Source organism: Xiphophorus maculatus, chromosome 7 (assembly GCF_002775205.1).
Source record: "Xiphophorus maculatus strain JP 163 A chromosome 7, X_maculatus-5.0-male, whole genome shotgun sequence".
In the NCBI taxonomy this organism is placed as follows: Eukaryota; Metazoa; Chordata; class Actinopteri; order Cyprinodontiformes; family Poeciliidae; genus Xiphophorus; species Xiphophorus maculatus.
In genome coordinates, this window is record NC_036449.1 from 15,789,537 (window position 1) to 15,841,714 (window position 52,178).

Genomic DNA, 52,178 nt, shown 5'->3' on the forward strand with positions numbered 1-52,178 from the left:
ATACCATGTCACATTGACATTAAAACTCAAAAAGCTTCTGCAAATCCAGATTTTTGGAAATTATGTATTCAGTAAGTAATATGATAATATTAGTATCTTATAATACTTAAGCACAAACATCACATGACAAGCTGAAAACACAATGTGAGTAAGCTTGTAGCTTTAGGTTCAAATTGGGCAAATATGGTGCTTAGAGGTTTTCTCAGCTTAAATACACCAGAAATACTTAAATGATTTCCACCAAGTTCTGCAGGACTCTGCTGATGCTCTTTTCATCTAAATCTAACAAGTTCAAGCTGGGAAGTTTCTAATATATGCAGAAAAGCCTCTCTCATGACCATGGACTGTTTTTAGATAAACCTTTTGTTTTGTTTTGTTTTACCTTTTAGAGACTACCTGGTTATATATGTTTTAAATTAACAAATTTCATTACCTTAAAAAACTGTGAATATTAATAGTCATTTTCTCTGCAGAACTTCACAAAATAAGTTTTTAAAATGTCAACTGAAGAGGAATATTCTGCCTTGTTTGTGTTTAGGTTAATGACATTGTAAGAGGTACAAGGAATTGTGGCCTTTTTTGAGTTGTAGGTTCAGATTTATTTTAAACATGATCCAACTAATTTAACATATTAGGAAGTCACATTTTCATAGAATACATTTCTTTCCAGGTTTAAAATAGAGTAGGTAGAATAACTTACTCCTACCCCACTTTTGATGGATTTCACCAAAATTTGGAGCTGCAGGGGGTTCAGCTTTTTGTGTCTCAGCCAGAGTTTGACTCCAAAGACAGATACGGCGATGCACGGACAACCTCAAGCTAACAGTGATGATGACTATGATCATCTTTAAAACTTTAACTTAAATCTGTTGCATATTTTAGTAACAAATAATGACAGGGCACTTTTTTATTGTACAGTAATCCCCCTCTTATCTAGTTAGATTTTTTTTAATTCATTTAAAATTGATGATAAAGCTTAAAGCATTGTGCATCCCAACTTTGATAAACACACACAAAAAAATGGTTGACTGTAAAAATCTGATTTGTGGTTGATGAGAACTTCTGGTTTATCCTTATTATTAATTTTCATTTAAAAGACGATTTGTAAAAGGTTTACAGTTCTTGATTTTAAGAAATGACCTACTAACTCATATCTGTATTGGGGCTTCCCTCAGCTTGCTCTTTTTTTTTTATTTTGAAAGTGCTGTGGAAGAAAGCTATTACCAAGCACTGTCAGGTGAAAACACTCAATCAGGTTTATTCATATATTGTGAATATACAATATATGACTATATACAGATGTTAATTTGTAGTAATTTTCCACCACAGAAAGCAAAATGATAGATTAAATATGTGTGGCGCCAAAGCAAGGGCTTCCTCGTTTGCTGATTTTTATTTATTTTTATTTTTCAAAACAAATGAGAAACTACATCTGCCATAGCTTCATGTAAACAAGGTTGGTCTTCTTGTTTTTCGTGTCTTCTGCAACTAGCATTGTAGTTTAACAAGGCTCCAGTGCAGCCCAGCAGGACCCCCTCTCCCACCCCTTCTCCCTCATGACTGTGTGTAAAGCCGTGGGAGAGGACTGGGAACATTAATCCCTTCAAAGGAACAGATCTAATTCAAAATCTGCCGCTCCAAACTAGTTGAGAGGACAGTGATTGTTTCTGCAGGGAAGCTAGATAAAGATCAGAGAGCTAACTGCAAACTTCCAATTCTCCACTTCTGCCACAAAAGTTTTGGGGTGTTATCTTATGAAAGCTGCATAGTTGTACAGTCATTATATTATCTGAACCAAAACAACAGATATGATAAAATTAGCAACAAAAATGCACAAACTTAAGGGATAAAATGCAGTGCATTTACATTTATGTCTATCTAGTGGTTGTTGTGCTCCCCTTTGAAATGCTGCCCTGGGCAACTGCCTGCTCCATATCAAAACCACCACTGCTTGCACCAAACCTATACAAGTAATTTACTTGGACCCATTATTTAATCTATTTCCTACTCTTATGAGTCCCATATGTGCACTAGTAAGTATTTGTATATGTGCCCTATATACATTTTTCTCAGGTTGTTGAGGCTTAGTGGGCTTCAGACCAAATCTACTTCCTGTATGGGACCCACGTAGGTTGATTTAACACTGTAAACTCAGTATCATCAATACCAATTGGGTACCTTGTGTGGTTCTTAACTGGCTCTCAAATGGGTTCAGATTTTAAAAAAACAACTAAGACCAATGGGTCCCTTTTGTTTAAACCACAAATGTCCTGCATTAGACCTTTACAAGCAGTTAACATCGGGCCATTATGTAACCCATGGAAGATTAAATCTTGGGTCCATCATGTAACCATTTCTACTCTTAAAAGCCCCATAAATGGAGCTTCAAGTTGAATTATCGGATGCTAGTTTTTTGTGTAGGTTTTTATTGGTATTGCAAATTGTATTGCTTAATAAACTTTGAGTATGATTCTGATAAAACAATTTATTCACATAAAACAAGTCCCCATCCCACAATGATGTAACACCCCTGATTCTTGATGTTACAAACTACTGCTGTATCATGGATTTAATTTGCTCCATAGCTTGTGTTTCTATTGTTCTATAGCGAACTGAACTATGCCATTATTGTTCATGGAAATTCAGCTCCTGTCCTCAAGGGTGACAAAGAAACATAATTAAGAGATCTGAGTGAAGCCGTTTTGTTAAACCCGTGAAAGTTACTTTTCATCAACTTATTCCCCCCCCCCATCATGTTGTAGGTCCCACATGAATTCTGCGCAAACCGGACGGATAAGCGCGACTCACAATGTTCTTCTTGAATGGGCTTGATATGTAAATACTGACTGGGAGGAAATCGGTTCTGGAATAGATCCCAGCTTAGATTGTGTATGAGGTTTGTAAAGGCTGATTTCAGTCTGTCCTGTCTGAAGAAAGGACAGGACAGAACTGTCCTTTTTACGCAGGACAGTTCTGAGTAAAAAGTGGGACTCATCTGGACCTTAGTTGCATTGAGCAAATTGACCTCATTCACTTAATGCCTACCAGCTAAGATATAAGATTGCCAAATGGTTTTGCTGATACATGTTGTAGTTTGTAAACAGATCATTCTTGTGAAGGCCAAATTATAACCTACCTAGCCTAAGTAAAAAGTTTTATGGGGCCCGCATATGCTTTATATCTAGGCCCCTGTCATGGGTCCCATTTATCAGTATTGGGTGGGCAGGGATGTCAACTTGAATTACTGTTGTAGGCTCCTATTGTTAGTGCAGATTTCATTGTTTAATTAGGATAGAAATAAACCCTCTAAATTAGAATTAGCATGTGATAAAATAGATGACTGAAAGAAAAAAATAATTCAGAGAGGATATAATTAAGTGTTTAATGCCAAGCTACAGTTCAAAGGCACGACAAAAAGAAATCTGGATTCAAATTAAAAATGTAAAAGAGAGGCAGATTCTTCAGAGATGAGAACTTCATGTTGAGTCTCTTGATTTTGGTCTTTTTCCCTCCATCAAACAACACAGCCAAAAACGCTCTTGGAGATCTCCAGAGATAACAATGTCACATTGTCACATAAGGTTCTGCTACAAATCCTTAATTACAAAAAGAGGATCAGATGACTACAGCATCCAATACCGGGGTCTCCAGGCGGCATGGAGGTCTTTGATCAAGAAAATCCAATTATTTGTGTATATACATTTCCCACATAGTGATTACTTCATTAATTGTCCCGCCTTTATCTCCTCCCTACCCAGCCCCCCTAATAATCAGCTCCTTTATCCAGACCAACAAACACACCATAGGAGCTTTGTGGATTCAAAGGATTTGCTTTCCCCTCTCAAAGAGCCGCCATTCTTTGATGATTGGGCAGCGGCAAACTTCAAAGTAATAAATCTTATTTCTGACTGGCTGGCGGCCCACCAAAGTCCTTATCAAATTCTAAGAAGTGATCCCTCACTCTTCAGATAGACCGAGGATATATCGGCGAGAGGAGGCACTGGAGAGTGAAGACCTGCCCCGACCAGAATCAGTTTTTTTTCCCCCCCTTCCTTTTCTTCTTTTGCTCTGAATGCCACATATTCATCAAAATTAGCGCGTTTGTTTATTATTAGTTTGCATCGGGAGGAGGAGGACGCGCACCATGGCAGCGGTGGCTGTTCTGCGGAATGAAACACTGCAAGCTTTTCTCCAGGTTTGGGCTCAACTTTCTTTTTCACTTTAAGCTTTTAGGAAACATTTAAAGCGGACACATTTCACACGGTGTCGATTTGAATGTTTCTATCAAAATTACGTGAACAGTTCTCTTCTAAATATTAAGCGGAATGAAGGACACGGTTTCTGACTTCTTAAAGTTGGAAGCGACGCATTTGCCTGTGGATGGGATTTTTTATTTATTTTTGCCTAATCGCACGTGTTGAAAATGTGTGAAAGAATGAGATTTCTCGTTTTAATTCGTCCAGTGTGCTCTTGCAAAAAAAAAAAAGAAAAAAGTTTATTATCCTCAATTAATTTTCCCCCCCCCCCCTGTTATTCCTAGATACATATTTTACAAAAGTTAGGCTTCGGTTTATTTTTGTGTTTGTGACCAGTTTTATCCACGAGTTGTTTGTCTTTCTGTCCTCCAGGATCGCACTCCAAACTCCTCTCCAGAGAACTGTAAGCACTCCCCGCTGGCGCTCCTGGCCGCCACTTGTAACCGGATCGGACACCACCACGGATCCAACCACCCAGACTTCCTCCAAGTCCCCTACGATCCCACTCTGGGGTCCCCCTCGCGACTATTTCACCCGTGGACTAACGAGGGGAGCCCCCAAAGCAGCCTGGCCGGCAACTCTACTTTCGGACTATCCTCCAAGCCTCAGCTGTCTGCGCACATCCAGAGCTCCTTCAGCACCCACCACGAACTGCCCCTCACCCCTCCGGCGGACCCCTCGTACCCCTATGACTTCTCCCCGGTTAAGATGTTACCTTGCTCCATGCAGTCCCTCCAGTCCACCTGTCCTCCTACCTACGTCCCTGCCGTCAGCTACGCGGCTCCGGCGCCCATCCCGCCCCAAATGCCGGGCTTCGTGACGGGACCGTCCGGCCTGGTCCACCAGCAGCAGAGACAGTTGTCCCCGAACCCCGGGGAGGACATCCCGTGGTGGAGCCTGCAGCAGGGCAACCACGTCGGCCACTCTTCCTCTCTGGGTCCCCACCGCTTCCAACTGCAGAGAAGCTTGGTGCTGGGACACACGGACTTTGCGCAATACCAGACGCAAATCGCCGCTCTGCTGCACACCAAGTCGCCCCTCGCGACCGCGCGGAGGTGCAGGCGGTGCAGGTGCCCCAACTGCCAGTCGTCCACCTCCAGCGACGAGCCCGGCAAGAAGAAGCAGCACATCTGCCACATACCGGGCTGCGGGAAGGTGTACGGGAAGACGTCGCACCTCAAGGCGCACCTGAGGTGGCACTCCGGGGAGCGGCCGTTCGTGTGCAACTGGCTGTTCTGCGGCAAGAGCTTCACCAGGTCGGATGAGCTGCAGAGACACCTGAGGACTCACACAGGGGAGAAGCGCTTTGTGTGCCCGGACTGCTGCAAGAGGTTCATGAGGAGCGACCATCTTGCCAAACACGTGAAAACCCACCAGAATAAGAGAAGCAAGTGCCACGAGAAGACGCTTGATCACGTCAAGAGAGAGGACACCAGGAATATGTTGTAACACGGTTCACTTCGCCCCATTTCGTACCCAGGCGTTGCCATTTCGTACCTGCACACTGTAGCGCTGCTTATCCCCCAACTCCCCCGCCCCCTTCTGACATTACATTTTGTTATTCCCCAAAAATACAACGATAATGAATTAAGAGACTTATAATTGTATTCAATCTTATTTTCTTTTCTGAACAAACTCCAATTCAGTTGACTGCTGTGCTGATTGTTCGGAATAATCAACTCTTAAGAAAACTAACCTTTTATGACCCCTGACTTTCTAAAAAGATAACATATATGAGTAATAAAATTTACTTCCAGGTCATGAGCAAATAAAGGGTAATTACTTGAAATATCAGCTGTCAGTTGCAGGGATGAAACGACCAACAGTACGAAATGGCAAGGCAGTGACCTGACCAGCACTCTTTAAGGCTCAACACACCTGCTAGTTATTTCAAGCAGAAGACAAACAGTACCATAGTGCAATACAGTATTGGTTAAAGTACATATTAGGCTGCATTTTTAATTTTTTTTACAGGATATTTGGACTTTTCGGGTTGATTTATAACATCCTGACCGTAGTTTTTAACTTTGCTGGTCTGTGGGACACATTTCTCTCTGTGTGTATAAAGTTTAACGAGTTCATTTGAGAAGTTCAATCAAGTTTGGGATATTCACTGTTTATATAGCATCAAAGAAAAGACAAGTTTTATGACTTGTGTTTTGATTCATTGTCTTCGGTGGAAGATTTCACTCCCCTGTAAATTCTATTTAATAGCTTTTGTTGAATGAAAGTGTCTGTTTTTTGCTCCATATGGGGGTGTTTTCTTTTTTTATTATTAAAAAAAGCATGCTCTTGAAAAGATCTGCTATTGTTGCTATGACCCAAAGTACTGCGTGAGAATAAAAGTTATAAAAATTTCCCCCTCATCTAAGGAGAGTTCATTCAGTTTGCCTCTGTTATCTCACTGAGGAGGCGACAAGACATTTTTAAAAATATATTTTACCTGTAAAAGATCTACATGAGTTGCAAAAGCTGTTACTATTGTTCAAAATGTCCCAATAGAAAAGGATTCATTTGATATTTTTTTCAATAATCAATTTTATGGGATTAAACTATAAACTCCTAATATTTTCTTCTTGATTTTTGGAGTTTAGAGACTGAGGAAAATACAATTTTGATCTGTTTTTTAAGTCTGTAAATGGCGTTGCTTTAGCAAAAACTGCTGACATTCTTGTTTATTTTTAAGGAAAAAATGAGAATAGTTTTGCCTAGAAAATGTTTAGAATAAGTAAAATATTTTTCTAAATTTAAAAGCATCAAATTCCAAGCTGATTAAGTCTGTATTGGAAAAAAAAATAATAATTAAAACTATAGATTTTTATATTGATGTCTGGGTTTCAGAGGTGAAAATTTGGTGCACCAGTTGTGTAAAAGCTTTTCAGTCATACCTTCATGAGCGTTTTGGAAATGCATGAAGTGTAGTTTATTTTTTCTAATTGATATATATTTTTTCTGAAGTTCAAGATCCTCAGAATAAATGTTCCTTTTTGCAGATTTAATTTTTTTTTCTTTCTGTATCCTTTAATGTTGTGTTAGATGATTCATTTGTTTAGTCCAGGACTGATATTATTGGCTGAGTGGAGACCAAGAATCACTGTATTTTGAAGAGTTGGACAAAGTTACGTAGACGATCCTTAAAATACGATTGGTAGAATCATTTTTTAGTGTTTTTTAAAAAATTATTTTTAAGCATACAGCTGTCTGTTACAGGTTTATAAGTTTCTCAAAAGAAATTCAAGCGTTTCGTCTTGACCTTCTTCACCCTCTTTCTCAGTTTTCTATTGCTAAAGTTCTTCAGTCCATGATATTGAACAGCACAAATAAGAAGCGATAAAGTCCTTTGTATCTAACAGATCCAAAGCATCAGTCAGCGATTCATCCATCTGCTCCAGCTATTCAGTAAGTAAAGTCCGTCTGCTGTCATGTCTGTTTCATCTCAGATCAATAAAATTGTCAGGCTGAAAGCTGCCACTCAGGGAAGTTTCAGCTGCTGGTTTTTTGGAAGGTTTTATTATAATTTTTTTTTGCCACAACAGCGCCCCCTTTTGTAAGTTGTAGTGGCTCAATGGAGCAAGAAAATATTAGTGTTGGAAAAAAATACCAGAAGTCGTAACTATTCTTTAGTGCACATTATCCTAGAGAAATGTGTTTTAAATTTTATAGCTATCTCATGTGTTTTCATGCAAGTCAAGGAAACAGCTAATGCACCTTTGTTGATCAGAAAAATCAGTAAATTGGTCAAATACAAAGACTGGTCTTATACCTAAATGCAAACCAGTACATGCATACTGGATTTATTTCTCTGCTAGATTTTTCACAATTACTGGAGTTGGTTGCGACCTTTTCTTGATCAGTAGTGCCTGATCAAGAATTACTGCCTAAAAATGAAACTTATGTAAATAATTCTGACTAATTAGCTGTTTAAATTCATTAAATTCATAATTGTTTCATTGTTTGTTTAATTTGCTGCTGATTTGTTGTTTTTACGTATTATTCTGCTGTAGCCTACGATGTACTGAAACGCATACCAGAAAAGCTGTGAGTAATGTCAAACGTTTTTCTTTTAAAATAATCTCTGTGGCAATGGCATTTTTTCCTCCACAGAAGTACGAAAAAGATGAAAGGAACCAAAACGACACAGCAGGATGAGATTCAGTAGAGCAATGAAGTCTTTATCCAGATTCTGATCCTATTATAAGCAACGCCTGCGCCATGCAGTGGATGGGGAAATTGAGTGCAGTTAGATTGTTTCCTCACAAAGGTTTTGGTTTGAGTTCAGTGTTAAAGATAAAGATTTTGGAGGCCGTAATTCTTAGCTGTTCACGGTGTGTCCACAATATGTTGTGGTTTAATATTATTTTCTAGAATTAAATGAAATAATTAGACGTTTCACATTTTTCTGTCATTGACCTGTTGTCTGAATGTAGTTTAAATCTTAAGTCAAATAACTATTATATCCTAATCATACAAAAATAATTAATCAAAGCACGGTGCTATGCTTATTTTATTAATATGGTAGCTTTTCTCATAAATGAATTGAGGTGTATGATATGTGTTAGCACAGAGAATGGAAAAATTTGACAAGGCACAAACACACTTGCACGCCTTTACGCTGAGGTTTTTGAAATCTAAAGACACACAAACAGCATTGCTTGACACCCAATAATTCTGTTTCATCAAATGTAAAATTAGCAGTTTTACAGCTACAGTCAAAAAAAAGATGGAAAAAAATGTAAAAGCTTCAGTCTGATTAACTTATTGTATGGCTGTGCCTCTGAATGTTGCCTCTGAATTCCTATATTTCAAAACATATTGTTAACCTGTCCCTAACCTTTAGACTTTCCCTTTGAGCCTTGCAAGATGCTAGTATTTCTTTTTACTTTCTTTGAAATGGTACTACTGTTGCAGTACTTGAAACAACTGAATTCCAAGTTGTTTATCTTCAGGATTGCAACAGTTCATGGGATCAAATATAAATGTTGTAATTTTCTGAGTAAGAAAACTTTCTGCAGCATTGAAATCTATCAAACTAGAAAGGGTTACAGGGGTGTTTCTAAGGTTTTGGGACTCCAGTGAATCACAGGAAGAGCCACTGTTCACAAATGGAGAAAACATGAAACCTGATGACCCTTCTTAGGAGGAGCAGCTGTCCTCCATCCAGGAGGAGACAAAAGACTCCCAAATAATATATTTAGACAGACCTGTGAAGACACTGCTGAAATAATCAATCTGTCTTAAGATAAAAACGTGGATACGTTTCTTGGTGGTACATTAGTACTTTAATGCTTGAAATGTTCTTTAGGTGATAGAAGGCTGACTTTGCAATTGTCTTTATGTGTCTCTGAAGGTTAAGATCCATCACTGCACCCAGATTTTGGGCCTGATCACTTCTTTCTAACTGTAGTAGATGAAGCTATGAGCGGACTCTTGGGATCTCTTCAGATGTTCCAAATAATCAAGCAGAATTTGTGTGATTACTTGAAACATCTTACTGTGACCAAGAAAATCCAAAACATAACGATTCTGTAATAGAAATTGATTGACTGACTGACGGACGGACGGACAGACAGATAGATAGATAGATAGATAGATATTGTTTGGGACATGAAGAGAGGTGTAGTATTTGCATCCAGAATGCAAATACTACACCAGCAACTTAAGCTGCTGGTGTTACCAGCAGCTTAAGTTGGTGCTGTTTCCCTCTCTCTTAGGAAGTCATTTATTTCTACAATGACAATGAAAAATATCTTCAGAATTTAAGCTGTAGGCAATATATTTTGTAAGAGTGCTTTCACATAAATAACCTAACCATGAACTTTAAATTCTCCTTCAGATCACCCATCTTCTCTGTTCAGAATGTAGACATCTTGGTCTCCAACACTGTGCTGTTTCTGTTTCAGGCGGTTGTAAACTCTCAGGTGATGGCATGAGGAGTTTTCTCTCACCAACACCAACACAGAAAACTACCTAAACCTACCTTAACTATCTGCCTAAAATATCTGCTAAACGTCTGTGAATTGAAAAATTGATCTTAAACGCTCTGGAGATATTAAAAGGACATAACTTATAGAAGTTTTAATGCTGCTTTTCTAACTTCTTGCAGCAGGTAGCTGTATTGCAGTGCTGCTTTAACAGGAACCGCAAATCGAGATTCACTTTCAAATGTGTTATATTAGGATTATTTCTCTCATCTTCAAAATCTTCAACATCGTGTGTGAAGTTCCTGCTAAATTGGTATTTCCATCAGACGCCACAAGAAATCTCTAAACAATCTAAAGATACTGAGAAAAAAGTTATTAGAATTACTCACACTTCCTCCTTTTTCTCTTTGGTCAAACTGATTTGATCATTCAGTGTAACCAGACCGCCTTCTGATCAGATATTTTGTTGTACTCTGTTCAGTGTTTCCTTTTTTGTGTCTAAACCTGATAAGGACAATTTTTTGTCTAATTATTCATATTTAAGTCAGATTTCCTGATAGTTTGATTCGTCAGAGTTGGGTCAGCTGACTACTGCCGTATCTGTAGATGAACTGTGACTGATTGTCTTGGAAGACAAGCTTCTTTGGAGTTTCAGAGGACAGACTTCCAGGAAGGACACTAAGATCTCTGAAATATTATTTAAATCAGTTTTATTTTCAAAAGGTGAGAAACTGAAATGAGATTTTATTTTGAGTCCAAATTTAGGCAATTTATTGAAACTTTGAGTTTCACTCGAAGCAGGCAGAAAGGCAAAGTAATTCTCAATGTCACTGCTTTATGACTTCTCTGAGACGCCTGGGTTTATTTTCTGGTATTAAATAACTCCTCTGATTGTTCCCAGTCATTTTTATCTATTTACATTTTTATGGGAAAATTAAAGGATTGCTCTTTTGTCCGTATTAATTGGCTCTTAAGGAAAAGTGGTAATGGGTGTTTAAAGCATGAAAAATGGTTAAATTGGATTCTGATTCGACGTCGTGTATCTGGACATATAAAAGTGTTGTGATAAAGAAGAAATTTTATGCCACTTCTGATTAAAATGGCGAGCCTCGAATGGAAATTTGTGTGTAAGGGGTCAGAGAGAGAGCCGGGTCTCACGCTGGGCTTCATGTTTTATACATCAGTGCAGTGATTAAAATGTAATTAAAACATGTCAGTGTCTTTATACCAAGCCTTCCCAGTCTCTCACTCTCGGTCTTCATTGAATATATAAACATGTTTTGATGCAGATAAGCATTTACATTCCTGCTTGCCGTACCAACAAGCAAACAGAGCAACTACAGGGACCAGTGAGGATGTTTTTGTTCCAGAAACAGTCAGGGTTCAAACTTTTTTATGCTCTGTCTTTTGTCTTTATTTTATTGAACAAAGATCATATTTGTCTTTACAAGCTGGTATCAGCTTTACGTGATAGCTGGAACAGTGTCATTTCACCAACACTGATGGGAAATTATCAGTCTGCTGTTAGAAGCTAAAAAAAAAAATAATCAGCTCTAGTTTTTTTTTTCTTTTTTGTTTTTTTCATCTATACATTCACAGATGTCTTCCAAAAAGTTGGACAAGAGTTTTGACTTTCAAACATTTGGTTCAAGTTAAAGAGCACTATGATCACATATGTCATTAAGATGCAATAAGTTAGCTTGAACTTGTTTTGTTTGAAATTGTGTCTGTTAACGCCTCAGGTTCTCCCAATATGAGCTCCCAGCTAAGCTATTTAAAGAGGTAAATTGTATCGTAGGCCCTTCTGTTCTTGCTTGTTGTTTCAAATGACTGGAAACATGCAGCAGAGCAGCACCGTCAATCCAACTGTACAGGCAAGTTTTAGTACAATCCGTAAGCTGTTTTTTTTTTATTTGAAAATTTTGCAGAAAACCATCTACATGCAGCTGATTGATTTTTTAGTAGCACATAACACTTTGGAGCTCTTTTGGCTGGCTTTACTTCACGTCACAACACAGAATCTGCACCGCTCACTGTTGTATAAACTGCGTGATCCTGATTTTATTGGACGAAACAGCATCATCATTGATCCTGTAGATCACAACATTTTATTGTCTTTCCCTTGACTAGTCCAGGTCTGACTTGACAGAAAAGACCTTCTGTGTCAGCCTGGGCAATTTTAAATCATACTCTGATTCCTTTTCCTGTGAGGTCCCACAGGGCCCAGTTCTTGAGACTCAATTTTTTCATTGTTTCTGTTTCCCGTTCCCTTTAAGAAGCACAAACGTGTCTTTCATTGTTATGAAAATAAAACTAACAGGTTTATTTTCTTCTTAAACAAGACGTCTCCCACTCCAATGAGTCATTGTTGGAGTGTCTTGAAGAAGTATGAGTATGGATGATTCTTTCTCAATTTTAATGACAGAAAGACAGAGGTTATGTTTTTTAGTCTTTGTGCTGTTTTCAAGTCTGGCAGGGCATGTCACTTGATACATTTTGGACTTTTAAATAAAGGTAATTGCCACTCAATCTGCTTAAGTTTTAAGCACCTTTATTTGTTTTGGATCTAAAATGTTGCATGAATTATTAAAATAAAGATGGTTTGTGAACGAGTATCTGTAGTTTTCATTAGAATCAGCCACTTTCTGGGAATTGATGTAAAGTTCGATAACATTGCAGCAAATTCTTTTGCAGATCAACTGATTTTATCTTTTTGTTAAGTAAATGTAGCGCCATCATTCCAAAATATGAAATGCTGCAACATTTTTACAGAAAGTTTCTGAATGACTCCATTAAATAAGGCTATCCGATAAATAATAAAGCAGATCCTATGTTTGTTTCACCCAATAAAAACTCAGATAACCTGTTGGTTTACCGCTGTCAGTCTAACTCCTGACTTGAACTGAATAATAAGGGAGAAAATTAAGACAGAAAAAAGTGAAAGTGTTAAACTTGACTACAATAAGTCCTGCTAATTTGACACCACACTAATAAACTAAGTTTTAAGACCCTTTTTAAAGGCTATAAAATCAATAGTCAGTAGTCTCTGAGAGTATTTTAGAGTTTGAGGCCATAACAACTAAAAGCAGCCTCTTACGACCACATTAGAGTTTAAGCACCATTTGTAGGGTTAGCATTGGATAACTTTAATGCTCTAGCTGGGACATACCTGTTAATCATGTCATGAGGAGATGTTGTGATTGAGGTCCTGAAAACATTTTAAAAAGAGCAATAAAATCTTTCAAAATCTGAAAGATGAAAGTGACTGGAGGAATTTGAGTATCAGACAGAAGATTTTTCTTCTTCCAGAAAATGAGAAACGGTCAAAATAACGAAAAAGACGCGGTGCTTCCAGACCTCAAAATAAGGCAAAGAGAACAAGTTAATTTTCATTCAGAAACAACAATACTAATGTTTTAACTCAGGTAGAGTTCAGAAACCAATATTTGGTGGAATAACCGTGATATTTTCAATAGGCTTCAATGCAGTGGTCTCTTAATTTTTTTCCAGAGCTGTATGTGTGTGGGGGTGTGCAGGCATGTGTGGGCGTGCGTGCGTGTGTGTGTTTGTTCAGTCTTGTATATATTTTACATTGTTGTAAAGCTTTGTCAGAAGCTACCGTAATTCAAAATTTATTCTACCTTTTATTCAAACATTGATAACCTGTTTGCTACTAATTTATTAATTTTTTTCTCAAAAGCAAAGAACATTGATTTCACAAACGTTCTTTCTGTTTTGTGAGAGTCGAGCTAATAGGTGTGTTTTCACTTTTAACTTCGGTTCTTTTAAAATTCTGGCTACGGCCCTCAGCATCCTATGATTGCTGCAGATGTTGTCATAGTTTCACCTGATTAAGTAAGATCAAACAGGGCTTCTCACACGGTGCAGCAGTTCATTCCAAATCCTCCGCTCTGAGCTGCAGGTTTCGCACCAGCGTGTCACAGCGCAGCTTCTCCCAGCAGGAGTTTAACTTTTACTTTTCCAGGGAATTAATCTGTGTCTCCTAAATTTTGCTTAAGATCTCACTCATCTGTAGGAGCAGTTGTTACATTTTGGTATTCATTTCCACCCTGTCTTATGAAGTGTTAAAGTCAGGCCTAATAACACTAAAACTTTTTAGGGTTCAGTTGCATCTGAACCACCGAGGCACACAGGAGCACGTTAGATTTATTCATTTATTAAACTTTAAGCGACATCTCTTTTAGTGGTCTTAATTTGAACTCACTTTCATTACTTTCACTTTTGAAAGTAATTTCCATTATTAGCAGAAATGTCACAGCAGACTGGCAGCCCTCGCTTCTTTCATTCTTACCCTCTCCATTTGTATAGTGCTCCCTCTTGTGGGTGTTTTAATAAATCTTCAAGGAAAGGGTTAGTTAAAATAGTTTTGGTCTTTATTCGTAGACACCAAGTCTTTATAGTAGGCTGAATAGTTCAACAATAGATGTGGAGAAAGTAAACATTAAGAATGCTGAACATGTATCCAGGGAATAAGGCAAAACCAGTTTCAGAGGGTAATCCATCTGAACAAGGTGTTCTTATTCTTGTTGCACAGAGAGATTTCTCACAGTATGCTCACTCTTATAGTTACTGTGCCTTGCAGACCTATTCATACCACATTAACTTTATGTTTTGTCGCATTAAAACCACTAATGTAATTAAATTGTATTGGGATTTTGTGCCATAAATCAACACAAAATAGAACATAACTGCAAATTAGTAGAAAAATGATCCATAGTCTTCAAATTTCTTTTTAAAAAGTTTAAATGTCCTGTGCATTCCTGTTTAGCCGCTCTATGTCAATACTTTTTACATTCACATTTCACTCCAATTACCAGCTCTGCATATTTAGAGGCTGAAATATCTGCACAGAAAACTTAAACTCACATCAGGTAGTTCTTGCCACCACAGATTGGCAAAGATTCATAGTTCTGCTGAAATGTAAACCTCTGTCCCCGTCTGAAGCGTATTAGAAGCCTTGAACAGGTTTTCTTCCAGAACTGGCCTCTATTTAGCTTCATCCATCAGCCCATCAACTCTGACCTGCTTTCCTGTCCCTGCTAAAGAAAACCTGTCACCGGAGCTTTAGATGTCTGCAGTTTACATCGGCCTCGTGCTGCTTCTCTACTTAAAGAGCTCTTTACTGTCTGTTAGTTGAATGGACAACCGTGTGTTTCTAGGTTTCAGGTTGTGCCAAACTCTTTCCATTTTCAGATTATGGATTGAACAATACTCTGTGGGACGTCTAAAGCTTGGGATAATGTTTCATAGCCTAACCCTGCATAAGGCACAGTGAGACTCTGTTTATTAAAAGGTGTTTTGGTTCTACTGGATTTTATTTAGGGTTAGACTAGATGCTAGATTAGTCCAACCCAAAGCGGGTACATCCAAATTACCCGCTTTAAAATCTGTGGAACTGATGTGAAATGATACTCTCGCCTCCCATTGCATATCACGAATCATATGAAAATCTTAACTGCAGTATAATGCTACATAAAAAATGTTAAACTGTTAAAACATTCAGTCCTTCACACATTCAGTGTTTAACAATGTGTTGAACATCCACTCATCTTTTCAAAAGGAACAGTATTTCCTTATAAGGAATATATCAGCTAAAAGTTTGGACAGCAATATCAGAGGGAACTTGAGGCCAGATCAGTCCTGGACAGGATGAGCAGTTCTCAGCAACAGTTCCAGGGGAAAAAAATGTTTTAGAGAAGAGAAAATGCAGATATTTATGTAATAAATGTTAAATGGATCTAAACTCATTGTCAGCTGAATTAGCTCTGACACAACAGATTAACAGGGAACCAGAGCTCCGGTCCTCCAGGACCAGACAGCGTTTTCGTGGAGCTGTCCAGTGCTGAAAACTAAACCATTCACTCCGGTTTTTAACCACAGCCTGCTGCTCAACGTGTGAATCGACCTTTTTAAATCGCCTTCCGCTCCATCCATCACCAACAGAGCCAACACATCTTCGCTAAACTGCGGCTGCGTGATCTTTGCGTGCGGTCGGTTGTGTCCACTCGTGTCTCTGTCGTCACGCATGCCTGGCGCGGCGTTCCAGATTAATGCCTCTGTGTATAATTAGATCCGTGAAATGTTTTTTTTCTTCTTCTTCTGTTTTTTTTATGGATTGGCCCACTTGTGCTCCTGTAGGAATCATCTCTGGGTTCTCGCTGCCACCTTGTGGACAGATTGTGTCCTGCACTTTGGATGTGTCGCAGGTTACATCAACACCTGCCGGTCTGCACATAAAGAAGGGCAATAAAATGTGACGGGGGGAAAATAATAAGACGTGGGACTGTGTATAAAATGGTTTTAGCGTTGCTAAACCATTTTAGCAACACTTAAAGAAAAAAAACCCTCATAATTTAAAGGAAGCACTCTTATCAGAGTGTTTCCTTTAAATTAAATGGGCCTAATTAAAGCCGTATTTGGGTGCTTTCTCTCATGTCGCCCCCCGCCCTCTCCCCCTTAGAACAAAACCAAATCTCCTCCTTTCTCCTCCCTCCTTCTTTCTCCCATCCAGATCCCACCTCACGTAGTGTGTTGTTCATAACACCAAGCATCATGTCCGTGACCAGGATCACAACCAGACCTGGATAGAAAACAATAACTACTTCGGGGAAAGTCGCACTTTGGGGGCCGAAAGCGGCGCCATTTGGAGCCAAACGCTCAGACAGTCTGCAGACAGTCTGCAGACAGCTGCTGCTGCTACTGCTGCTGCTGCTGCTGCACCGGGGGAGCTCGAGGTGCTGCTGGAGCTCCACGCTGTGACTCACCGGTGCGCAGAGGTTCACACACACAAGCAGACGCTTTTTTCCTTCTTTAAAATAAGAGCAAATCAAAGCTGCATCTTCACCGGTAAGCGGGGTCACCTTGACTGGGATCTATGGGAAGACTGGTGCACAGGTTTTCTCCTCTTCCTCGTGTCGGTGGAGAGGGAGCTCCCATTCAGGATTTATTCTGGTAATAAGTACACACTTTCCCCCCAAAAATTTATTTTTTTATTTTTTTTGGGTGGAGGTGGACTGACACTGTTCACCTGGACGCTCTTCAGCTCGGTAAGTGGATGTGCGCATTTGTCCGTCTAGACATTGTAAACTGAAGAAGCTCATTTATACCTGAGCTGCTCTAACAGGTGTTTTTTAATAGCTGATAACCGCTTCTTTTTCAGCTTGTGTTTAATTTGGACGTCTCTTTTATTTTTTAATTCTAAACACGTTACTTCTCTGTGAAAGAATAAAAACCCCTCTGTGTCATTTTCTGGTACATGAAATCACCTTGAACCTGACATTTGTCATTCAGGAGCTAAAACAGATCGTTGATGAAGTTGCTGATCGCACTATTAATTTATGAAGAGAATAAAATCAAAATAAAGTTTTATAAGCTTTTTTTTATTTCTTTCTTCCATTCTTGTTTTTTTTTTTTGGCTTTGTATTATTTTAGGATATTAAACATTTGCTGGTTATGATAATCGTGAATCTCTAACTGACCATTGAGCCAAAAATGATTATAATTAGCTATCATGAAATTGTAAAATTAAGGCTTCTGATGTGCAGATATTTTATTACATCTTGCAGATTTCAACCTAAACTTGTACGACAGAGTCCTTGTCTAGATTGATTATCTCTTTTTAGTTTTTGTTGTTGGGGGGGGTTAAAGGTTAATTTGTCATTTTCACCTACACTTCACCTTCTCCTCTTTGATCGCCTAAAGAGAATTTTCTTTATTTTTTTTTATTTTTTTTTTTAGGGGGCGGGAGGAGGAGAAGAAACGAAAGAAATAAAGAAAAAAAAAGTGACCAGGCTTTCTTGACTCTGGCTCAGGGTCTCTGGGAGTGATGGCGGCGCCTGAACCCTCCTCCTCTTCCTCTTCCTCCGGCGCTGGAGCGGATCCCAACTCGACAAATTTACGGCCGCCGGGCTCAAGTAGGTCCATCACCGATAAAATACCATTTTCACTTGTGCTCTTTACTTTGCTGCCATCGCCATTAATCATCTACATCGATGGGAGTGGTGGGGGTCGGGGGAGTGACAACATGCGGACCCCCCTCTCTTCCTGCTGACAGACAGCAAAACATGCCCTACAGTGATTACATGTTTTTAAAATGAATTTTATATATATATACTTGCATTGAGTGCCCGCATGGAACAATCGAGAATTGGCCCTGAAGTGCTCGCTAATTCAGTCATATTAATTGGACTCTAATGGCTCTCATGATCATTGTGATCTTCATTCTAGCAGGAACAGAGAGCGACCGACCACTCAGCCGCGCCGGCCCGGCTTTTCCCTGTCTGATGCTTGGAGTCTTTCCAAAATAACAATTAAATATGGAATAAAGCGAGCAATAAACTTATTTCTTGAATTATTTGATAGATATGAAAAAAAAGAATTTAATCTGTTGTATGAATTCAAAAAAGATTGATTTTCTTCTTTATTTTATTATTATTATTATTATTATTATTATTATTTATTTTTTTTGCTGTCAGCTGATATGTCTGATTAAAAGCGATAATTATGCCTTATTAGGCCCGTGATTTTTCTGTTTTTTTTCCAAAACTTCTGCAGCCTAAATGGTTTTTATGCTCTGAATCCTGCGTCCATTTGCACATCTGCTCATTTAGGTTGCCTTCTTCCTGATATGCCTCCAGCTTGCGAAAAATCTCTTCAAGTGCGCTGAGCAGTGGGGGCAATGATCTATCTAATGGTCCAAGGCAAGGGTTAAATTGGGATGCTGGAATTGGAATGATCACCTCCTCCCCCAATACCTCCCCTCTCTGAAATCCCCTTTCCTCTTCTCCCTGAAATCGCATGCTACTGAGAATTTCGCTTTTGCCTCCCCTCCAAGGTGCCCCATCCCCTCTGAGGCTGGAAGCCCTTGATAACGCAGTAATTCTCTATCTGTCACCAAGCAGCCGGCTGATGTCTGCAGAAGTACCGTTCGCCTTTTTTTAACCAGCGTCTTTTCACTCTATTAGACCAGCAAGCTACAGCGAGCTTAAACGTCTAATTAATGTGGAAGGCCCGTGGATGATGAAAGGGCGACGCACGGTTAACCATGCAGGCAAATCCAGATAAATACTATATATATATATATATATATATATATATATATATATATATATATATATATATATATATATATATATATATATATGCATCAATGTCTCTCATGCATGTCTCCATAAACAAAGCAAAACCAAAAACACTCAATATAGAGAATGAAGATAATATTACAATATTCTTTTTTTTTGTTTGTTTGTTCGTTTGTTTGTTTGTTTAGGTTATGATGCGTGGTGTGGAGTAGCTCATGGATGTACAAGAAAATTAGGCATGAAGATCTGTGGTAAGTTTATATATGTATATTTCAGGGACGTGCGTTGAGGCTCATAGCTGGTGAGGCACTGACTTAATCATCTTCAGATTTACAAATATAGACCCCCTGCATGTTATTGTTTATGTAAGGAAATTACGCGCATGTGGACAACGCTGGAGGGCAAAAAGACTATTTCCGTTCACTCAATCAAACTTGGACATGTAGATATTATTCATTTCGTGCTGTGCTCCACAGCGAAGGGAAAAACCGTTAAAGTACAACTCAAAACCACGTATTTCTCGCTCTCTGTATCAGCGCAGCTACGCGCAGACTCGTTGCCATAGCAACTGACAACAACGCCACAATAAAAAACACTCAAATATTTCCCACGCAAAAAGCAGAACATTCAGTCTGTTGCAGTAGTATTGTTTTAGTAATATTTTTGCGATTATTATTTAATTGCTGTGGTAAGAGGAGAAAACTATAAATATATCGCTGCACTTGACTTTACTGTACGGCTAGCTCCATGGCTAGCTCGCTTACAGTATCTTACTCTGCAGTTGTGGAGTCACAATGTCTGGGATCATGAGCGCCCCCTGCCATGAGGCAAGAGAATTGCCTGCCTCACCTCGTTTCTGATCGCTCTTCAGCACATGAAGCACGTTACGCACACAGTTCGTGACAAAAAAAAAACACTGTACATTATATACATAAGCTAAATTATGGAAAATCAGCTCATACATTAAATGTTTTTTAGCCATTTTATTGGCGACGTACAGACAGGAGGAACATGCTCTCAGAATGGCAGCCAGTGCAGTTAGCGAGAGGTTGCGCAATCCCAGGTGAGGCTCAGCTCGCTGCTGCCTCACCAGCTTCGCTTCCGAGCGTTTGAATGGGAAAATGCAGAAATTCAGCGATTTTGAAGAAAAAATAATCTGAACTTTTTTAAATTAAATGAAAAATAGGTATAGTACAAACCACAGGGTGAAAATAGCAATATAAATGATTTTATCATTATTATTTTTCCATGATTACAGGTGAGGCAGAGCCTCACCTGCCTCCCCTGACCGCACGTCACTGGTATATTTATTTCTGAATATTACACTGTAAATTGTTTGTTGTTAAAATAACAGCAATAAAGGGTGAATTTCAAATTACACTCTTACTGCTATCTAAAATACAACATAATTTGATGTTGAAGTTTATGGTAAGTCATGTCATGGCTGTACGTATGTATTAATTACAGGGAAATCATTGGCTCTGGTAAAAATTAAAAAATGACAATCAATCAAAATTTTCCACTTAAGCCTGTTTTACATCAGTGAGTAATGCTGCCCATTTTCTATTTTGGTCATTATTTTTAAATTACAGCAACCATTGTAAATCTACACCATCAAGATAAAAAAAAATTGTGCTGCTGGATATACAATCATTTTACTCCCTGCAGGAACACATGTGTTTATTATTTTAACCCTAATTGTAAATACAACAATTTGCTGTTAAAATGACCCAAAAAAAAAGGTTTACAGTTCAAGGAGAGATTGCAGTGCAGATGCAATTAATCACACTGTTACCTCTGCATTTTACTGTAGAGTCAATGTTAAACCATTTCAGCACAAAGCCTCAGTTCTGTGCAACATATTTATAGAAATAAACTACTAAAAATGATTGCTGCAAATATGTTGTGCAGCTCAGTGCATTAATTACAGAAAAAAACTATGTTAGCTCGTGTAAAAAAAAAACTCCAATCAAATCAAATAAAAACAATGATTGAAAAAACTAAAGTAATTCAAGAAGCGTGTTTTGTCCTCCAATATTACTGAAATTTAACTTACAGTAAACAATACATTGCAAATCTACATCAGTATGATGTTTGCGGAATATACAGCCCAAACCTGCTGAGAATAGTTTTACTGTGAAAATCTCTCCAACTTCACAGCTTCGTTTTGCTTCCATAGTAAAGAGTTGCTGTGAATGCACTAATTTACAGTTAAATCAACAAAACATGTTTTAGAGTGTAAGTAGACGACAAAGCTGTGTTTGACAGCATCCTTCATGACATCAGTCCACTGTTGTCCGCAGGACTAAAATTTCTATTTAAAAATGTAAAGAATGCAAAAAAATCATTTATTTATTTATTCTTTCTCTCTCTTAAATTGCAACCACATTTTAAATTCAACCGGCAGTGGAAAAGCGTCATCAGAGGTTATCATGTCCCCCTCCCCCTGTGCGGGAACAAATGAAAGAGGGAAATTATCTGGGATGGATTTTCCCATTTCTACTTTGAGAGTCTATTTTCAGTCTGACTCCGGCCAACCAAGGACGGGCTGACATCCACCATAATGTTGAATATCACGCATCAGTGCGCAGCGCAGCTTTCTGCTATGTTCCGCTTTCTGCTGCTTTTCATTACGAGTATTTAATTATTGTTGGTGGTTTAACCGCAACAAAACGAAAGAAGCAAAAAAAGTAAACAATAATATCTTAGGTAAAAATGATGCCGGCCTTTGAAATTTCTGTTGTTGCCCCGATAAGGCTCCTTAATCAGCGCGGCCTGCTGGAAGGCGCTGCTGCCGTTTTCTCTCACATCGGCTCTTGAGCTCCTTTCTGCGCACCGCTGTGAAAAATCTCACGCTTTTATGGGGATTTACAGCCTGTACACGACAGCGATTTGTTTTTGCTTGGCTGGAGTTTGGTGCTGATGTCATCGCCTGCTTCACCTTCCAGATCCCCCCCACCACCCCACCTCTTCCCCACCTCCAGCCTATAAATAGGGAACGGATGGCTCCCTTCACTCATAAAAAACAGACCGAGACGATACGTTTCATCCCCCCGGGGGAACAGGGGAGATTAAAAAAGAAAACACTTACCACTGAGCTTTGTTTTTTCCTTCTTTTTTTTTCTTCTTCTTTTTTTTACAAACATGTTTGGGCAGTGTGGTCATCCTCTGGACGCGTCTCCTTCTTGTAATCGTTTAGGATTTCTGCAGAAGAACAACAGTCTGGAGGAGAGGAGCAGGATTGTGAGCTCCCTGAAGGAGCGCACGGCCCAGAACCTGATGGCCTGCGATAACGCCGGAGGAGACGCGCGTTTCAGGCGGACAGAGACAGACTTCTCCAACCTGTACGCCAGAGGTAGGCTTCGGGAAACGATGGGATTTTGAAAGAAATTCAACTTTTAGACTTGTTGCAGTTGGTGGAGAAGCGGATTTGTGATGAAATACCAAAAATAAAAATAAAGCTCACTTAATGAAACTGGTGTTAAAGGCAATTCCTCATTAAATTTTGCAACTGAAGTTGAGTTGATTCATAGCAAAGTAAAAATTAAATACAGAGCAAATTTGAGCGTCCAGAGTGACGATAGAGATTTGATTGAGATCAATTATCGTTAATAATGTTCTCAATTCATAGCTGCAGACCTTTGCTGAGGTGTTGACAATCCTTGGATTGTAACATTGCAATAACAAAAAACTAAAAAGTATGGCACGCATTTGAATTTTAATTTTTTTAAATAATTCTGATACTAATAAATAAATCCAGTTCAGCCTTCAGACTTCACATAATAAGTCAAAAATGTTCTGGAACAATCAACAGGAAAATATTTAATCATGGACAAAACAAATCCAACTTTCCTATAAAAGTGGCAAGAAACAACATTTGTTGACAGAAAGCTATAAATCTTGTTTGCAAGACATGAATAGGACACAACAAACATGTGGAACATTGCAATGTCTGATCATACAAAAATTAAACTTTTTGTTGCATAACTGAAATATAGTTATAGCACAAATTAAGAATGAATGTCACCCCGAGAGCACTATCCACATGGTGGTGGTGGTGGCAGGTTGAAAACAGGAAGAAAACAGGTTGAACAGCAAAAGACTGGAGTGAATGTTCTTAAAGGAGCCATGCAAGGTTTACTAGCTTTTCAACTATCCATCCATCCATTTTCTAACACCCTTGTCCGTAATGGGGTCAGAAGGGGTCCTGGTGCTATCTCCAGCTAACGTTCCGGGCGAGGGGCAGGGTTCACACTGGACAGGTCGCCAGTCCAGGGCAACACAGAGACAGACAGGACAAACAACCATGCACACACACACTCACACCTAGGGAGAATTTAGAAAGACCAATTAACCTGACAGTCATGTTTTTGGACTGTGGGATGAAGCCGGAGTGCCTGGAGAGAACCCACGCATGCACAGAGAGAACATGCAAACTCCATGCAGAAAGACCCCGGGCCGGGAATCGAACCCAGGTCCTTCTTGCTGCAAGGCAACAGTGCTACCAGCTGCACAACTGTGCAGCCCTGCTTTTCAACTAAGAGACACAAATTCAACAGAAATTTGGGAATGCAACTGGCTGAAGATCCTTAGCTAGATAACCTTTTACCAGATGGTGTAAAGTATATGGCGGAATCTGAATTTGTCTGTGTATTGAACTGATTAGGTATTTCCATATAGATGATGATAGTTGTTGTGGACTGAATTGAAACCTTTCCCATTTTGCAGATCTGTTACCATCGAAGAATGGAGAAGAGACGACCTTGCAGTTCCTGTTGGAGGTTGTGGAAATCCTCACCAGCTACGTCAGGAAGACCTTTGACAGATCCACCAAGGTCCTTGACTTCCACCATCCCCACCAGCTGCTGGAGGGAATGGAGGGCTTCAACCTGGAGCTCTCCGACCAGCCCGAGTCTCTGGAGCAGATCCTGGTGGACTGCAGGGACACCCTGAAATATGGAGTGAGAACAGGTAGGAGGCCAGAGAACTGCAGCCGGGTTGGTAGCTTGCATTAATTCACAGCTTTATCACCCTCAGGCCACCCCAGGTTCTTCAACCAGCTGTCCACTGGATTAGACATTGTGGGCTTGGCAGGAGAGTGGCTCACCTCCACAGCCAACACTAATATGTGAGTACAGTTGGGATAAATCACATTGTATTTGTTCCCATTTGCTTTCCAATGGTCCATGAAGAGTGGACATTATCAGCTGGAGGAATAGTTGAAGTGACGGACAGTAATTACTGTCTCTGGCTGAAGAAAACCCCAGAACTCCCTAATGGACTGTCAGTCAAGCACGGAGATAAAAGAACACAAACGAGGACATTAGTGTAGCTACGCCCCTGCACTGTTGTCGATACTGGCCTGTGCTTATAGGAGGTGGGTGCATAATTCAACCCTGCAGGCAAACTAAATTGCATATTGATTAGCGTTCACAGTTTACATGGTGTCTTTGTTTCATGTTATGCCAGTTCCTGTGACATAACAAAATGGAAAGAAACAACCTCAGCTCACTCTGAGCCGTGTGTGCACAGTGTGAGCAGCATCCCCGGGTCTCTGTGGGAGGTTCTGTCCTGCAATAAATCATTTTCATGCTAACTACGCCCCTTCCTTCGTTTTGTGCGACTGTCAATCACAGAATCCTTCATTTAGCTACGCCGGTGGTCATCATGGTGGATGCATTTTGCAGCAGTGTACCTCATAAACAGATACAGCCCAATGTATGACTGTGGAGATAACGCCAGCTCAGGGTTCCCAGAGTTCCTACAGCCTAAGATCAATACCATAAACCAGAGATTTATGCCTCTATTGTTCACCCTTTACAACTTTAGCACCCCGATCGCTAAATCAAACTATCAGTGTAGAACTGAAACAAAGGACTTGCGGAGAAAGTCAGAATTAAAAGCTTTATACTTTGCCCATAAAATAATTTTTAAAAAAAGAAACAAAATACTAAAGTAGTTCTGCAGAAATTATTCTCATTCATTGGATCTTTTATTCATTAGGTGACTTTAGACAAAAAGCAGACTGTATCCACACAAAACACATGGTTGACACAAAAAGAGATACTTAAGATATAACAATCTATTTTTGTCTTAATAATAAAAGATCTTTAGTTAATCAGCTCCTTACCCTTGGTTAAAGATTAGTTATAAGCCATAAATAATGATAGATTAATGGTTGTGAGATAGACAAGATGGATTTTCTTTTGTAGTAATTAACATTCTGTAAAACAAGACACCAAATCTTTATCAGTTTATTATAGTAAAGACATAAATTACACTTTTTTTTCCACTTAATAAAGGTGAATTGTAGGAAGGTTGTGCATCTAAGAGTACTAAGAATGATTTTCAGAACTTCCCACAACACTGTATTTTACATTGTGAGTGGTGTGTTCACAGTAATGTGCTGCATCTTTCATCAACACATCCTGTTTTGCTTGTGAGTCAGACAGTGCAGTGTAATTCTCACCAGAACTTCTTGTTATGTTTGCCTTATGTGAAAAGTCTTACATCTTTCAACAAAGTCTATACTTTTGGAAATCTTCCATGAAGACCAAAGTTGTGATTTTTGTCAACAGAACTCAACAAAACTAGTGTGTTTTTACTGGCATTATGTAAAACATAGATGAACTAATTACATGATTTCCAAACATAGTTGGTTGCACTGGATTTTATTTAGGAGTATCAGAGTAAAGTGGGCTAAACACAAATGCCAATCACACATTACAGATTTGTATCAGCAAGAAATCTTGAAAACCCCAAAACATTTTTTTTCCTTTATACAACCATGAACTTCTCTATTAGATGAAATTTCTATGAGAGACATTGATGCATTGGTTGCAATGTGACAAGATGCAGAAAAGATATTTAATTTTTTAAGGCACTGCATTTCAGTAACCTTTGCGTAATACAATTTATCTGCTTAAAATAAACACCTACATCCAGTTTTACAGATGCTAAAACGTAGGGAAAAGTCAAATGACTGGCATTAAATCAGACCGTGGAGTTCTTCTTTAGTCTCAAACTGTAAAGCTTAAAGTTACAACTCTGAAAAATCATTCTGTTATTGTTAAACACAACAATAAGTCCTTGCATTGGTCCCTTGCATAAAAGTCCAGTAAAATACATTGAAGTTTGTAGTATTAATGCGACAGAATGGGAATATTTTCAAACATTATGATGATATTGCAGGATACTCTCTGGCTTTATTCTTCATAAGCTGAGATAAATATTATACATCTCTATCAAACCTTAAAAACTGTCCCATCTTTTCTCAGTGGCAACATCCCTTCTAACCTGCATGAGGTTTCTTACGCTCCAATTTACCTTTATTAATTACTCCATCACTTCTAATTATCCCAGATAAATATCGACTGACACTAATAGACTGACAATCACATTCTGCTCTTTCATAATCAGAGTAACTGTGGCCTGTCTGCAGGAATGAGTGCAGCAAAATTAACGCATGACATCTGTGACTTGTTTGCTTTTGGTCTGCACATTTGCCTCTGCTGAAGATGCCGAGCCATATTGCAGACGTAATGGAATCTTCCTCAGATTCATTTTACTTGCTTTGCATGAACGGACGGTACACTTATGTAATTAGAGTGTCACTGGTCTGGAAAAGATGGATTAGTCTGCCAGTACTGTAATTCCAAATTGACTGTGTCGCAGAGAGGCTTCACAATGCGTGGCTCGTTTGAACAAGCCCCATGTGCTCTGAGGAGATAAAAGAAATTCATTGAAGTCTTTGGAGTACAAAGCACCACGTTATTGTTATCAGTTCTGCACAATTTTAACCAAATGGTGCATTTTAAAGAGAGAACGCAGCAATAAAATGGCTTCTATTCATCAGATTGTAAGTGTCTAAGAATACTCAGAATATAGATACAATTAATTATTGTCATTTGCATACAACAACCTAAGTATATATATATTTTGGTTTATTCAACTGTGTTTGGGGGAGAAATAAGAGGTAAAAATTCAAAATGCTGTAAAAACAAAAAGTGAAATTAGTTTAATAGCTGTTCTACAGTCTGTCTGGAGACAGAAATCTTGGGTTAACATTGAAGTAAAAGTCTCATGATTCTGTTTGTCATGGTGCGGTGCAGTTTCTCTGATGACAGTTGTTTTTATCTTAATTGCAAAACATATATACATATATGTATAGTACAGTTTTGACCTAATTATTCCTCTGAATATGTTATTTTTTCAGCAAATTACCTTTTCTTAGTCTATCGATTAATCGATTACTAAAATATTTGACAATTATTTCAATAATCAGTTCATCACAATTAATCTGATTGATAATTTCAGCCCTAAAATGTTCCTGTAGAAGGTGTTCAGAGTCTCTGATGGTTTTCAGAGCAGCAGATCTGAAACAGGTCCTGATAAATGATAGCGACAACTTAAACTTCTCAGGTCCCCTCGCTATCTTCTGCAGGGCTTTCTCATTTGCAGTTTTACAGCTGGAACGCCATTTCAGTTCCAATTTCCTCAGAAAGTGGTCTCAGCCAAGAGCGTTTCAGGAAAGCTTCATTCAGGAACTCAGCGCTGATCCTGTGACCTCTGGAAGTCAGTGTCCATTTGAAACCTAAAACAGAGCTGTGTGTTATGCAGGAAAACTCTGGGTTGTTTTTTTTTTTAATCACAAGTAAATGTGATCATTTTGTCTGCTTTAGGTTCACTTATGAGATCGCCCCTGTTTTTGTGCTAATGGAGCAGCTGACGCTCAAGAAGATGAGAGAGATAATTGGCTGGCCAAACGGAGAGGGAGACGGAATATTTTCTCCAGGTAAAAGGACAACCAAAGAGCTTAAAAAGAAGACAAATCTTGATAAAAACAAAGCAAAATTCAGTCCAATGTGCTGCTTGTTATTGCAACATTTGTCAATGTGCCCACGTATACGGCCATTTGGTTTTGGTTCATATTAAATAGCTGAAAATTTGCACTCTTTTGGACTTGATAGGCGGTGCTATCTCCAACATGTACAGCGTGATGATTGCCAGATACAAGTCCTTCCCTGAAGTCAAGACCAAAGGCATGGCAGCTGCACCCCGACTGGTGCTCTTCACATCTGAGCATGTTAGTTCAGCACTTCTCCCTGATCATCTCAGCAATTTAAACATGCTAACTTAAGCTTACAATAAGCTGGATCCATTCATTTGATGGTGTTTTTGTTCCTGCAGAGCCACTATTCAATCAAGAAAGCAAGTGCAGCTCTGGGCTTTGGAACAGAGAACCTTATCCTACTAAAGACAGATGAGAGGTTTGTTTTGTGTTTGATATAGTTTGGAAACATATTATAATATATGGAATACTGATGCTGGTTTTATTTACAGAGGGAGAGTCATTCCTGCTGATCTGGAGGCAAAAGTAATTGAGGTCAAGCAAAAGGTAAAAATAGACCTCTGACAACACCTCACCAATCAGCTGTTTCCCCTCTGTCCAGTACTTCCTGTAATCAGAGACACTCACATGAGCTTCAGCTTTGTGTGCCGCAGCAAATATGCCACTTTAATGCGACCACTGCTGCTGTCATTTCACATTATGACGCTGCAGCCTTAAAATTTCTCTCCAAGAAGTAATTTCTATAGAAGAAATGAAAGTAGAGTACCAAAGAGGGATGCTTTTGCAGATAATTTTCTTCTCTGCCCATCTCTTTGATATTAATAATCACATGGAGCAAAAAATCCTGTTAGACCAAGTCCTCTGTTTTCTTCTGCTTTTTAGGGGTACGTTCCAATGTTTGTGAACGCCACTGCTGGCACCACTGTCTACGGAGCCTTTGACCCCATCAATGAGATCGCAGACATCTGTGAGAAGTATAACATATGGCTTCATGTAGATGTAAGGGAATATGTAATTTCTACCTTTTAACTAACTAAAGAATACATGTTTGCCATCCGTGGTACAACTTGCATCAGTGTTTCCAGTGTTATTACACTACAGCATGTTGTGCTGTGCAGGGTGCATGGGGAGGAGGCTTGCTGATGTCCAGGAAACACAGGCACAAGCTGAATGGAGTAGAAAGGTAAAACATCCTGTTGAGGTAACGGCATGTTCAGTACAAAAAAAGGATTGTGTTTGCAGTCCTAAAAAAAAAAAAAGATGAAGAAAACTGAACTGCTATAAAGCTGTTTTAATTTTTTTGTGTGCCATGCATGCTGGTGTTTCTAAAACACTTTATATAAGTCTAAACATACAGAAATAAAGCACAATTTGTTCATTCTTTATAGTATGCCATTGTTTTGTATATTCCTTGAGCAATGCAATGGAAAAGGCAGTGGCACAGTATTTACATTGTGCCACTATGTAAAAATGTAAAAACACTTGTTATTGTCTCTTTTTCCATCCTTAGAAGTGACCTGACCATCATGGGCATAAACATTTGATGATTGCCACCTAGTGGCTAAACCACTATTGACTAAATAAATCAGAAAATAGGCAGAGTCCCCCTGCAAGCTCACAAGCTTTTATAATGCTGAGTTGAGCAAGAGAAGTGATATTACTAAGATTTGGGAAACATTTATTTAGATTTTATAGCAGCTAGACCTATGTCCATTCTTTATTGTATCCAAAGTGAGATTCACCTGCCTTTACTATTTTTTTTTTTTTACATTACTATAGTATCAGATATGTTGAAAAGTGATGCTATTTTTTTATTTATTCTGCTGATAATTACTTGACCACTCAGGGGCTCTCGCATAGGACTGAAAAATCTGCCTAGTATACCCATGACATGTCACTAGTTCACTGCATCAATAAATATTAAAGAAGTACATAAAGCAATGTTTTTGGTTGTTTTTTAGTATGATGAATATGCTACTAAACTGAGAGAACCCCAAATATCTTATTATGCATAGATCAAAATCAAGATTCAATCTGGAAACACCCCATATGATTCCCAACACTGCAGCTTCTTCCTTTGACAAGTATTCCATTGGTCACTCTAGCTGAAATTACATCTGTATATGTTTTTAGCTTGCTGTTTGTCTTTGCAAACTTGACACACTCAATCCCTCACAGAGATGTGTTTACTGTTTCCATATCTGTGCAGGGCGAACTCAGTCACCTGGAACCCTCACAAGATGATGGGAGTGCCACTGCAGTGCTCTGCCATTCTGGTCAGAGAGAGGGTAAGTCTGTGTCACCCACTCTTCCATCGGTGAAGATACTATGATCAGTGAAGTTGAACACAGCACTCTTTCCTCCTGTTTATCCCTCATCTTTATTGTTCCCACTGTAGGGACTTTTACAAGGCTGCAACTCTATGTGTGCGGGCTACCTGTTCCAGCCAGACAAGCAGTACGATGTCACATATGACACGGGGGACAAGGCCATTCAGTGCGGACGCCATGTTGATATCTTTAAGTTTTGGCTCATGTGGAAGGCAAAGGTGAGCAATTATTTGATTTAGCTCACTGCCAGACTCTAACATATGAAAGAACTGACGGTAATTTCATTTTCTTTTATCCACAAAAAAGGGAACAGTAGGATTTGAGCAGCACATAGACAAGTGCTTGGACCTGTCGGCTTACCTCTACGACAAAATAAAAAACAGAGAGGGATTTGAGATGGTGTTCAAGTCAGAGGTAAGATCTAAACGGTTTTCATGCGGCTCTTTTCACAAGAGCTTTATCAACCTGCAAAATAATGAGGCAATATTCATAATTTACCCCGGTTTCAGCACTGATTAGATCACTTTACTTTGCTGACACAGTAACAAGCTGCACCCATTCCAAATGTTGTTTTCTCTTATCAGCCGCAGCACACTAATGTCTGCTTCTGGTACATTCCTCCGAGCCTTCGTGGCATGCCTGATGGGAAAGAGAAGCGCGAGAGACTGCACAAGGTAATGACTCATTAATCTGCAAATTAAGTCTCTTTTCAAACTTCTCTCCTCTCGTGTGGCTCATTCATAAAGACACACACGTGGCATAGGGGGGGAAAAACAGGCATAATGGTTTACTGTGCCATGCAAAGGAATTCACAGTCTTGTACCTTTCACTTTTACTCACATTACAGTCACAGATTTTAGCATATATTTTTTTTATTTCATGTGACAGGACATCACAAAGAGATGTGTTACTTTGAAGCAGAAAGAAAGTAAAATATGATTTTCAACAGTTTCAGCACAATATGACCAGAAAAAACTTGAAATGCATTTGTATTTAATCCCCCTGAGTCAATACTTTGCAGCACATTTCTGCTCTATGGCGCTTCAAAACAAAAATAATTTGTTACTACAATATTTACTATGGGCAACTTGTTTTCATTTTTAAATTCCTCCAGAAGGCACCGCAGAGCAGATTTCTAACTGTACAGTATCTGCAACAGGTGGCTCCCAAGATCAAGGCCATGATGATGGAGTCGGGCACCACTATGGTGGGTTACCAACCACAGGGAGACAAAGTCAACTTCTTTCGCATGGTCATCTCGAACCCTGCAGCCACCAGGTCAGACATCGACTTCCTGGTTGAGGAGATTGAGCGACTGGGCCATGAACTGTGAGAGTCTACAGCAGATTGTATTCTCCGACATTAACAAGTGCTGTGCTTGGCTTTACCCTTTGTCTTTTCAACACAGTAAAAATTTTTGCCTACCAGTATTTTCTGGCAGTGCACAATTAACAGTAATGTACCCCATGTGTTTCTGTCGGTTTTGTCTTTAGCTACGTTGATGTATGTATTGAAAACATTTGCACATCTGACAAAAAAAAAAAAAAAAACACAGCGGCATTCTCGTCTATTATGCAAAGTGGGAATAAACCACAATAAGGTGAAAAAATTGAAATGGGGTCATTTTCGTGTAGAAATAATCTGTTTACAAAGAAAATGAAATATTGTTAGAAAAAGAGCATTCAGTAACACACCTAGCACATTAAATGATTTTAAGACATGAAGTTAAGACAAGAATAAGAAGGAATAAAAATCTGGAGATTTAATCTTTTATTGTAATTTTTGCTAAGAAAATCATTGACAAGAAATCTAAGACAAGATTTAAAATTCAGACAGAAAGAAATGAATCCATTAAAATGTGTGCAAGTACACAAAAGATGGTGTTTTAAAACGTTTTAGAGCAGCATCAATGCTAAAAGTCTGGTTATAATCGTTTGAACAGCTAAAAACTCTGCACATCTAGCATTTTCTCTGGATTTCTGGCAAACAACGTTTTGATGGATTTATCCACTTAATTTTACATAAGCAAGAACCATCGTAAGTTTTCATAACTGAGGATTCTAATAAAAGTATTATTTGCAGTAGTATTGCTATAGAGGGGGACAGGCGTTAAAAACAGAATTTCTCTCTGTTCTTCTTGTTCATGTAAAAGTTAGTATTGGCCTGACAGCACAGCTCCCTATTGCAGGCAAATAGAAAAGCAACACTTAACCATTTTGTTTTGATAAAATGAGTGAGTACTCCTCAATGCTGGTGTTGTTGAGGATACTGGTTCAATGCTGGAGGTTCATAGCAATCAGCGCTTATGCGTTTTCATCAGAAACCAGTACTGAGAGCTAAAAATATTACCCTGTTTTTTGCGATCTGAGACAAGCATTAACTTCTATTGTAACTGTAGGGGGCGCTGTTTCATACAGAATAATCACATACAGTCCTGAAACATTGTTTCCCCCATAAGAGATTATTTTCCTTTTTCTTACTGTTCCATTTTTTTCTCACAGTTCATATATATTTTAAAGCATATACTTTGCAGGCCCCAAATGAGGTGTGGAGAGTTTTAGAATATGAATCTTGAAAAAATAAATAATTATTTTTTTGTGTTCAAAACAAAAATGTTACTTTTTTTTTTTACCTGATGTCCGATGAAATAATAAAATTACAAAAAACATGCACAGACGCCATGACAAAAGGACCTCTTTTATTAACACCTCATATACTTTATACTACCAGTTTTTCTAGAATGGAAATGCTGAGAAAAGTTCAATTCATTAGCATCCAGATGTGGATATGTGTAGCAAGTGAATTATACTGAGAAATACTGTAAAGCCTATCAATTCAGAAAGTGCTTACATTAAAAAAAAGTTGCCTCCCCCTGTGCCTGTAAAGCAGCCACAAAGAATGTCCCTCAATGTGTTATCTGTGTTAAAAAGACAATATTCCAATATATTTTCAGACATAGTAAATACAATTATAAGAAATCTTCACAACATAGACAAAAGCATATATAACAGAAATGTAAAACATGTAATAATTGTTATCTGTGTTGTATTTATCGAGCCAGTTGGGACGTCACAGCAGTTGCTGCAACCGACTGCAGTGACTTTTGTGTAGATTTTGTCTCATTGCCTCTGCGCCAAATATGTCCTAGAATCACAACCAACAAATTCTGTATGTAAATCAAATATTCAGTTTACTGTGTGACAGATTATTGGATTTATATAGAGAGACTTTTATTGTGTACAGTATATATTATCCTTTGTTTGGAAAAAACTCTGCTGTAAAACATGTGTTGGTGTGTTTGTGAACCAAAGAAGAATTAGGTTACAGTCATGAATATTCTCACGGAAATGGATTTAACTTTGACTTTAGTGCAAACGTGGAACCATGCAGTGTTGTTGGGATCCATTGACTGAATGTCATCAAGGCTCTCTGGCAGTCCGGCTGCTGCTGACAAAAAGCACATTACAGAATCATGTTAACGGGGCAGCTTTAAATTTAGAGACATATGATTGTCTGTACTATATAATGTGAAGTGGAGTATAAATATAATATGCAAAATTATGATGGGTTAGTGCTTTCTGTAGGCATCATTTTATGTTTTAAAAAACTCTGCGGTTGTTTATCATTAAGCATTTTTGCTTGAACCAAGTAATGTATTTGATACTTACTAAGACTGAGTAAACACCTGTACATTCCTGATTTTTGTGGGGATGAAATGTCCCTTGTAGTACTTAATGTTGGCACTTTAACATGACTAAATAACTGCTGTATTCACAAAACTAATAAAGACATGAGCTGTAGATCATCTGCAGGCACAGGTATCTGTGGTTTCTTTGAAAGACTTAAGGATCCGATGGAAAAAAATAAATAAAAAAATAACCACAAATGGACTCTGACAGTAAGAGCACAGCTGGGCAATGAAGTATGGAAGAATGGAATGAGGATGCAGAATTTCACAAAATGTAAGGTTTTTAAAAAGTGCCACGAGGAACTGTTGATTCTGCTTCATGCATATTTTGGTAGACGACATCACAGCAGGCTAAATAATGGTACAATTAGTACATATAATAGCAGATAAGAATTTTTGTTTTGATATTTTGAGATATTTTCAGATCCTTCTCAAACTGTGCTCTTTGTATTTTTCTATCAGGTTTGTTTCTGTGCATATTTTCCTCTTGTAAAATAAGGAAACACATTATTCCGCTTGCATCACCTTAAATAGCGTCATGATTAGCCAGTGCAGCACAATGCATGCAGGCTGAACTCACCGTTTGAGCTTAACAAAGCTATGTGGTTTCTTCATGCGTCTTCGATGAGGTGCTAACTGGAATGATGGTGACGGTAACAATATATGGGGTGAATGCATGGACTTGGCTAATTATACAGAGAGTTTTTCTTTGAGGAAGATGCAGGGTGCAGCTGGGATGGATCACCAGCCTATTACAGGATGCTCACTTCTGAGGACCAGTTCATCAGATAAGGATTTGACCTGTGGATAGAAGCTGGAGTATCCTAATAGATACTCATGCATGCAAGTGGAGAAAATGCAGAAAGATCCCGAAACGAACCCAGGACCTTCTAGCTGCGAGATGGAACAGCAAGCAGCTGCAGCTCTGTTCAGGTCACGTCTGCTGTCACTGTTTGCTGAAATGGCAGGTTTTACACCATATTATTCAAATATTATCATTGCAAAATAAAGGCTGTGCATGTTAACCTTAATATGTCGAAAATATTATTTCATCTACAGCATCAAATCTTTGGGTTGCATAAAAGTTCGAGTTCTTTATTTAAACATTTTTGGTCGGTTTTTTTCAGAACCTCCTCTCAGTCCTGTTAGCACCATTAGTCAGATTAATTGTCCCTAAGAGACTTTTTTAAGTGATTGATAATCTTCCATCCGAAATTTCATGAGCCCCCAAAGCCATTCTCCTCGTTTCTCCCTTTCCTCACATTTTTTGTCATAAAATGCATTCGACTGTGATCTCTTAACATTTACCCCCGCCCCAGCCCCCTCCTCCTCCTAACTCCCGTAGAGCCTATTTCAAGGATCTGCCTCGCTGTGTTTTATCTCGACACACTCACAAAAAGATCGACTGACTGTTTGAGCAGCTCTCCTCCCTTCCTCCACCGGGCCGACGCTATTTCTTTGTTTCATGCTTCAGTGCAGCAATCATTACAGACCTGATGTCAATGGAGGTTTTTGTGAAGCTGCAGAAAAGGGTGGAGGGAGCGACCACTGAATATCACCTCTGACTTCCTTCTACAGGAGGAGTAATTTCTGCTTTTGTTTGGTGCTTTTAGAATGATTGTATCCGTGGAGGTTAAATGTTCCTAAAGCATAATAATGCAGCTAATTTGGAGGCAGCTGCAGGAGAATATTATGATTGAATGCAAATGGAAAGAGGGTTTTATAGCTCCTGCAGTCAGTCACAGTCTGGTGGGTTTTGGAGTAAATCAATGTTCCATATCAGAGTCAATCAACTCGTAATATGTGCCATTAAATCTGTATAATGCTTAATCTTTTTTTTTTTTTTTAAACGGCAACATGGAGTTAAAATAAGAATCTGAAAAAACTTTGAAAAAGGTTTAAACTGTTACTGATGAATATGCAAATGTGGTCTAAGTAAAATTATTATTTAAACAATTTAAGAGACAAAGACATGACATTCTTCTGTCACTTTAAACCAAAGTGTTTTTTTTTTTTACTTCAATCATCTAAAAGGAAAAAATAGACGATGGATGTTTTCAAAATGGATTCTTCAAAACTTTAACCCATCAATCTGCTGCGGTGTGCAGATTATTTTTCACATGTCCTGTCTCTGCATTTCAGATGTACCATGTGATGAAACTGGTTGCCAACATCATTTTTGGTTTTTTTTTATTTGATGACTCCCCACTCACCCTCTTCTACTGCCGCCCTGTGCAGCTGCCCATATCAAGCCCTCCACTGACAGCAGGGCATCTAGTTGTTGCAGCTATTTCTGGATGGTGGCTTGGCTGACTCAGACTGTAAACTTTCGAAAGTGTCTCTGCTCTGGTCTGTTCTGGTCTGCACACAGATGATTCAGCCCTAATCAAAATAAGTCCAAGACAAGTCTTTAGAAGAGAAAAAATGTCATGTTTTCCTTTAAAAGATATTAGTTTGGCGGAAACTTTAAGGAAGGTTTCCATATTGAGTCACTGACCATCTTCTCCTCTGCATTCTTATCTTCCCTTCCCTGTCTCTCTCTCTCTCTCTCTCTCTCTCTCGCTATCTCATGAATCCGTGGAGCTTGTCAGTCCTTCCCTGATGTGCTAAATATATCTCCCGCCTTTGGGAATCACTGCCACATTAGTTTCCTGATAGATACTGACGCTCCCATTGTGTGAGGGAAGTCTAATGAAAAGATGATATTGACTGCAGGCTGCCTGCCAGCCCTTCCCCCTCCTTCATCCTCACGTTGCTCACACACACAACTAAGCAGACTAAACGCTTCTCTTTGAATTAGCTTTAAGCCTACATTATCATTATTGTTAGTTTTGATAACAGCTTTGCTTGTGAGAGTGCTCTATGCACAAAGAAGAAGAATCTCTCATTAGTTAATTCGTCTATAGGTACCAACATAATTTGAGCAGTTTTATGGTTAAACCAAACACTAACTGCACTTGACTAAACACTGATAACCGGATCAATTCTAACACCTTAAGGCCTCCATCTGCTGAGCTAATTATAATTGGTTACACTTATCTAAATGGCCTTCTCTTGATGATGATGTGTCCATAGACTGATTAATATTGGTGGAGACTGAATGTTAAGATGTAGATTAATAACTTGTCCATTTCCTTGCAAATCTAATTTATCATTCCTTTGAAAAAAGGCTTCTAGTAAAACAACTGAGTGTTTTGGGGGGCAAATGGGATATGAGCCCCTGGGCAGACATACTGTAGCTTACTGACTCCGAAAAAGCAAGATTATGTTGGCAGGGGATTGTTAAAGGCTTGACAAAGAAAACAAGCTGTTTTCTGCAGGATCAGTGAGTCATTTCCACTTCCTCTAAAAAAAAAAAAAACTCAGCAGACTAGGAGGGAAAATATGTGATGATGTTCCAATTACAATGTCAAAGTTTCCATACTCCTTGAACTTCTCCACCTTTTGTCCATTTGGAACCAGACTTCAAAGTATTTTCTTCAGTTTTACGTGATGCACCAACACAAAATAAAGCGTAATTACAAAGTGGAAAGAAAATAATACGTGGTTTCAAGGTGAACAAATAAAAATGTGAAAAGTGTTTCTGGCAGCTGTGTTCAGACCCCTATTTTATAATATCTCTTAAAAAAATATAATAAATCGAGCACAACCAGCTGCCTTCAGAAGTCAAGTATTTAAATATACTCCATCTGTGTCTTAACCGGACATTTGGAGCAAAGAAGGATTATCTTCTGTTGGGCTTTCATATAAAAACCTAACAAAAACGGTTAAACTATAAGGTAGCAATGTGAGAAAATGTGGAAAAGTTTAAGTTTATACGTAATGTTTATGCACAGTGATAGGCTTTTATTTAAATCGGGTTTGCGCTTTCTCTCTGCCTCCTTGTGGAGCAGAAAGCGAATACATCAGCATTTATATATATTTATACATTTATATATACAGAGGATATTTTTCTTGCATGATGGATTTTTGTGGTTAAAGTGACAAAATAAAATGGTAATACACTTTTTTTTTCAGTTTTAGTAGTAAAATCTTGAGGGAGTGCAGAATAATAATTTTAGTGCAGCGACCCAGAGCAGTGGTCTTATTGTTTCAAGGCATCACCAAGCAGCTGCTCAACTCTGGAGTTTATTTATCTACAACTTGAAAGGGTAAGTGTCTCCATGCAAAACGCCACACCACCACTCTGGAATAATAATGAACATCTACAAAACTCCTCTTCGAAACTTTCGCCAAAAAAGGAAACTTAAAAATGATAGGGAATTGCTTAAAATGCACACATTTCTGTTTCAATTGTAAGAAAACAATGGAAAAAAAGTCACAGTCACTGAATCACTTCACTTGGAAGATGTTTAATGTATTTGAAAACACACATTGCTGGCAAATTGGTGATCATTTTTTCTGAACACGAGCTTCAGTTGCTCAGCAGTTTTTGTTCTGCTCAGTTCAAATTGAATTCAATTCAAAACGCTTTGTCGACTCCGAAGGGAAAATCAGTGTTGTTGTAACTCATACAAGTTTATTCAAACAATTGTAGATCCTGTGACTGCAATCTCCCGAAGAGGTTGCATGTTCAACTCTTTCGCCCTCACAGATGTCTCTCCTTTACAGATGTCTTCTATGGAAAACCTATTTTTCTAGTTTGCTAATTATACCTGAAGCAAGGGGAGCAAATATCTTTTCCTGGCACTACATGAATCTGATTTTTTTTTCTTCTTTTTTTTTGTATGCCCATTTGTTTTTGTGAAATCTAATTTGTAAGTAAGCTACTCCTTTGGCAGAGATAAATATCCAGCAATTGTTTTTATTTTTTGTTTGTTTTGTTTTCTAGTTTATTTTAGTAAGTTACTGACACCCCTAACTTCTACAGAAACACATGAATTCGTGTTAGTTCATTGCGCATTAAGGAACGGGACACTGACATGTATTCATTTCAAAGTTGCTGTTCCAAACAGCCTGCAGTTCATGTGATTTGTGGTAGGGGGCAGCATTGTGTTGATATTACTGCTTCAAGAATCGTTCCACTAAAATTGAAGCCGAGCGTCAGAGGACGATTCAAAAAATAAAGAAGTAGGAACATCTTTATTTTGGGCAGAATATGTACATATAAACTCAAACTGCTTTATTTATTTGATGCTTTTTGAAACAGTCAATGGTTGGAAATTTACTTTTAGAAGTTAATTCAGCACTAAAGTTTGGTTAAAGCAATTAGCAATATCCGGAGATCTGGGTGTCAAAATTAGAGAAAGTACAAACAAGCTAGTGAGTTTAGAAAAAAAAATTTTTTTAAAAAGGAAAGAAAAAAAGAAAACACATGGAAATCTTGACATTGAGCAAATTGAAAAAGAATGGACCGAAATAGTGACGTTTAAAAAGCAAAAAATATAAATCATATGAATGGTTCAGCTTAAAGGAAACAGTGGGAAAGAATACAATAAGTGTAACAAATCGCTAATGTGCTGCAAGCTGTTTGAGATTCTAAGTATTTCAGAACCTTCAGCTCAAACTCTTGAACTTATTGTCAAAATGAAATGCACAATTTAATTTTATCTGGAAGGTTAACCACTCGGTAAGAGGCTTCTGCTGATAAAATCTGGCTGACAAGCAGCTGGAGAAGAAATGGCACTTCAAGTGTCAACAGTTTGGAGGACACTCCAAACTGTTGACACTGTTTAAATTCACAATCTTCCTGAGATTGCAGTTATCTCGCACTTTTTCCTTCCACGTTACTTTCCATTAATATGGATGGATACCACGTTTTGAGAACAACAAACCTCGCTGGCAATGACCAATTCAGGCCAAACCTGAAAGGTGTTGATGGCTGTCATGTCATGACATTACCTTTTTCTATCCGCTTTCATTTTTGACTGGGCTTGTGTCAGCTGAATGTTGGAGGACGGGGGGGTTATTAGCTGGTAGTATGAACATGAAATTTGATCATGTTCGAACTTGTCGGCTCTATTGCAATTCACTGAGATGCACCTGCTTGTCGTATTTTGGAGTCGGTGACGTCACAGCTCGGGAGATGCTGTCATCACACAGCTGGCAGGGAAGGAGGGAGGACTGCAGCACAGGAAGTGCAGCAGGAACCACGAACGACGGGAATCACGACATGACTCCTCCAGACGGAGCCGCCAGTTAAAACCAGCGCAAATATCCCACCGCGGCGGTCGGATTCAGGGGGGACATGGGGGGCTCTCAGAGCGTCCAGATCCCCGGCGGAGGATCCGAAGGTTACCACGTCCTTCGGGTAAGAGCAGCTGTGATGGTCGCCTGCCCGGCTAACATCAACGCTCCTCTAGGAAATTAGACGCACATTCACACTGCGGTGCGCTGGTTTGTATTCTATAGGGAGCGTGAGGAGGATTCACATACGGAGATGTATGCGCCATAGAAAGCGTTTCCTCGTTGTTTTAGAGGCGAATCTAAATGAAAACAGCTGCTCGTCTTTAATGTGGAGCAGATTAACGAGGCTGGCGTGGAGGGTCCGCTCCGATTTCATTGGAGTGCGTCAGGAAATAAATGCATCTATGAATTTAAATCAAATTAAATGTTGGACCTGTTTGTGCCGTTCTCATCATCGGCTCGCAGCTCTCAGGACATTATTCTCCTTGATGCCAGAATAACCGGTGTGGCCACTACATGACTAATGGAGTAAGGTGTGTCTTGTCCCCACCTTTAGTCTGAATAGTAGTGATTCTTGGGATGGTTTAATCTGCACCCGAGGAGCATATCCAACTCTGGACTGAGGACAAAATATCATTTGGAGATCCTATTGGGACCCACTCAGTGCAGAATTAGGTCAAGCCTTACTAAAACAACTGAGCTCAAAAACAGAAAACTATAAGGTCAGATAAAAATAATGTAAATGTGAACATGTCAAGGATTCTGTTTCTCAATCATTTACACCAGCGGTGTCAAACTCCAGTCCTCAAGGGCCACAGTCCTGCAACTTTTAGATGTGCCTCTGCTGCACCAAACCTGAATAGAATAATTAGGTCATTAGCAAGGCTCTGGAGAACTTATCTACAAAAGCAGGAGGTAATTAAGCCATTTCACTGCAGTGTTTTGTACCTGTGGCACATCTAAAAACTGCAGGACAGCGGCTCTTGAGGACTGGAGTCTGACACCCGTGATTTACACCTATCAGGACCTTTTGGGATCCTTTTTAAGATCTTTTAGCTTACCTTATGTTGTCAGTCTCTCTTGATTCATTTTTTTTTCTTCATGAAAATTATAAACAAAAAATTAGGGCTTTGCATCAAAGCATATTGTTCCTAATGTTGCAAGAGTTTTGGTAAATAAGAAACAACATTAAGGTACCAGCTGATGTTGTTCTGACCCAAATCAGTTCAACTGACTTAATAGGGGGGAAACGTGTTTCTGTCCAATCTGCCTTTTATCAATCAGAACCAATTGAAGGAAGTCTACCAATCTGATCACTTTGCAGGCAATGCCTTATTTTGTTCTTTAGGAGCAATAAATGTATATTTCCAAACCTAATGAGCAATAAAGGTCAACAGCTGTGATTTCAATATCCAATGTTTCAACACCAAAATAATATATTCTTATACTAAGGTTTTATACAAAAAAAAGTTGATGTGACTTATTTAAAGTTACCCGCAACCCTGTCGTGCATAAAATATGATCCTTTGGGTCAGGATTTTTTTTTCCAAGGTGTTTTTGATTTTCTTAATTTTAAAAACACTGAATGACATTCCACATTTTTAAAAACCAGAAAATGTCTTATTTCTGTCCATCAAAAGCACATTAGGTGAGGCGTTGATAACTGTTGACCACCTAAACAACTTGAGACAAACCGGCTCGTTCTCGTGGCCGAAGAACGTAAATAAGTCTCGACAGCAATGGTTTCCTCAAGTAAAATCTCCAGCATGTCTCATTTTCTGTACAGCACGACCTCAATCAGTAATCAGGATTACTGGTTGAGGTTTCAATAATCTGAAACCTCAATCATCAGCCTCCACTTAGCTCCTCAGTAGAATATTTCTTTTAATTGAGAAAATAAAAGGCACAAACAGAAATAGTGTCAGAATTTTTCTAACTAATTAACTATCCTACATTCATTTCCAATATGGCAAATATTTGAAATGAAACTAGCTAGAAAGTTTTTAAATATTCAAATCTGGGTATCTCCTACGTTCCCTCACCTATTAGATCAGATGGTTTAAATTTTTATGCACCGTATGGGTAAAAAAAAACAACTTTTTACTTGTATAAAGTAAAATAAAAAGAAATAGTCAAAAGTAAAAAAATAAAGAAATGAATCTATCAATCTTTGAAATATGTAGAGTCGGAGTTTTAAAAACACACATAGCTTAGTATGTAATACTAAAATAGTACACAATAATATACCAACATACTTTCAGACAAATTTAAATGTAAACGGTGAAGAAAAAACTGAAACAATATCAGGAATAATGGCAACTATTCAATCAGATTTGGCAGGATAACAACTATACCAATGTAAAGTTCAGCGTTATTCTCGCATGGTTTGAGTGATAATTTTGTTTTCCTTATATAATATGTGACATAATATTAACCAGCACAGACCAATGCTATATAACAGGAGTTTTCAGGTATTATGAGACAATTTCTATTAAATCCAGCTTAATTTGGCTACAAAATTGGCTAATAAAAAGCAAAGTGTCTTTTTTTTTTTCAGTTTTTAGTTTAACATGTTTAAGCCATTAGGTAATATAAAAAACCGAAATGTGTATTTGACAGACCAAAATTATTATTTTACACTTTTTGGCACTGTTCTTGCAAAATATAACCTTTAAAAATTCAGGCATATTGCTGTGGGGAAAACAGGTCACCGAATGAAAGTCTGTGCATTTTCCTTATATATTTTGTTAAAAGTTTACGTCTTTAAAATTCATTTTGAAAGTTGTTTTGTAAAATGTAATTTGAAAAGAAAAAAAAAATCTCAATTTCTGAGAAATACATTTGGATACCCAGATATATATTCCTTCTTACGACGGCTAGGTCCTCTAGTGTGACGCTTCTAGTCACACTAGAAGCATCATATCAGTTGCACGTAATAGAAAAACATGGTTACTAAATATTTGGAAGGACATTTGCCTCGTTTACAAAAATCTCGAGGCACATGAGGGATTGAAAGAGGCATGAGAAGAATTAGGTGGCCTCTGCTTTCTAAGAAAAACCTGCTGGTCAGACTGAAGGTTGCCAGAGACAACATAGACAAAGACTAGAGCGTTTATAAATACTATTTAATAACTGGGCGGGGTTTTTTTTTTGTTTGTTTTTCTTTTTTTAAACTTGTAAGGCAGGTGTCTCCGTCTGAAATTAGCAGTCACCGGCATAATGTATGACAAAGATGCCCTTTATTTACATTCATTCTTTTTTAAATATCTTTTAACAAGTTTGACCTGCTCCCCTTCATGTAAAGATCTGCTGTTTTTAACTGATGAGGAAAATTGAAAAGTGACCCCAAAAAGCTTTATAACTCTTAGGGTGGGGTTTGTTGACATAGTGCAGATTATCCACTTTATCTAATCCTTTGATTGTAGACAACCCAGCAATGATATTTTATTCTCAAACATCTTCAGCTCTTTAAAATAAAGAGGGGGGAACATTCTTGATAGAGTTAGGGATTCAAGCTCTCTCGATGCCTCTGTACTTGCTCAGAGGCTCATCTCACCGTCATCCATCACCGCCTATTTGTTCTTCAGACGAGTTAAACCTGAACCTGTTTCACCATAAAACAAAGTCATGTTTAACCCAGAGGTTTGTATGTTTCCCTTCTGAGGTCATTAAGTTAGAGCTTCTCAGACTCAAAGAGGACAAAACTGTATTTGCTTCTTTAAGACATTTATTAGCATACCCAGGATGCTTAACTGACTTTTTTTTTTTTAAATACCAAAAAAGTCTTATAATAACTCCACTGTTTTCATCTCTCTTTTTTTTTTTTACTTTTTTACCTGAACTTACTAATAGGAAGAATTTGGTAGAGAATCCAAAAACTGTGCTTAAGTCTTTACTGTATGTAACAACAGTATAATATAGTGATGTATTACTACCTTAGCCTGAATCCATAATACTTATATAACAGCATATTTTATAACAGTCCGAGTAGATCCTTGCAATTTTAATATTGTTTACAGTCAAATCAAGATGACAACAGGGTGTCTTGCATTGTTTGAAACATTTTTTCCTTTCTTCATCAATGTTAACTAGGGTCAGCTGACAAACCAGCTGTCCAACAGTAAAGGCTGTAATAATGAAGTTAGGCCACACTGTAAGACAAAGATAAATTTACTGTGGAGGCAAAAATCGAAAGCTATTCAGTGACAAATCTGGAAAAAAATGGAAAAACAGAATAATAGTCTTTATTATGCTGTAGCAGGTAAGAAGTAAGAACAATAAGAAACTATTCTCTATGGACAGGATTCACTGTTTGTAGGATACACTGGGCATCAAATTCAACTAATCAAATGGAAGACAAGTTAGAAAGTTTAAAAACGTTTCCAAAAGGGTCAGAAACTCAATCTCAGAAAATGTATTTATGTCCAAGATGGACTGTGAGGCATAATTCACAAAGTTCATTTTCAGCTTTCAAATTTGTGAAACAAAAATGTGTGAAATGGAACAAAATAAATCTTTTTAAATGACCCATTCCAAACTCTGACCTTAGCCTCTTTAAAATTACGTCACAGAAACGTTGCAACAAATCCCCGCAGGCGCCGGTGAACTGAACCGACGAGGTGAAGCGGAGTGAGCCGAGATTGCTTCTTGGAAATGCCAGAGGCTGATGTGAAGAATTCAATTCATGCCAAAGATGGTTCTAAATATGGACAGTGTTTTGTTTTTTTTGTTTTTCTATAATTGGCTGCCTATATTTATTTAGGTAGCCTAGTTTTTCAATGACTAATTCGCAAACGCATGCAATGTTAAATATTCTGTTTTAACTTTTTTCTCCAGTCTCTGTTGATTTCAATTTTGGATCGTCTCTTTGCTGCTTTGATACAAAACACACATTTCAAACAGGATTTCATGTGCGGTCTGTTTGAAGGACGTACATCTTCATTCCTAATTGTTCTACTTTGGTGCGCTTGTCCTGAACTGAAAACCTCTCTGACCTTTTCAGGTGCAGGAACATTCCCCGGGTTACCACGCTCGACTGGAGCCATTCTTTGATTTTATCATCTCAGTTTGTGACACTAGACTGGTAGGTGTTTATGTGAAGCATCCCGGTCCAGGGCTCAGGCCACCGTCTCCCTGTTTGAACGCTGATTTTAAAGTATTAACGTATGTCCGTAACAGAACAGGGACAACGACACCCTGAAAGAGCTGCTGAGAGTGAACGTGGAGAGGCCGGTCAAGATGCTGCTGTACAACAGCCGGACGCAAACTGTCCGGGAGACGACCATCACACCCAGCAACACGTGGGGCGGCCAGGGCCTTCTGGGGCTCAGCATTCGCTTCTGCAGCTTTGAACGAGCCAATCAGAACATTTGGCACGTCTTGGTGAGTGTGCAGGTCTCGTCGAAGCTCTGTTTGCCATCTGATCCACTGAGTTAATGTTTGCGTGTATTGTTTCTTTATTGAGGAGGTGGAGCCAAACTCTCCTGCAGGCCTGGCTGATTTGAGGCCCTATGTTGACTACATAATCGGAGCGGACACGGCTATGCGTGAGGTATATATACCCTCTATGCTGATTGGAAGTCGTTTGTGTGGTGGCTTGCAAAACGATTCACTCTTCAACTGCGAACATCAGAATATATTTTTGGCAATTTCATTTCAGACAGACAGAGTGGTGAAGAATCTTGAAATGAAATTAAAATTATACTTTGGTCCCTACATTTTTTTTGTTTTTTTAATAGAAATAAAGATCTGAAAAGTGTGGCATGCATTTATAGTCAGTGGTACCGAGTCAGTACTTTGTAGATTCACTGCAAACGCAGCTCCATCTCTTTTGGGCTCTGTCTCTACCAGCGCTTCATTGTTTGCCCATTCTTTTCTACAAAGAAGAATGTCAGATTGGATGAAGAGTGTCTGAGAACAACCGTTTTCAAGTTACAGGTTGTCTTGACTTTGACTAGGCCATTTGAACACACGAATATGCTTTGATCTCAAGCATTTCGTTGTAGTTCTGGCTTAATGTTTAGGGTTGACATCCTTCTGAAAGTGAAGCTCTAACAGGTTTTCTGTCAGGATTGCTCCTGTATCTTCCCAACAACTTTGTTTTTTTTATTTAATACATCTGCTGAACCAAAGCATCCAAACAACACAACGCTGACGCCGCTTTGTTTACTGTGTGGACTGACACTTTTACTAGGCACTTAAGATCAAATTCGCTGCATATCTATACCTGGCCGGCACTTTTGTTCCCTGAACAGAGCGAAGACCTGTTCTCTCTCGTCGAAGCGCACGAAGGGAAGGAGCTGAAGCTCTACGTTTACAACACAGACGCAGACAACTGCCGAGAGGTGATCATCACCCCGAACTCTGACTGGGGCGGAGATGGCAGGTATGATGCGCGGAGAAAATGATCTGCGTTGCCTTTTGACAATGGAAAATTGAGGTAATACTTTTTGAAAACACATTGAAGAGATTACCTTGCTGATCATTTTACTGAGACATAAAAAAAAAAAATAGGCACAAAACTTAATTGCCTCTGGTGCAAGTCTGCCTCCTCTACTTGAATCTTTATGGGCCAGATGCATGAATGAAACTTCCCCTAATTCCAAAAAGCAGGTGCAGGTTACATATGGCGCCTCCTCTGAAAGTGATTGTGAAATCTGATTTTCTCTCCCATCTTTAGCCAAGAATAGAAACAGACACTCCTCTGATTAGTCATTTATCTTCAAGCAGGATTGTCAGCTTGGCATGACCAAAGAAAATACCAAAGTATAACATTGCATACTATTTGTCAACTGGTGCATCAAGCAAGACATATCTTAAATGCCCTCTTCTCCTGGAGCAGTAGGAACGGTGGATGCCTCCAGTGATTCTTCTGCATAGGAGGAAGATCTGGTCTTCAACCAACCAGAGAGTTTTAAATATTAGGCTCTTCCACGTGGTCAGCATTTTTGACATAGTCATCCCTTTGAAACTCGTCATGCAGGCCAGGCGTTTGAAAACTCCTCCCACTTTTCTGCGTCATCGTTTTGACCCAGTTCACCCGCCTGCTGACTAGTCAAGGAATGCTTTCCATGTTTGCGAGAAAAGCAGACTTTTCAGAGTAAAGATTACATTAAAACAAACAAAAAAAGAAATTATTTTATTATAAACAGAAGACTGAAATGCTGACAAGTCAGGTGAATGTGTGACTCCTGGTTTATCTGCTGTTCATAAATCCCCAGACTTTTCAACTCCTGGGTTAAAATTTCTGCTAGAGTTTCTTTGTGTGGCTCTTTGTGACTGAACTTAACTTGAAGCTATTAATGTGTTAAATCGTTAAATGTTTTAGTTTTGCTTTCAGTTTCACTACGGGTTTGGTTTGTTTCAGCATCTTATTTCTGGAAAAATCAAAAACCTTTCTTGAGCTGTTCTGCTATTTTGTCTGTATTTCTGTTTCCGCAGTCTCGGGTGTAAGATTGGGTTTGGTTACCTGCACAGGATTCCTACACTTAAGGAGGAAAAGAACTCCCGTTCCCCTTCACAGAATCATAAGGCATCTCATATACCCAAAGACGGCTACACAGAGGTAAGGCGACATGTTCGTGGTAACTCAAGCCAGAAAAATGACACATTGCTTCATCTCTTTCAAGATTTTGTTGACATTTAGAGATAAAGAAATTCTGGTTACCAGGTCCAACTCTCTGCTGTCATTCCAACCGTTCCAGTTGTCGTCTCGTCTTCTGCTCCAACTGGATTAGAGCAGCCTCTCAGCAGCTTATCAGTCAGCTCTGAGCCAACGGCTGTCCTCGTTAACACGCCGACAGGTGAAACACCGAATCTGATTCTTTAATCAGATTCTTTCAAATTCTTACTGGCAAATCCTGGATTTACCAGTCATATTAAATTGACCTTTTCGTTGACATGTTTCCACTACCATCCTGCTGTTTCAGGAATTCCCATCATCCCACCGCCCAACCATATTCCCAAGCAATCACACCGTCTGCCTGTAAATGGTGCTGCAACACAGCCAGGTTTGTAAGCTTGTTTTTACATCACAAGTAACCAAAAGTTGCACAAAAGAATAAACGGTTAAAGAAAATGAATTAAGTGTCTCGTTAGTTACGCCATATAATTATCTCGAATACTAGAGCTATTGACAGCATTACACTACATGTTAAACGTTTTGCAACAAGTTTAGAAGCGAGATCATTGCTGAGTACGGATAAGGACGGAAAACGATGTCAAAAAGCCCTGAATGTTCCCAGTGTTGTTGTTGGAAGTACGGTATGCTGATTGGAATTTAAAGAAACGGTGGCTAAAGTGCAGAAAGTGGAAGCTTTCAGTGTCTGCTGTAAGATTCCTGAGGAGTCAGGTGGTGAAAAACCCTCGACTGACTGAAAAGGTCCTGCAGCCACCCAGGTTCCAGTTCATACAGTAAGGCCCATACTAAACCCTACAGTAGTAAACTGGACATTTTAAAGCCTCTGACTCAGCCATATGCCTGGAGGAGAGAAAATGAAACGTACATTGAACAAAACCACCGTGTCTACTGTAAAGCATGGTGTTGGCCCGGTGATGCTGTGGGGCTGTTTTATTCTGTATTGAATATTTCTAGGAATCCAATAGTCATTAGGTGGTATTTTGTTTTGAATTTGGAGCTGTTGAGCTGTTTAAATTGTTCACTCATTGAAACTGCTGCTGGTTTGGATTCCTTGCCAATTAACTTAAATTGTGTGTTAGTTGAAAAAATGGGACTGCTGCTGTATTTATAAACAAACGGACTCCACTCTGTATCTAAAGTTGCTTTGATTTCTTGTCGCTCAGGCTTGATTCCCGTTCCTGGAGCTATTCCAGCCTTCAATAATTTCCCAAACCTAAACGCTACTTTGCCAGAAGTGGGTCATGTTCCGCCGCCTGGACTTGGGATACAGCATGACGGTATGCTACGCTTCACCCCTCTGTGATTAGATTCTAAATAATTGTGAATGCTGCTTGAAGTTCTGTATTTCACAAAAAATACAGTGAAAATAGCTGCTTGTATCACACACATCCTCTTGTTTAAATGTTTTCATTTGCTGAAAATAGTTAATAGCATGTCATATTTTTTATGGAGTCAAAATTCTTTTAAGCAATCTTGTGTTTGTAAGTTTTCAATTTATTGACGGAGAAAAGCCATCCACAACAACATGCGTATATGTGAAAAATTCCCTCCTAAAACGAATAATAAACTGATCATCAAAATCAGGATTTTCTGATCTTCAGAATTTATGACTTAAGTCATTTAGGTCCTGAAGCACCAGTGCCCCACATTATCGCATGTTTGAGTCAGTATGAGGTTTTTTTTTCTGAATCAGATGTAACGTGCACACACTTGTTTTCTCAACAGTCCACAGAATATTTTATGAAGTTTTGGGGAACAAGAGGATGTTTTTGGGGGGAAATGTGGGACAGTAGAGGTTGTCAGTAGAGGCTTCTCTTCCACGGATGCCGTGTTTGCTCAGTTTGTGTGAGATTGATTCATGAGTACTGAGGTGAGTGAGGCCTCCAGTACGGTGGCCGACAGGTGCAAATGCGCAGCAAAAGAGAAAACATGCAAACAAAAAAGAAGACACCCCCGAATGAAATGCAGCAAACAAAAAGAGAGACGCAAACACCCCCGAATGAAATGCAGCAAACAAAAAGAGAGACGCAAACACCCCCGAATGAAATGCAGCAAACAAAAAGTGTTGAAAACGGAAGTGCTCCAGACCACTAGGGGGAGTCAAAGAAAATAGTATTCATTCCTATGGGACCAGATGCAAGATTCTTCTTCTTCTTCTTCTTGGTATTTATTGGCGGTTGGCAACAAACTTACAGTAGCATTACCGCCACTTACCAGTATGGAGTGTGGTTCGAGATGGTCTATAAACTTTCACTTTCTACCTTTTCCCTCCATTAACTCCTGATTAAACATACCCCCACACATACACACCTGCTTATATTATCCAACTTGCTTATAACTTTATATACCCCTCTTTGATATTCTTTACACATTCACACCCAACTTGCTCTACTCATATCCTATGAAATAGCTTTGTTTTTTAAGATACCGAATAATTATTTGAATATGTCTACTCCCGAAATCTCTCCTCAAAAATTCTATTAAATTAAACCTTTCTTTAATACCTACACACTCTCTCAGCATGCATCTTCTCTCTTCTTCATACTTACAACACTCTAAAATAACATGCTCTATTGTTTCAGACTTCTCACAATAATCACACTTTCCAGATGCAAGATTCAGAGAGATACCTTTACTTTCTTTCAAATTTCTTTCTCTGAATCTTGCATCTGGTCCCATAGGAATGAATACTATTTTCTTTGACTCCCCCTAGTGGTCTGGAGCACTTCCGTTTTCAACACTTTTTGTTTGCTGCATTTCATTCGGGGGTGTTTGCGTCTCTCTTTTTGTTTGCTGCATTTCATTCGGGGGTGTTTGCGTCTCTCTTTTTGTTTGCTGCATTTCATTCGGGGGTGTCTTCTTTTTTGTTTGCATGTTTTCTCTTTTGCTGCGCATTTGCACCTGTCGGCCACCGTACTCCAGAGCTCTAGATGCTGCGTTGCTAGGTGACTTCCTGAATGAATTGCAGAGGCACTCTTCCAGTAATTTTGCCTCCTGGGAAGGTTTATTACCATAAACATTTTTCTCCATTTATGGAAAATGACTGTCACTGTGGTTTCCTGGAATCCCAAAGCTTTAGTATTGGCTTTGTAACCTTTTCCATACTGATCTCCATGTCTTTGAACCTCATTTGTTTGTTTCCTTTTGCAGTTGTTTGGCCTACTTCATGTTGTCAGACAGGTTCCATTTGAGTCTTTTATTGATATTACAGGTCTTGCGATTATCAGGCTACCTGGTTAATCATAGTAAACCCCTGACTTAGCAAGCAGGATGATTACGTTTTTAACTAAGGGGTGGGTTTGTTTAATAAATACTGTCAGAATTTGAAAGATGCATATTCTTTACTCAAAGATAAAATAAATCTTCTAATGCAGCTTTTATTTCTGTTGCTCTCTGCAGGTCTTCCTCCTCTCAACCTTCCAGCTGCAGTTTCCAGTGTTACTCCTCCTGACTTCATTTATCCACCCGTTGCTGTTAATTCACACACCGCCATCTATCCCTCTTCCACCGTCCATATGAACAGTTCACTGACCAAAGCCCCCAACCATTCATCGGTGCCCAACTCTGGAGCAATTAATTTCACTGTAACTGTGGACTCATCTTAGCACGAGGGGACTCATAAAGACGACACCTCGCCCTCAAGTCCTTCCACACCATAAGCAGTCAGTCGCTGACAAATTGGTCGTTTAAACCATGTTTGCATATGAGCTCCTGGAGGACGCTGAAGATACATGTGAGGAATTTCAGCTGAATTTAGACATAACTCAAGGCTGGTACTATGCATTTTCACTTGTCTTCAGAAGCCGATCATAAAATGTGGAAAACTCGAATGCGGTTGTCAGCATCATTTCATTTTAGTGGTTAGATTACTGAAAAGTATCAAGAGAAAAATTTAAAAAGCTTGAGACGTTGCTGAGGATTCTTTTTCAGGTTTGTTTGCAGTGTTGTAAAACCTTCTTTGATTGCAAAAAAAAAAAACATAGTAAAGTTTGATATAATCTTGACTCCAGTTATTCTGTTCTTCTGGTTCCTCCTGATTCTTTTAAGCAAAAACATGCAGTTCCACACATCACCAGAAGATGGTGGCATAGCCTTGACTACACGTGGTGGCTAAGTATTTGAGAAACTGTTAGACAAAACTTTTCTGTTAATTTCAAGAAGTAAAGATAATGAAAACCCAACATTTAGTTTCTCAGACAAATTGTGCTCAGGAAATCTACCATAAAACCATCAAACTACCAACAACGCTGATCTGACGGTTCAGTC

General features: G+C 38.8%; 3 protein-coding genes across 4 annotated transcripts; all 3 read left to right on the forward strand.

Annotated features, from left to right (window-relative positions):
• Positions 1–3,761: 3,761 nt before the first annotated feature.
• sp5 (Sp5 transcription factor) lies at positions 3,762–6,614 on the forward strand. Its single transcript, XM_005799342.2, has 2 exons — positions 3,762–4,195; positions 4,629–6,614. Exons 1-2 carry the CDS (start codon positions 4,145–4,147, stop codon positions 5,703–5,705), a joined length of 1,128 nt encoding a protein of 375 aa, XP_005799399.1. The 5' UTR covers positions 3,762–4,144; the 3' UTR covers positions 5,706–6,614.
• Positions 6,615–16,700: 10,086 nt separating this feature from the next.
• gad1 (glutamate decarboxylase 1) lies at positions 16,701–34,270 on the forward strand. Of its 2 annotated transcripts, none has more exons than XM_023337311.1 (17): positions 16,701–17,244; positions 17,936–18,111; positions 19,467–19,529; positions 22,478–22,633; positions 24,007–24,249; positions 24,316–24,406; positions 27,960–28,072; positions 28,248–28,363; positions 28,468–28,547; positions 28,621–28,675; positions 29,012–29,128; positions 29,248–29,312; positions 30,339–30,417; positions 30,528–30,677; positions 30,766–30,873; positions 31,044–31,133; positions 31,619–34,270. In XM_023337311.1, the coding sequence occupies exons 2-17, from the start codon at positions 18,024–18,026 to the stop codon at positions 31,790–31,792; spliced, it is 1,788 nt and encodes a 595-aa protein (XP_023193079.1). In that variant the 5' UTR covers positions 16,701–17,244; positions 17,936–18,023; the 3' UTR covers positions 31,793–34,270. The 2 variants fall into 2 exon arrangements, with proteins under 2 accessions (XP_023193079.1, XP_023193080.1); XM_023337312.1 differs by having other exon boundaries at positions 18,010–18,111.
• A 5,907-nt stretch (positions 34,271–40,177) lies between these two features.
• On the forward strand, positions 40,178–51,892 carry gorasp2 (golgi reassembly stacking protein 2). The gene is made up of 10 exons (XM_005799343.3): positions 40,178–40,397; positions 45,276–45,356; positions 45,452–45,655; positions 45,738–45,824; positions 46,528–46,658; positions 47,714–47,837; positions 47,943–48,075; positions 48,202–48,282; positions 49,076–49,189; positions 51,312–51,892. The coding sequence occupies exons 1-10, from the start codon at positions 40,335–40,337 to the stop codon at positions 51,515–51,517; spliced, it is 1,224 nt and encodes a 407-aa protein (XP_005799400.1). The 5' UTR covers positions 40,178–40,334; the 3' UTR covers positions 51,518–51,892.
• Positions 51,893–52,178: the final 286 nt, after the last annotated feature.

Bases quoted from the DNA above. Each gene is read 5' to 3' on its own strand.
- gad1 (XM_023337311.1), top strand. From the start codon at position 18,024: ATGGCGGCGCCTGAACCCTCCTCCTCTTCCTCTTCCTCCGGCGCTGGA. The intron at 29,313-30,338 runs GTAAAACATCCT...ATATCTGTGCAG, and splicing joins AAGCTGAATGGAGTAGAAAG to GGCGAACTCAGTCACCTGGA. The intron at 30,678-30,765 runs GTGAGCAATTAT...TCCACAAAAAAG, and splicing joins GGCTCATGTGGAAGGCAAAG to GGAACAGTAGGATTTGAGCA.
- sp5 (XM_005799342.2), top strand. From the start codon at position 4,145: ATGGCAGCGGTGGCTGTTCTGCGGAATGAAACACTGCAAGCTTTTCTC. The intron at 4,196-4,628 runs GTTTGGGCTCAA...TCTGTCCTCCAG, and splicing joins CACTGCAAGCTTTTCTCCAG to GATCGCACTCCAAACTCCTC.
- gorasp2 (XM_005799343.3), top strand. From the start codon at position 40,335: ATGGGGGGCTCTCAGAGCGTCCAGATCCCCGGCGGAGGATCCGAAGGT. The intron at 45,656-45,737 runs GTGAGTGTGCAG...TTCTTTATTGAG, and splicing joins AGAACATTTGGCACGTCTTG to GAGGTGGAGCCAAACTCTCC. The intron at 48,283-49,075 runs GTTTGTAAGCTT...CTTGTCGCTCAG, and splicing joins TGGTGCTGCAACACAGCCAG to GCTTGATTCCCGTTCCTGGA.